Source organism: Ornithodoros turicata, chromosome 1, assembly GCF_037126465.1.
Source record: "Ornithodoros turicata isolate Travis chromosome 1, ASM3712646v1, whole genome shotgun sequence".
NCBI lineage: Eukaryota > Metazoa > Arthropoda > Arachnida > Ixodida > Argasidae > Ornithodoros > Ornithodoros turicata.
Window position 1 is genome coordinate 5,026,298 of NC_088201.1, and position 71,711 is coordinate 5,098,008.

General features: G+C 48.4%; 2 protein-coding genes and 1 long non-coding RNA gene across 4 annotated transcripts; all 3 read right to left on the reverse strand.

Moving 5' to 3' along the window:
• Positions 1-3,829: 3,829 nt before the first annotated feature.
• LOC135396786 (uncharacterized) lies at positions 3,830-5,427 on the reverse strand. Of its 2 annotated transcripts, none has more exons than XM_064627955.1 (2): positions 5,300-5,427; positions 3,830-5,176 (listed from the first exon to the last, which is right to left on the reverse strand). In XM_064627955.1, the coding sequence occupies exons 1-2, from the start codon at positions 5,378-5,380 to the stop codon at positions 4,025-4,027; spliced, it is 1,233 nt and encodes a 410-aa protein (XP_064484025.1). In that variant the 5' UTR covers positions 5,381-5,427; the 3' UTR covers positions 3,830-4,024. The 2 variants fall into 2 exon arrangements, with proteins under 2 accessions (XP_064484025.1, XP_064484033.1); XM_064627963.1 differs by having other exon boundaries at positions 5,324-5,420.
• Positions 5,428-23,712: 18,285 nt separating this feature from the next.
• On the reverse strand, positions 23,713-45,197 carry LOC135377360 (neurofilament heavy polypeptide-like). Its single transcript, XM_064609718.1, has 6 exons — positions 45,166-45,197; positions 40,805-40,876; positions 37,865-38,341; positions 27,540-30,118; positions 26,575-26,633; positions 23,713-24,641 (listed from the first exon to the last, which is right to left on the reverse strand). Exons 3-4 carry the CDS (start codon positions 38,247-38,249, stop codon positions 27,891-27,893), a joined length of 2,613 nt encoding a protein of 870 aa, XP_064465788.1. The 5' UTR covers positions 38,250-38,341; positions 40,805-40,876; positions 45,166-45,197; the 3' UTR covers positions 23,713-24,641; positions 26,575-26,633; positions 27,540-27,890.
• A 4,551-nt stretch (positions 45,198-49,748) lies between these two features.
• On the reverse strand, positions 49,749-51,218 carry LOC135396794 (uncharacterized). The gene is made up of 3 exons (XR_010423528.1): positions 50,827-51,218; positions 49,913-50,004; positions 49,749-49,770 (listed from the first exon to the last, which is right to left on the reverse strand). It is a non-coding gene; the product is annotated as an uncharacterized LOC135396794 (long non-coding RNA).
• Between the last annotated feature and the right edge of the window lie 20,493 nt (positions 51,219-71,711).

Sequence of the window (71,711 nt, forward strand, 5' to 3'; positions counted from 1 at the left end):
CTCTGACCAGCCTTAGTCGCTGGGCGAGAGTTGGTATTCAGAATGTTGTTCGAGTCTATTTGAGATGCTGCAGGAAGCCTGCCCCTGTGGCCGGCCTTCCATTTGATGCCAATACACGCCGGGGCAACATCGCTTGCGGTGTTGTTTCCGGGAAGATTTTTTCTAAAGAAGCTGTTTGTTATGTTATAGTTATATGGGAGCCAGTCCTTGTGACTGGCTTCTGAGGGATCTTTGGCATTGGCAGTTCCGTGGGACTACCTGCCTAGCATTAGTTGAGCCTGCTCTTCGTTTTTAAGGCGAGAGCAGTACCATTTTTGAAATTGATGTGGCCAAGCTTTCGCTTGTCGCATCCTACAGTTGGCAATACGACTGGCCTTCCGCCAGAAACATCATACGGGGTCAAGGCATTCTTCAGCTGTGGCTCGCCTCAGCGGGCTGGCACTGGCATTTTAATATTTCCGTCTTTTCAGGGCTCCATCCGGTGGTTTAAAGGTACTGTAAAGCAGTAGACAAGCATGATATGCCGGTGATGTGACTAGAGACTTTGTTGCTTCTAAATACCATATGCGGAACCATACGACCGACAACGCGCTATAAATATTTTTAATTTGCCATGACAGATGCGGCGTAGTGGAGCGGGGCGACGCCTGGTGTCAAACAACCCCCTGTACAGCGGGCAACACCGAAAATTGGTATTACACACTATGACATCGGAACTTCGTTATTTTAGTAACCATATTATTAGTTTTCCTGTTTACCTATGCATTCTGAAACACCTGTTAACAGTTTAACCTGTTAACCCCTGTTTTTGCGAAGTAACCCAGTGCTGGCCGCTGTTCGATGGGGGCTCTCCCTACTTCTCTGCTGCGCCTGCGCGCTCCTTTTGTTCGCGGCCTCTTTCGAACGAACAAACTCTCTCTGTGAACCTCTGTGAACAAAGAAGTCTCGACGCTGTCTGGCTTCTTGAACGTCTGACACATTTTTTTTCAACGCCTCAGCATTTCATTTCAGTTCGCTTATCCGTTTATCCTCAGATGTGGATCGTTGTGTGGATTGCAGGGGCGGATTTATGGTGGATTGTTATGTCGGGCCCAGTGTTATACGCATGCAATGTGGTTGCCGCCGTATGTGTCAGAAGTACGGATTCATTTCGAATACCTAGTACAGTGTTGCCCGTAATCTTTAATCGTAACCGTCGATTGGAATGAAACTTGTACAGTTTTTGTCCTGGTGGCTTGGACTATCGAATAGCCACACTAAATGACACTTGATCGGTGCTGCTTTACAGTACCTTTAACATCGATATGGATGGGAGGGTGGTATCTTTGGAGCTTCAGCTTGACGGCAAATCATTTCGTATTGTGAATGTTTATGCGCCTGTACGTCGTAGTGAGCGATCGGACTTCTTCCGTCGATTGGGCACTTTTCTTTTTTGCAACCAAAATTGATACTTGCTGGTGATGTTAATTGCACGATCGACCGCCAACACGGTAGGCAGGCCTGCAGAGAACTGGAGCGCCTTGTGAGCGCCATTGGCTTACAGACGCCTGGTCTCACGTTCATGGCGACAGATACGAATACACTTGGGTCAACTCCCGTGGTCATCACAGTAGGCTGGATCGCTTCTATGTGTCTCCGGGGATGCTAAATTCTGTCTCTGGGTGCAACACGAAACCGGCCGGGGACCTCACTGATCATCATGGAGTCGTTTTATCTCTGTCTGGTCTGAAGAATCTTCGCACCGCTCGCTGCCTTTGGCGATTAAACGCGTCTTTGCTAGAAGACCAAGAAATTAAAGAAGATATGCAACATTGGCTGTCGGAACAATGTTCCGTACCCGATTTTGGGCCCGATCACTGGGAGGCTTGGAAGCTGGGAGCCGTTGATCCCTTTCGATGTTGGGGTAGACGGCGCGCGCGTGAACACCGGGAGTGTAGAGACGCACTCAGGCAGGTCTTAGCTATTCTACACCACTCTGGCTCTCGCAGCCATGACACTGCATCTGATATAGCGGATGTGCAGAGGCGCCTGATGGCCATGAGAATGCGCTCCTGGCGCAATTTCGCAGCGCAGCGAAACGTCGAACGCTGGTATCGGGAAGCATATACTGCTCCAGCTTACTCCTCCGGCGCAATGTGGCAGGAAACTCGGCCTCGGATATCGCCGTTGTCCGGTCAGCTGACGGCTCACTTCTCACAAAACCTGATGACATTCGAGCTGCAATGCGTGAGCATTGCACGGCCCTTTATCAAGAGTCATCATCCTACGAGCCGGTGGTTAGCCCAGAGTGCCCACTCCCGGTGAAACAAATGCAGTTCGCAGACTCGGGGCCGCTCACGCAAAATGAACTTTTTGCCGCTGTTTCGTCAATACCGAACGGGAAGTGCCCCGGCATCGATGGCTTTCCAGTCGAGTTCTACGAACGATTCTGGAGGGTAATTGACGGTGACCGTGGGGTTTCAGTACATTTTGTCCAAACACATGATCCAGTTCTTAGAAACAAATAGCATTATATGTAATAATCAACATGGCTTTCGTCGATCGCGTTCAGCGGTTGGTCAGTTGATTAGCATTGTCCATGACCTCGCGTCGACCGTTAACAAGAATTACCGACCCCAGTGTCGGTACTCTGAGGGCGTTTATGTTTATTCGCTCGGAGCAGAGCCCGAGCTGAGCGGAAGTGCGTCACCGAACCGGAAAGCGATCGGTCGGGTGTAAAGCGAGGAGAAAATTAAATTTCATACGCGACCGAGCGACAACGGCTTTACGCTTGCGCAGTATCTATTGCTGTGTCGTCTGCTTCCGTTGGTGTTCGTCGTAGGGCACCGTTTATGTCTTAGTGGCTTGAAGGTTTCACTTCTGTCAGTTTTTCTGATTTTGTGTTCCTTCTTTTTTCTTTTTGTACATCATTTCATGTTTCATTCCATGTTGCACGTAGTGTGTGGAAGACGACGACGACCGATTTGCTTGTCGTTCACGCGGGGCCACTCGCGCGTTCGTCCATCACGACGCTGGCTGCAAACTCTGCATCAAAGCCTGTGTTTCATAAAGTTTCTCGACATCTGTCAGAGAGTTTTGCATTTTCAAGCACTAATTCCACAACTGGTTCGTGTGGTACGGCGGTCTAGATTGTCTGGATGAAAGCCATCTCAAAATTTCGAAATAGCCGCCATCTTCTAGCTCAGGAATTGTGGGAAGGATCTGCGAGCTCACCCTCCAAGCTCCGAGCGAAGCGAGCTGCCTCGGAGGTGACTCTCGAGCGAATATCCAAACACAAAGCGGGCGGATCTGAGCCAATTCTCATACGCTCTCGAGACAGATCTGTGACGACATATCCGCTCCGAGCGCCTCCGGGCGATTAAACATAAACGCCCTGAAGCGAAGCTTATTTAGTGACTCTAGGGTAGGCTACTACTGGCTACACAAGAACTATTGCTCTCCGCTCTGTCCGGTAGCTGAGCCAATGATCATTTCGAAGTTTCCAAAGCACAGCTATAAGGCAGCACAGCCAAAAACACAGGCGGCTGATGTGACGACACCGGATACAGTTGAGCAACGCGCTGCCTGGCCGGATCGGGACCGCACAAAAAGGTGCTGCTGGCAGATTCCCTGCGCTAAGAAAACGCCACGCGAGATAATTGCTACGTTTTCACAAAGCGCACACAAGTGTTAAGAACCTGAGGAAGAAATCTGCCAGGAAATGACCATGCGAATTCGCCATTGGTTTTATGCTACAAACTATATGCACGCATCGAGCTACTGTGATGCGCGGTCGAGGTGCGTTCAAGTACCTCACTGGTGATGTGCCTATAGTGCTCGACGAAAGCGATGCCGAAAACGCTGCTTTATTTCCCCGATATGTGACACAAGTGCAAAGTGAAACACACCAATGCTCCTGAGAGCTATCCGTCGCAACAGAGATAACAGAAACCATCAAAGACATATTGTAGCAACCGTCCGATACAATCTTCCACACAAAACCCCTCTGCAAGTTATTGCCCAGCATGCGTTTGATGGTTGCTACTCAGTGCACGTGAGGGAATCGTTCAAAAGGCTCCCCAGATGAGAGATCTACTCCTTCATCCACTGGACGCTGCTTCTCCCATAAGGTATTGACAATGCCTTCTAATCGCTCATGTTTCGGCGCTGTAGCAAGCACGCGAGGATCTTGCTTGTCCGCAACGTTGAGATGCAGCTTAGAGGATTGGTGGAGTGCTTGGAAAGAACCTCCCAGTGCTTCTAGACCAAGAGGAACCTTGCTGGTTGATGTTGTCTGGAACCGGTCAGGTTTTGACGGAACAGGAGATGCTGCAGCATCCCTTGTGCTGCTACGATTCCTGTCCACGGAATGCGCCAGCCTCTTCTGGTGATCTCTGATGTACTCCTGAAGAGACATGCGCTTTGAAGGTGCTTTAGAGCTAATCCGCTTGTTGAGTGCTTCGCGTGACCGTAATGCATTTTTACGCGCGATGTAGCCGTGCAGAAAGGCTGTCAAGATTGCAGCACCAGTCCTGCTCAAGGAGGCAGGCTTCTTTGCTTGACCTGGGTTCTGCTTTACTGTCAACTGGACCTGGTTTTGACTGACGGACACCCGGCCCCCAAGAGAAGTTACAGAAATACTGTGCGAGAGCACGCTCACTTGGGAAGTTCGACTCTTTTTCTTCCCGTCCATGGATTTCTGTCCGGTGCCGTTAGCTGCACGAGGAACAATGTCGGATTTGCACCGTGCCGTGTCGCAGTGCACAACCTTGGTTAATCCAGCAAACGCTATCCGTGAGGTCGATGAACCCGGCCCGGGTGTAGTGCCATCTGGATGCCGACGTCGCCTAAGAATGCTCGGCAGTGCTTTCGCATTGTGTGTACTCGAACACTTTGTACGCTCCCTGAGATTAACTGCTCCAGAGCGACGTTCCTCAGTCATAACGTGCGAATCGGTCCGTCTTCGCACCTTACGACACGATCTAGCACTTTGTGTGTCAAGAAAGAGCTTCTTACTTCCTGAACGAGGTAAGTCAGATTCGGCAACACGCTTCACCCCACCACCAGTGTGGCCAGCATGGGCTGCAGTGCAGTCTTGCAAGACGTCGCTGTCCATGCGGAGCAGTCCGTGTCTGTCCATGAATTTAAGAATCCAACCGTAGGAAACTTGAAAGTCCGCAGGAAGGCTGAAGCGGCTCTGCAGGAAACGTGCGCGTCTATTAACATCCAACCTGACAACCTTGCAACCTCGTCTCTGTCTTTGTGCCACGTACTCCAAGAGGTAACGTTCGAAGACTTCTACAGACAGCGTCTCACATACCATACAACTCTGAACGCGAGGTACCTTGGCTGCTGTCCGCTTCAGCATTTTCAAACGCTCCGAGCGTCGAACGGGAGGCATACCGACGGGTGCTGAGACGTAGACACTATGGAATGATCGTTTGGAATGGAACTTCGTTTTCTTCCTTTCGAGTATGCACCACAGTATGACATTCTTTTTCCTTCTTTCCTTCTATGAAAAATAGCTGCTAGGAAGGAAATTGAAATCTTCTCCCTAGTAGAAATTTGGGCTGGAATACCAAGTGAATTCATTTGGGAAACAAAATGGTCTTAAGTGGACCATTTCAAAGTGAAGTGTTTCCACTTGACTGGCAAATGGCTTCCAACTTGTTCCAACCGTGCTCCAGTTGGCCAGCAAATGGAAATCGGTAATGGCGCCCGGACCTCCCTGCCTGAGTTGAGATGGAATCACCCACGTAGTCAACAAGTCAACATAGATGTTTCTTCGGACTCCTTTAGCCGCTGTGAACGGATCTTGTACAGGGTGTTCAAAATTAAGCTTTCACGAGCGCTACGCAAACACAGCGATGATAGGAAACCGGATAACTTTACGCTACTTGTGTAAGAAACAGGTGCTGCTAATTATATAGCACCTGTTTCTTACTCAAGGAACAGAAAAAGTAGTACCAGTTTTCTTTTGTTCGCCTATTTATAAAGTGCTAGTGAAAGCTTAATTTTGAACACCCTGTATAGATGACGAAACCGTGATGTGGGATAAACGTTCACATCTATTCGCCCGGAGAAGTTTGTGTGTCGCCACCTCGCGGGGAGTAGCCCGTGACGTCACGGATTGGATGCGAGGCAGGAGAGCAGACGACGCATAGCTAGTTATCCTATACCAGAGCCTTGGTATTCTTGAACATGTCTCGATCAAGAAGGGCAATGACACTGTGTGCTTCTTCTCTGCCGGCCCTTGCAGCAGCCATCCGTGTGCATTGGTGAACCGCAACTAGGAATGCCTGGGTGCGGGCAACGCTTTCGCTCTTCTTTTCCCTCTCGGCAAAGTCTAAGTGTATGACCTCAAATGGGATGATCGAGTGTTCTGGAATGACCATGAAATCTGTAGGCTGTCGAAACCCTGCCTTATTAAGTTGACATGTGTGGCAGGTAGTAACGTATTGGCGAACGTCCGCCTTCATATTTGTCCACGTAAAGCGGGCCGCGAGCTTCTTATAAGTTCGCCAGAGACCATCATGGCCCCCTGACTCAGGACTGTCGTGGTAGAGAGATAGAATGCGGGGTACCAAAGTCCCGGGGACGCCAAGTTTTCCGTCTTTCGGGGTGAGCTCCTCGTACCCCTCCCATTGCTTAAAAAATTATTCACCTTCAAAAAATTATTCACCTTCAAAAAATTATTAAAATGCCGTGAAGCTCCGCAGAGGTCGATGGCATTTGATGGGACAAGCGAGCACTCAGTTGGACATGTCCCTGTGGCATGACGGCAGCACACGTAGATCCCGCGTTCTGAGTGGATCCATCTGTGTAAAACTGCTTCCTATCGCTGAAGCTGTCAATAAGAGCAAGGCTGTGTTGGTGCAAAACGCGAGGAGATGATGATTTTTTTTCTCAGAATGCATGGAGCCTCGAGGTAGACAACAGGCTGATGCAGAGTCCTAGACGGGATGGTTGTCCGACACGTGAGAGAACTGATGTTCTGAGGCTGGAACAACATAGAAGGGACAAATACATACAAAGGCTCAATTTGCCTAAGAAATTAACGATGAAAGATGAAAGTCACTCAAAAGGTTAGCCAGCTGTAGGAGTCGAACCCACATCTTCTGGATTGCCGGTCCAGGGCTCTACCAATTGAGCTAACCTAACACGCCTTCTCAGCGACTTCCAGGGTGCGTCATCTGAAGGGACAAACCAGCTACTCTCTCTCCCCCATCCTCCTTTCACTCTTACATTTTTGCTCACTCATACACACATTCATACGACGGGATCGACGCAGGCGGCAATCCAGAAGATGTGGGTTCGACTCCTACAGCTGGCTAACCTTTTCAGTGACTTTCATCTTTCATCGTCCGACACGTGTTTGTGTTTCCGGATTAAAGCTCGGTGCGGCATTATTGCACGATGTATGCTTGAAGATTTCCTTTTGAGGATGGACCGAACCAATGGGTGACGACGATGTTTCGTTACCAAGCGGGTGTAGTGGCGCAGGGATTCCTGAATCCTAAGTATTGAGAAAGGAGCTTCCCGCGCTTCTGCCAAAGCTGTGACATTCGAGCCGGCTCGAGGAACACCTAGGCACGCTTTCACGCGCCTTGCCAGCACACTTTGTAGGGCTGACTCCAACGTCAGGCAGATACTGTTAAGGACAGGCGCATGGTATGCCAACATCTGTCGGACAACGGAAGAATGTAGGCCGGTCATAGATCCGGCAAGCCATCCGAGGCTTGCGGCCGCGGCCTTGCGCTTGCGGAGGCGGCCATCCGCGCGCTTCTCTTCTATGGACGACACCAAGTCAAGCACGTACGCTGTCCATAGTACAACGGGAGGCACGGAAGCCGGACATTTCTTGCAGTAGAAGGTGGTTGGTCTCGAGGAACCAATTCATGCGCGCTAGAATATGCGCTCCATGACTTTGCACAAACAGCTTGTCAAACCCTCAGCTTCGAGCCATTATGAGACGTCACCACTCTTCTTTTGTTGTAGCTATCCAGACAACACGTGGTCTTATTCCGAAGCAGGAGCCGCATGCATTACCGGATATCCCAACGTGCGCTCTACAGACTCTTGACGAAAAGGTTTGACGTACCTGGACTTCCGGGAAAGAGGGATATACCGAAGCAATGCTCTCTGCCAGTTCAGTCCTGAGTTATTAAACAGCACCCCAGGCAGAATACAGATTTTCAAATATAGTACTGCCCTCGTCCTAAAAACGAAGAGCATGGGATCAACTATGGTGCTAGGATTTCTTTGTATTGTTGACTCTATGAGATGAGCCACAGACGCTAGGATCTTCGAGGCTAGATTTTCACGTATCGTGTATTGTCACCAAGTGTCGTGTGACGATGATGAGTTTAACTGGATTGTGGTGTATTGGAGCTAGGTGGCTGCCGTAAGGGCGCCTGCAGCTCCAGTTCTTACGCGTTAAAATATAATAATTGGGAGTGATGGAATTTAGAAGCGGTCTTTTATACCGCTGTCTTTTAAGAAAACGCAGAGCGCTTTCAGTGCTTTGGATTGTTGGTGCTTTGTGGGCCATCTTCCGGTAATCTTGCAAAAGGAGAAAGGATATGTCGTACGATTGTTATCGCGGAAGCGAACGTCGAAAGAGCGAGGCGGCTGTCTCACCCCACCTTTGCTTCGGCAGCTGAACTTCCTGGTGTCCTCTTGCCACTCCGCAGAGTTGTACGTATCGCAGTTACTCGTAATCATTTACTTGTTTCAGTAATTTTTTAACGTAATCAATTATATTTTGTGAGCAAGTCATTTTCCAAGTAATCCGATTACAATTTTCGGTAATCAATTACCGAGTAATCGATTACTTTTTTAACCTTCTGTCAACAATGGCAACCCTTTTCAGCGAGCCAATCTATTCTTCTGTTCCACCACGAGTTCGACTGAAGCAATGACGCAGAGGTCACTGTGACACCCGCCTCTAGTCCCCACGTGTTCCATGCACACCACAGTAGATAATCCCTTACACCGCGACCTACTGGAGCAACAGTAAACTGTACTGGTGACTGTATCGATAAATTGTGCGGGCTGAACATAACAATAGTAACAAAACGAAGCGGACGTTTCGATGTTGTTTTAAATATGTACATATATCTGTAACAAACCCGTGTATCCGTTTTGTATGTTGCTTTCAAATGTATATGTGAATTTCACTTATCAAGTATGTTGGTGCCTCATATTAGAATTTGCAACAAGGGCTGCATGGTTGCGTTCACTGTAGGCTTGCTGGCTTTGTTATGGCCCACAATTTAAAAGTAACGGGAAAAGTAACGCGTTACATTTTTAATCGGTAACGTATTACATTTTCGATGAAGTAATTTGTAACGGTAAATAATTACTTTTCGCGCAGTAGTAACAGTAATTGTAATCACTTACTTTTTTCGAGTGACGTGCACAACTCTGGCACTAAGTTGTATCCACTCCCGATCCTCAATATAGGCCTGTTGCGCTCAAGTTTGCCCGGCGACGTGAGCGCCAATCGGGACCCAAGCGGGAGCGGGAGCAGTGACGGGTCCGCACAGTCAGGCAGCCAAGCATGTATCGTCCTTTCAGATGGCCAACGCACGGTAAACCACAACACAAATCGGGAACACAGTACTGTCGTTGGCTACCATAACAGATTCCAAAACGTCAAAAAATAAGGTTTTATCGCTACCTCGGAAAACCTTGGGAGACAGAAAGGCGGAAAGCGTTAACTGCGTCTGTACACCGTAAAAACGCCGCGAAGTTTCCGCTCTGCATTCCACCTGGAGATAATGTAGAGTTATACCCAAACCACTCGCGGTAGAAATTTACTTGGGTATATCACAAATTCTGCCAAACAGTTATTACTTTCTAACATAACGCATGCAGATTAGAGGGGAATATGAAATGCTTACTGTAGGCATACTCCAGCCGGTTCTTCTTACTGCTATGTTCGAGGGTCTTCGTGCAGTGTGACGTTTACTTCGAAAAAAGCAATGACCTTACTTACTTATGTTCTCCAAGAGACCCGCTATGAAGCTACCCCCTGGTATTTTTGTTGGAATGCTATAATGGAACACCGTGCGTGTCCCTCTCAAGACCTTTAGGAGATCAAATAGATTCTCAGTTTGCTCTCCCGTTACTACATTGTCGAAAATGCCGTTCAGAACCTCTTTACAGTCCCACTGTAAGGCTCCCCTCTGTTCAGACTCAAGGACCTCAGCGAGTGGACAAACTATTGTGAGGAGGGAATCTGTTTTCCCTGTCGCGCTCTGCTCCCTGCCATAAACTTGAGACGCGGACATCGAGGCACCCTGCTGTGCTAGCACCGAGGACCGGGGACGACGCAAAGTGACCAATCCCCGGCTCGCTGCGGTCCCGGTTCGAGGAATGAAGGTCCGTGAAATGCCACGACCTTGGGAAGAATGTATATATTGTAAATAAACTGCAACGTCTCGAAGACGTTCGAAAAAGTGCTTCGACTCCACGCTGTCCGTTTTTCTGTTGCTGGGGGCAAGTCCCCGCACTTCGAAGTTTTTCACCCCCCTTCTGGGTACGCGTGAATGATATCACCAGGCGGTTTTCTTTTTGCAACGGGGAGACATTTGGTTGATATACCTGTACAGGTAAACGTTCCACAAACAAGGAGAAATATATCAGATGCAAGCTGTTTATTACCAAGAGCAAAGCATTGTTTTGAGGCACCGTACTAGGTACACTGTACAATACTGGCTGATGAAACATATAAAATGCTGAAGGATTACCATTAAAAGAATAGCTAACGATCAACGATGCAGCAGGGTACAGCAACAGCATTCAGTAGAGAAAGATCATTGGAAAATGATCAACGATGCAGCAGAGATGACTGTAGCCTCGTCAGCTCTAGAAATACAATATGAAAGGCCTGCACCCGAGCTCCGGTCTAAAGGAAAGCACATTGTCCACATTATACATACGTACTCGGAAATAAGTCGGCGATACCCTTTGTCATGTCACGCCTGCGGCTTTGAGCTTGGCTTGCCCCTCTTTTGTGGCTGGCCCGTACACGTCGCGTCTTCTTCCTTGTTCAGGTAGCAGCAGACTGCTGCCGCGTGCTTACATTTTCCCGCAATTCCCGCTTTACAGGTACACGACACAACATAAACTGTTCACGGGCACTTGGACACCTGTGATGGAGAGGTACCGAAATCGAGTTAAATCAACTTTCAGTGCGTGTAAAATGTGCATTCAATGTTTTTCTGATCAGGTATATCATTTTGATGTACGGTTAACAAATATTACGTACGATCACGCCGACTCACCTCGAACCGGACGTTATAAACCACGCTGATGTCCTTCACTTCTTCCGAGATGCACTTCGCTTTAACGACGATTTCGTTACCGTCCGATGCTTCGTCGACGCCGAAAACATTGACTAGTAACTGGCCCTTCGAAAGGTGTGATTCTCTGAAAAAATCGTCAATGGCCTCCAGCTTTTCAGACCCACGCAGGATGCGATACATCGCTTGTTTGCGCCAGAGCGAAACCCGCGAAACCGAAACAGTCTTGAGTGCGGACCATTGTTTCGATTTGCTTCCACATGCGGCGCTGATGGTCCGCTGATCGCAACGCCGCCAGGTCGAGAGCTGGGAACTGGGAAGGAACTGGGGTACCAATCTCCAACTCCCGGATAGCTGTATAAAAATCGCTGACAGCCCATAACTGGATGTCAGCGTTCGGAAGCTGGAGTCACAAACGCCGTACAACATCAACACAGGCACTGTATTGATGAAGCAGGACTTCGGACCTAGGCCTAGGGCTCTCATCGAACCACCTGGTAGCACATCCCAGAAAGTACTGGACTAATGCGCACGCTGGGGTGCAATGCCTCGAAATAAACGCGCGACTGAAGTGCAAGCTACTTGTCGAGCACCACCGGCAAGGCTAAGCCGCCCCGGTCACGTGTACGGTGCAAGCGGGACCTCGCGACCCACTCCACCGAACCGCCCCAGACGAAACGGAACGCGTGTCTAGTGATGGCAGTACGAATTAGTGGTGGCGGCGTGGCAACGACTCCTAAAAACCACAAGCGACCGTAGTACCAGGCCACTAGCAGATGAGCGCGAAAAGTGATGGGTAAATCAAAAAACCTAAGCTGCCGCAGGACAGCTCTGCAACGATTAAACACTCGTGGCCAATTTACGCTAGATATGCCAGTGCAATCAAAAGTCACACCAAGAATTTTGACTTCTGGCCTCACTGGAACACAGAAAGGAGCCCCGCAGGAAGGCTAGAGGTCCAAAAACAGTGCTGCACTTTTTGATCTATTCAGTTTTGATCTATTTTGATGTCGAAGGTGTATTGTCATCAAGGAGGATGTCGAAGGATCTTTAGAAAAAATCTTCCCGGAAACAACACCGCAAGCGATGCTGCCCCGACGACCGTTTTACGGGCCGCGCATTCCAAGACACGGCCCACCCGGGGGCGGACCGCGTTATCAAGGGGCCCTTCTCGAAATATGAAGGACCGGCTCCCTTTCGCCTCCCTCCACCGCGAAAGATCGAAAGATCAATACGCGGATTTGAAGGGAGACTTCGGTACCCGGATTCCTACTTACGATCAATGGCAAGGATCCAAAACATCCCAACCTGGTACTCCGAAGAAGAACGAGTGCAATACTTTCAGCCGTACTGGGTTACGGCAGTATACGACGGGAAATTGTCTACGAGAGAGAAGACGATGGTTCATCCGAGTGGATTGGCATCAAACGGAAGACCGGCCACAGGGGCAGGCTTCCTGTAGCATCTCAAACAGATTCGAACAACATTCTGAATACCAACTCTCGCCCAGCGACTAAGGCTGTTTAGAGATTGCTATACGTGTCCGTTTCGCCATGCAACAGTCCATGACACTGGAAAGCCGCTAGTGGGAGAACAACACGAGGATGTGGACACCTCATAGGTTAACACAGAACTTGCCATTGTCCACCCGGAAGAAGATGTCAGAGGTCATCCAGCGGCGGTGAAACTCAACTGCTCCAAGCACCGCTCGTTCCCTGCAAAGAACTCTGCGAATACCGGCGTTAACTAGCCGAATCTCCTCCTGCACACTGCGGCTCTGCTCCGCGTGCACTCGTCGACAGCGTGAAATCCACACTTGGTAATTGATTTCGACTACCAAGAGCACAAAATGCCGCCTATCCCGCTGCGATACTAGTGTTCCTGTTCGTGTAAAGGAGCCTACCTCCGTATAGGTATAGCTCTCCTGCTTGATGACAATATAGCCGCCTATCCCGCTGCGAGACAGGGAGGGAGTACAGACCACGAACGGTGCTCCACTCAACATCCGTCAGGCTATAGAGGCCTGCTACACGATGCCACAGGGCACCCGGCAACAAACTAAAAGCATGTTCTACTGAGCCCCTGTATATACTCGCAAAAGGGACAGCCGGGGGACGTTACCCCGAAACGGGAAAAACGCTCATGCAGCGGCAAGACGTCATGCGCTAAGCGCCGTGTGTACTGGCATCGAGGCGGAAGACCAGTCATAAGGACTGGCTCCCATATAACTATATCTCAACAAGCTAGGACTAAAACTAGAACTAGTGCAATGCCAACTCCTGCTTGTGAAATCACGTCCCGTTAAGGATTGCTGTTCGTGCTTGTCGTCGCCATGCAACAGACCAAGACTGCGGAGAGTTGCGTACTGGATAACGGCACGAAGGAAAGTAATGCTTAGTAGTGAACAACGTACCAGCGCAATGTGTGCATTGGCATCGAGGCGGAAGATCAGGAAAAGATCTTCCCGGAACAGCACCGCAAGCGGTACTGCCCCGACGACCTTGTTATCGGCCGCGCGTTCAAAGACACGGCCCACCCAGGGGCGGACCGCGTTATCAAGGGGCCCTTCTCCAAATATGAAGGACCGCCGTAGGCACGTTCTTTTCATGGACTAAATAAAATATACGCTGTTTTCCGAGTCCGGAGTGACACTTTAAAGCCACTGCTACCTCACCAGAACCAATCTGTGTTGCATTGTGAACGGGGTTGTACAAAGGTCTTGATTTTTGTACTATTTAAAAAAGTTACTTTTCACTTTTCATTTAATTCGAGGCGGAAGGCCGTACCATAGAGTCCCTACAATTGTTATTCAGGAAACGAACATCGAAAGAGCGGCTGTCTCACATCCCCTTTGCTTCGGCAGCTGAACTTCCTGGTGTCCTCTTGGCACTAAGTTGTATCTACTCCCGATCGTCAATACACGCCCCGTGCAGCGCCCATAGGGGCGCGCCAGGGATTTCCCTACACCCCCCTCAGGGGGGGGGTGTACACCCTCCCTGCATTTTTGCAACCCCCCCCCCCTGAAATTTCTCAGGTGACTCCACAAAGCTCGGCCACCAACACGTTCTGGTAGTGAGTCCGGCGCAGCGAATTACATCCTGTGTTGTCAAACTTGGACTGTAGGACCACAGTCATGCAGGTGATCGTACCATGCATTTGTCCAAAATCATTTGAAAGTGACTGTGCAATGCATATATTGCGCGTATGTACGAGCAAAAATACGTGCGGGGACGCAAACTCAATGTGGATCATCAAGAGCCATTTGCGCTCAACCAAGCGAGGTATTCTAAGGTTTTCACCGTTGATTGCCAGGTGTTCGTTGATAAGATGGTAGTCTCTTATCTTTGTCGGTCGTGTGATTATGCATCTTAATGTTGAAATGGCGTTCACAATGAATCGCTATTCTAATGTACTGTGTTCTAAAGTAATAACGTGTACAAATAAACCGGGAAAGCTGCGCAGAGATGTCACCATTGTGCCACGATTCTTTCCGTGTCTAAGAAAAATTCCGTAAGTGGAACCATCACCAAGCACGACCCCCCCCCCCCCCCCTTGCAAGCTCGGCACCCCCCCAGTAGTGAATTTCTGGGGAAATCACTGGGGGCGCCGCAAGCGATTCCCCTAGCGGGAGGAGCGGACACTTTTCCCGGGGCTTGTATAGCACGTGTATAATATTTACCGCACCACGTCCGATGAGTGTTATCGTGAAAGACAATGAGGTATGGCTTCTACATGTACAGCTGGAGTGCCCATAGTCGCGTGTAAAAAGGGACGCAGTGGACCACAATAGAAGGACGTTATATATCCCTTACCTAGCTTTCGACGGGGCCCAAAATGCAAGCTTAAAGGAGCATTGTACCGCACGCAGGTGCAGCTTTCACAATACATCTTCGCAGAAGCGTCTTTCCTTCACCCCCAGTGTGAGAGAGTGAAAGAGCACAGTGCCGCCTCATGCGTCCAAGATTAGCTTTAACTTGCGGAAACAAAAAAAAAAAAAAAACAAATATATCGGATGACTCTATCGAAACTGCCCCACTCTCGGGCTGCATTTTCTGTTTCCTTTAGATTTTTTTCCTGATTTTTTTTTTTTTTTTCCTTTTTGAACCTGATCAACGACTCTTGGAGACGCGGTTTTGTCCCTCCGTCATGGAAGACGTCGCAGGTTGTGCCATGCAGTTCCGAAGCTGTGAAAATCACCTACACAGTTGATGTCGTTTCGGCCCATCAGCCTTCGAAGCTGCTTATAGGTAAGATAACGCTTATTCTACACCGAATAGAGCGGTCTTTCGAGTCCCCGCCTCCTGAAACGGTAGGTTTCGGAGTTACCAAGGTCGCGCCCGAAAGCCACGGTCTTGAGGGGATTACGATGGTCTCTGAAAGGGACGCGACTTCCGGTCCTAGTTTTCTTTCAATAGAAGGCAGCGAACAAATGCCCATTCGTGGAACCACGGTCCTCTCTCCCCTTCCGATTTGTTTCGGTTTCAGTCTGTCTACCAACGTCATGATGACGTTTCTCGGGTAGAGGTTTATTACTGGGTGCCGCGTCTGTCAGTTCGAATCGAAACTAGGGTTGCAGGATAGGCATTGCTGTAGCGAAATTATCCCGTCTGCATCGCAAGACTGGTGGGAAACGGTTTAGGAATGGAATGGGAATGACACATGGTAGCAACAATTCGGGGCTTTACGTCGCGAGACAACTCTGATCATGAGCGAAGCCACAGTGGTCGGTCCGTGGGTTGTCTTTGCCCACCTGAGGGTTCTTTAATGTCCGCCGAAAGACACACGGTAGTGATCGGGGGAACGGAATGACATCAACATTTACCAGACGGGACCGTGGAATCAGTGTTTCCACAAAAAGGCCGGGTGTTTTTTTGAAGAAAGCAACATATGCTCCTGTATGGTCCTCGATTAGTCTTATTCTGTTTGTCGTACCTAGTCCCGCATGAATGCACTATCCAAATCAATCACCCTAGTTTTTGATCGGGGGGGGGAGGGGGCGTCCCCTGCCCCCCCCCCCCACCCTTCGACGCCCATTTGGGGTTCAAATGCCACGCTTTCAATTCCGCCGCCAGGGGCGACACGTATACACGGAAAAGGTCCATTATTTCATCTCATAGAGGGTAGCAATCTGAACATTCCTCCAAATAGACCTCTCCCTGTTTGTAAACAAATGACGTCATAGTGTTCGACAACACCACCGGGTCTGGTAGGGTTGAATTATGTTGTAAGCTATGGGGGGGGGGGGGGGGCGAACAAGGCCGCGCCCGAAAGCGACGGTCTTGAGATCACGATGACCCCTGAAACTCCAGCTCTCCACTTGAGATCTGTTTCGGACTGTCTACCAATGTCATGACGACGCTTCTCTGGTAGAGGTTCATTTTCTCTTTTTTTCTCTCTCTCTTTCTTTTTTAAGGAATGCTGTCTCAAACTGTCATTTAACCATCGTTTCGTCTCGCCACAACCACAGAAACCACAAGACTTGCTTAGAGTTGGACGGACTAAAAATAATACGGAGAGGTTCAACTTGTCACCTGACATAAGTTCTGCTACTCCGAGAAAAAGCTACGAAAAACAACAAGGAAAGAGAGATGACTAGGCTAGGCTGTACTGCGCACAGTTCACGGGCACATAACCGTCAGAGGTTCGCGCCAGGAAGACTCGCTTCTTAGCCATCTCTTCGTAGAAATTTGGATTAGAAGCCCTCGAACACACACTCGCACAAAGACTACGGGTACAGCGCGTAACCCCGGAGCTTCCAATCTCGCGAGTCAGAAATCCTGGGGGCGGGTTCCTGGCGTCCCAACTTGGAGGGGGAGTTACATAGGGGAGGAAAGAGGTGCGGTCTGCCTGATTAGAGTCACTAAATCGCTATGCCGGATCAGTGAAAGCCGCAAGTCAGAGCCGTATATAGAGAGAGTTTGGCCATTAGGAGGAGCCCAACTTGGACCGCGTCATGCGACGTCACGGCTGAACGACCTCCCTCTCCGCACTCTATTGTTGTCCAGTCGTCAACCTGTCGCCGACGCCATGTTGATGCAGAGCGTTGGTCACGATGCAAGTGGGATGACACGTGCGTACCGCGTCCTTCAAGACCCCTTCGTCCTTGAATCCTTTCAGTTTGGTAACTAAGCCACCATTCACAGGCGCCTGTGGGTGATAATCGGGCGACACTGGTAGATTACAGTGAGTGCGACAAAGGTGCACGTCGACCAGCTGGTGAACTGCATCAAGATGGCGCCTACCTGCTGGCTGATGAGCGGATTTCGCTTGGATTCCTGCTTTTTGGGCGGTGCAACACCGACTCTGACGTCAAAACAGGCTCCGCCCGTGAAGCGGCAAAAGATCAAAAGATGGCCAAACTCTCTCTATATACGGCTCTGCCGCAAGTTGCACCCCCGCCCCGACTGGTGGCTCTCGTTAGCTGATTCTCGGTCGCCAATCAAAAGTACCGCGCCACCTGACGTCACGAGACGGTAGGGGCCGCTATGCGAGGTCTCACTCTTTTAAAGCAATTTTCTCAATAGACCTCTACCTGTTTGTAAACGAATGACGTCATAATGTTCGACAGCGCCACGAGTTTGGTAAATTTGAACTACGTTCAATGCTATAGTGGCGACCAAGGTCGCGCCCGAAAGCCACGGTCTTGAGGGGATTACGATGGTCTCTGAAAAGGACGCGACCTTCGGTCCTACTTTTCTTTCAATAGGAGGCAGCGAACAATTATCAGTTTTAACGAATGGTACTTACCTGAAGTTGAAGCTGGAATTATATGAAGTATACGTAAGCACTTACTATCATGTATCACATGGCATTTCCCTTCAGATTCCGCTAGAAATAGCCGCCTTCAAAGATTAAGAGAGACAACCCTGTGCGCTTCCCTTCTCCCCCGTCACCCAATTTCCCTCTTTCGCCATCTGACTCTCGGCGGAGGTACAGTAGCGGAGGGTTGTGTATTCCAGGCAAATATAACACGGGCACGATGTGAAAAAGGCTGAAACATATTTATTTATTCCTTTTTCTAGGGTGATGTGCCATAGGTTCATGGGGTAGGTCTTGCATGCCCTCGGAAACCTGAGGTGGATGCTGGAAAAGGAAACACAGAATAAGATCCACCGTAAGGGGGGGGGAACGAAGGGTGGGACTGTTCCCATGATAGTAAGTGCTTACGTATACTTCATATAATTCCAGCTTCAACTTCAGGTAAGTACCATTCGTTAAAACTGATAATTATATATCAGTCTACTCCAGCACTTACTATCATGTATCACATAGCATGTTCAACGCTCAACCCAATACTTGGCTGCCAAAGCGAGCCCTGCTATCAGGTCTGTGGTAGAAGCGGTGAAAGGTAGACTCAGACGACCAATCAGCCGCCTCCAAAATTTCGGTGATCGAAACTCCCTTTGCGGAGGCCGAAGAGGTGGAGGCTGCTCGGGTAGAGTGTGCTGAGAAGCACTTAGTGTCTATACCTGCAGCCTGCAATACCCGTTTCAGCCATTGAGCAATCGTGTCCCTAGAGGCAGCACCATGGGGTTTGCGGGTAGAGAGTAGAAGTTGGGTTGTTCCTCCCCGGAGTGGTTCTGTTCTAGCTATATAGGTACTTAAACAGGATACAGGGCAAAGAGGGTTGTCAGATGAAAGGGCAGGGATGAATAGTGTACTGATGTGGTGGCCAGGCCGGGATGTTTTCCTTACACCTGTCAAGGCAAGAGTCCAACCATCTGGTGATTTACTGACAATGTGAGTGGAGAGTAAGGAGAGGTCAGCGGCCCTACCAGCTGTCGACAGAGCCAAGAGCATGGCCAGTTTGTAGGACAACTTGACTAAAGGGAGACCAGTGTTGCCACGTAACGAGCGTAAGTAGGATGTAACACTTGAAACTGGCCACAGATCTGTGTATCTAGGTTGGGGAGGGGATGTGTTGAAAATACCTTTCAGTAGCTTAGAGACTAGGGGGTGTCTACCCAGGTCGATGCCTTGCACCCCTGGTACAGATTGAGAGATTGCCGACCTGTATACGTTGATAGTTCTATAGGATAGACCTTGATCATGGAGGGAGGCAAGGAAATTAGATAGTTGGGCTACAGTGGGAGAAAGTGGATTAACTTGTTGCCCACCACACCAGCTATTCCATCTCTTCCAACATGAAGAGTAGGCTGTCCTAGTGCTTGGTCTCCAGGCGGCAGCCAACAGTCCGGAAGCTGATTGCGAAAGCTCGCTTGTAGTGAAGCCTTGCTGGACACCTTCCATGCTGAGAGTTGTAGCCCACCTTTCGAAATTAAGGGGTGACCAAGACCCGTTCTGTTCATTAACAGGTTCTGCGTGTGTGGTAGAAGACGTGGGAGGTCTACTGCTAGGTGAATGAGGGATGGGTACCAAGGTTGCGTGGGCCAGACTGGGACCACTATGCATAGCAGAAGGTTCGAGGCCTGAAGCTTCTGGAGACACCTCCCTATTAGCGCAAAGGGCGGGAAGGCATACTTGGGTGCTCCGCTCCAATCTTTCGTGAAGGCATCTGTTCCGTTCGACAGAGGATCTGGTTTCCAACTGTAGAAGGTGGGAAGCTGGTGATTTGTGCAATCTGCAAACAGGTCGACCGAGAAGGGGCCCCACAGGTGCTGGATTTGTGCAAAGACCTGAGGGAGCAGCTGCCAACTGCTGCTGTCGAGGGCATGACGAGATGCCCAATCTGCCCGGGTGTTCAACCTGCCTGGAACATGCTCTGCTTTCACCGATATCCCTTGTTGGAAGCACCACGACCAGAGATCGCGGGCTATAGTTGAAAGTGTTATGGATCGAGCGCAACCCAGCTTGTTGATTGCTGCTACGGCTGCCATGTTGTCCATCTGAACTAGAATGCAGCCCTCGTGAAGATCCTTCCCAAACGCCTGCAGTCCCAGAAAGGCTGCTGTAAGTTCGAGTTCGTTGATGTGCATTAACCTCTCCATTGGACCCCAGAGGTTGCCAATGGATTCGTCTCCACAAACTGCGCCCCATCGAGTCAAGGAACTGTCGGTTTGAATTACCCTCACTACACGATCCTCTAGCAATGGCCGACCCTGGCAGTGCTGAATGTTTGCCACCCACCACCTCAATTCCTCTGAAGCCTCTGCTGTTAAGGGAATTGGAGCATCCCAAGTGCCCCGAGACAGTGCTGTGCTGTAGAGGTGTTGGAGGGCCCTGTAATGTAAGGGGGCAGGAAAAATAGCGAGTGCGGTTGCATTCAGTTTGCCAATCAAGTGAGAGAGGTCTCTCGCAGAGGAAACCTGTTTGGATAACGTACTTCTCAGAAGGTTGGAAAGGGATTCCATCTTTTCGGGTGGAAGACTGACTCGCATGGTTTGGGTATTCAGCGAGAAACCGAGGAAACGGAGGCAGTGACATGGAAGAGTGTGGGATTTTGCGGCATTGACCTGGAAGCCGAGTGATGCGAGAGTCAACCTCAACTCCTCTGTGACCAAAAGGAGTTCCTGAGGATCTTGGTGGAGCAGAAGGATGTCGTCGAGGTAGATTACCATCCGAGTGCTCTTTGAGCGAAAGAAGGCCACTACGGGTTTCAGGAGTTTTGTGAAAACCCGTGGGGCCGATGCGAGGCCGAAGGGAAGTACATTCCACTGGAAAAGTTGAGGACCCCATTTGAAACACAGAAGGGGTCTGTGCTCTCCATGGATTGGGACTGACAGATATGCATCCTGAAGGTCTATCCGTGTCAAGAAGTCGTTCTCTTGAATCAGCGACTTGACAGTATGCCAACCTTCCATTTTGAAATGTTCGTACTTTATAAACTGATTGAGGTTTCGGAGGTGTAATACTGGGCGATGCCCCCCGTCCTTCTTTGGTACAAGGAAGAGAGGAGATAGGAACTGCACGTTTCTCTGGGGAATTGGCGAAATGGCACCCCTGGAGAGGAGGAGGCCAACTTCCCGATCGACCAACTGTGTCTGAGCCTTTGATAATGATGGGCTCGGAGGAGGATGGCGTTGGACTGGGGGAGCGACAAGGTCTAACCGATAACCCTGTACCACCTGAAGTACCCAAGGGTCTTGGGTAAGAGATAGCCATTGAGGTAGGCATCGTGCTATTTGACCTACTGGGTTGGAGAGTGTGTGGGGCATAGACAAAGGGGTTCTTACCTCCACCTCGGCGACCGTAGACCCTCCCTCTGTTAGCCGGGAACGGGGGAGGGGGTGTCGGAAAGGGATGCCGGAAAGAGAATTTTGGACGCTTGTGCACTTGTGCGCCCTCTGCTGCCGGCCGCTTCAGCCCCGTCTCCACTGCGGAGTCCAGTGAACGCAGCAGGGCCGCATTCTCTTGAATGCTTGTCAAGAAATGACGCCCGAATAATCGGGCTGCGTCGTCCCCTGCTGGTTCCGGTAGTGCCTGTGCCATGGACCTCATGGACTCCGGGAAGGCTGCTATGGCACCCTCTCGCCGCTCTTTCAGGATTAGCCCATTTGTCCGTGCTACGATGGCAGTGGCTCTGGTCACCGCCGCTGCCACAGCGGTCTTCGAGGGGGGGCGCTCAACCGCTCCAGTGAGGAGAACTGCCAGAGCCTCCAGCAGCTCCAGGTTGGAATCCTGGAGCTGCTGGAGTCTCTTATCTCTGGTTTGGTTAACTGCGAAGGAGCGTCCCGCTCCGAAGACCAGGATCTCCCTGTCGAGGGTCGGAGCCCGGAGGAAGGGAAGCTTCAATAGCGGCATTCCCTTAGGGCGGCGGCACCTCTCAGTTCGACCCTCCAGACTCCAGGCCCTCGACAAGAAGTCTGCCACCTCTGGAGGACACAAGGTAGAGGTGTCCTCAGGAGGTGGCAGGAGGAAGGCCACACCAGGCTGCTCCCTAGGGTCTTCCACCGTGGCAGCAGGAGGTGGGGTGGCAGAGGTCTGCCCTGTCCCTGGTGGGGTATTCTCTGCTGTAGGGTCCGTCGGGGCCCCCACGGAGCCGATCTTCATGGTGGGATCTGGTGGGGCCCCCAAGGTGGGGTCTGTTGGGACCGGATCAGAATTGGCTCCCAAGGCGGGGTCTTGTGGGCCCTCAAACTCTGGGTAGTCTTCCCCGATGACTGGCACCTCCTCGAGGCCGTCAAATATGACGTTTTGGCGTTGTGCCATTGAATCTTGTAGAAAGGCGACAATGCCAGCGAGCTGCTGCTCCATGGCCTCCATCCGTGCATCTCGGCTGGGGGAGGCCATTTCTAAAGAGGGGTGAAAAGATTTGTTGCAGAAGGCACTCGCTTCATCAGGGAGGAGCATAGAAATTTTTCCTCAGAAGGCATTAGAAATTAGTGGCAAGGGGGCTTGAGAAGGAATCAAGGGGGACACTTAAAGATGGTGTCGCTCTCGATATATCACGCATGTACGCAGTCAGAAGTTGGGTTGCACCTTGCCTCGTAAGGGGCCACGCTCAAGCTCTGTGGGAACGATTACAAAAGTGATACATAGTCTGTCCTCTGCAGTAAAAGTATGCCCTAAGCGGGCTTTTATCCCACTAAATTTGTCACACGCGAAAGACACTTCGGCCCTACAGGCACTATATAGTGCCTAAATTGGGTCCTAATCGGGCTTGTATGGCAACCGTTTGCGTTACTGGAGCAGTCACACATGTGCCCTATAGGCGGGCTATCACAGAGAAAAGCTCATGCCCTAAGCGGGCTAGTTTCAGAAACCCGTGTGCTGTAAATGTGACGAATCACGCCCTAAACGGGCTTGTATGGCGCACGGAGTGCCTAGGAAATTATTTGCGCCCTAAGCGGGCTGGTTTTGAGGACAGCCTGTCCTAGCGAAAGTTTCTTACGCCCTAAGCGGGTTAACCATACACACAGCTTGTTCCGGTGCGCCTGCACGGGGTAAGGTAAGTTTCTGAATGAGTAGTTGATCCATGCACAACCGAAAGTTGTCAGCAGAAGTTTAAATGACGGTTTGGTACGGTGAACAGGTGTACAGAACGAAAAGGAAGACTTACCAAGTCTGATTACACTAAATGTACGTGTAGAACGAGATCGAAAAAATATATATATATATATAATGAAACTAGGAAAATAGTGGGGAGCACAAATGATGGCGTCTATCTCACTCGGAGCCGAGAGGAAAGATGGCGAAAGAGGGAAATTGGGTGACGGGGGAGAAGGGAAGCGCACAGGGTTGTCTCTCTTAATCTTTGAAGGCGGCTATTTCTAGCGGAATCTGAAGGGAAATGCCATGTGATACATGATAGTAAGTGCTGGAGTAGACTGATATATAATTGACCATTCGTGGAACCCAGCTGTCCCCTTCGGATCTGTTTTGGTTTCGGTGTGTCTACAAACGTCATGATGACGTTTCTCGGGTAGAGGTTTATTGCCAAATGAAACGTTTTGGGTGGCAGTTCCAAATGCTTTCCACACTCTCTCAATGTTTTCTGCCGACATTAAAGTAACAAAGGACAAACTTGTCATTTCCAAAATGTTTAATACATCATGAAACCGCACCTGGTACAGAACTTCACCGCAATGTCAACAGCGTTATCCACCATCACTGGTGAACGGTACACAACATACCGCTCAAGCAAGAGCTCTGTCCAATTATACATGCATCAGTGAAAAGATGGTGAGGTAGCAAGCAAGTGGATGATAAAAACCTATTAATGGCAATACCCCTCAAGACACACGGGTGGCAAGACCCACACACATCCTTTTTGTCCCTCGTCTCAGGGATTTTGCTAGCATGGATACATACATAAGAGTCCTGCGGCCTTTGGCAAGATGAATGATATAGCTTAGAAACACGTACATTCAAAATCTAAAACAAATGTAGTCGATGTATAGTTTTATGCACAACGTACTATATGAAATGCCCCGAGCCCTTGTGTTCGCCCACCTAAAAAGAACAAAAACGTGGTTCACGTTGGATAGTGCCTTGCTCGTTGTGTGATCACAAGCTGGCAGCACACTCTTCTGAAAAGAACTTTGATTTTCCTGCGTAGGTTTTGGTGGAACACTTCATACATATACCGTAATTTCTTCTTAATGCACAGAGGAAGAAAAAAGAAAACCTAAAAAAAAAAGTAGCTAGACTCAATCGGCACTTTGCTGGTGTTTGGACCCTGTAACGTACATCTAAACTGGCAAAAAAGAGGGGGGGGGGGGACATGGAAAGAGCACTTCCACAGCACACGAAGGAAATATGTTCCTGCTAGTCCTAGACCGAAAAAAAAAAAACACAAAAAAACAAAACAAGAAGAGAACAGGTAATGCTCGTGGGCAATGCAATAAAATAAAAATATGCCATATATAAAATGGAGATAAAATCTTATCTCCTCTTTATGTCTTTCCCTTAGACTTGCTTGCTGGCGGATCGTGTTACCCGTCTTTGTGCTCCCTGAAAATAAGAACAAGAGATAAAAGGTTTCTACCCGTATCAGGATGCCTAACAACTCCGCACTCGCAGCGGACGATGCGTTCGAGCTAGAGCACTAGAAAAACAGAGTACCGCCAGCCTTTTCCCTCGCCTCCGCGATAGCTATTGGTCGAATCCACCCACGTGAACCGTGATTCACCATATCCCTTCCATTTATTTGTTCATTCATTTGGATACACGTCGTACATGTAATGCTGCCGTTGATCACTGGCACTGCTAACTAAAACACTACAGTTTGACGTCTTGTGTTTTTAAATCATTGTTTTATAACTGAGATTATACTACCGCTACCTAGGAAAACGTTTTTCCGCTTTGTCATTTGTCCAGGTCCGTATACCTGCGCGCACAGTAGTTCCTGTACCGTCCAGGATTGTCGGGCACAGGTCACCTCACGTGTGTTTCCATAAAATTGAATCTGTCGCAGAGCGTTAACGCGGCGGGCCATATTAGCGTGGAAGGGAAATGGTGGCATTGCATCATGTGACGTGAAGTCAAGCAAAGTCGAGTCAAGCCAAGCGCTTTGCGGTACTTTGAAACTTGTTTTCCCAGTGCCCTAGTTCGAGCGGCTCAGCGCGCATTCGAGGGATAATTCGCTTTCATTTTGTCATGTTTCACGGTCACGGTTACCCAACTGATTGTCAGAACTGGCTTTGAAATTACACGGTTTGAAATGAGGCTCTTACACTCCTGTAGGATGCGTGTGTTGTGTTTGTTCCCACGGCTCAGCTTGGTTCTTTGCTCGTCCCATGCAGGGGACAAGAGCGATGACCGGCGCCTGTTCCGTGTGCTTTGAGCTGTACTGCTCACTGCTCAGTACAGTGCAGCACAGCACATGTTCTAGTTACCGTCGCATGCACCGTATTTCCTCGAATCTAGGACATTTTTTTCCCCAAAAAAAATCCCGCGTTCCAATGTCAGGGGCCGGATGCGCACCAGGACGAGGTCGAGAGAGAGGCCGGAGCAGGCGGTGAGATCGGATCAATAGCGCAGCGTGTCCACGTGCTGCGGTTGGCAGTGCCAGCGGTGTTCGTTCACTCTTACGGCACACCGCGCCAACCGTAAAAAATCCCCTGCGCTGGCGCAACCCTTGATCTCTCGCTGTTGCTTCGGTCATTTTCTAACGTTTGCCTCTAACGAAACCTCCTTGCCGTCGCTAAATTGTTGCCGCATTCAGTGGAGAAAGTGATAACTTTGCGTTCAAGTGCAGCAGAGACTCTGACGACTTTGTGCACTTTTTGAAGGCGGCGGTGATTAATAAATAGGGAGTGACTTTTTCGGGTTAAACCCGATTCCGCCCGGTTATTCCCCACCCCCCCCACCCGAACTGACCTCCGACCAATTCGGGTTTAACCAGATTTCTCCCCGAATTCCAGTGACTATGAAATCCTCGAGTGACGTTTCCACTGAAGACGAACAAAGGTAGCCACGTGTAACACATGTAAGAATGGGTCACTTACGTTCCCAGCAATACACCCGCGTGTGTCGACACTGTCTATGCCTTCTAAGATTACCGCTGGAAGGTCACAATCCCGCAAAAAAAAAAAAAAAAAAGAGTGATTGGGAAGGACTTAATAGACATGAGGAGAAACAAAACCACCCGATAATACCCGAAGGCACAATTATCGCCCGATTTCTCCCCGAATTACAGATTTAAAAATAGCGCCTAATTTTTACCCCCCCCCCCCCCCCCCAAATCTGAGAAGGGCAATTAAGCCGAAAAAGTCGCTCCTATCGATAAATGGTACCGTGCTTCGTTTCCAACTGTTCTATAGTGCCCCTCGATCTCTGTTTACTGTTTTCACATAATTCACATAATGTTTACACATTTCACAGAAACTACAGTAACCCCCCGTGGTGGAAAATATTTCCCACAACGCTCAGTAATGTCACTCACGGTAGATGCGCCTCTAGTTGCAGCCGTTCTTCGCAACTTTGCTGGAGTCGGGCCTTCTTCTGCAAGGACAAAAGAAAAATTGCGGACTCTCTCGTGTGAACTTTCACCAGAGGACGTCGCATTTGCGAGCCACTCCTGTTGTTAGTTTACAAAGTTTTAATCGTTGTTTTCATAGCTACTTTCCACTTTTTCTGCATGAAGATGAAGGGGGACTCATAGTTACGAAAAATATTTCAGTGCCTACAAAAACACACGTGATATGGGAGTGTGGCACCTAAAAAGGTGGGAGGTAAAACAGGCTAACATGGTGCTTTAGCGATTCTGATACGTCTCTTCAGTTCAAGATCCAACGCGCTCACTGGAACTATACCCATAAGCATAAAGTCTATGTAGCTGGGTGATTTTAACTCAACTCAGGCAGGGTGGTTCGGACACCATCACAGATTTCCTTTAAAAACATATATGTTGTACAGCAACACGCCTACACACAGGAGCAATACATATTTTGGATTTTTTTTTTCCCAATTTGTCAGGTACGACGACTTTCAGTGTGCGCAAACAGCACCGGTCAATTCTATTTTGATCTTCAATGAAAAATCGCCAAATTCGCAACCAAATTCACATTCTGCTCATATTTGTCTTTGCGCTGTACTCCTGCTATACGCGGGTACTGGCGTGTAGGTCAAAGCGTGCTCTTTAAAATGTCAAATTTACGTGACTGTATTGATTGTAATATCAAAGCTGCTCCATCGCAGAATCAATTTCTTTGGGATTTTTTTTTTTTGTTTCTAGCGGATCACAACACAGAGCTCCGGTGCTCCTCTGTGTGTGCATCTTCAGGTAAAACATATATATATATATTTTTTTAAGGAAATAGGTTACGGTGTCCAAACTAAGCTGCACGAGTCGAGACCCAGCTAACCCACGCATTATACTCAAAATATCACCTTACTCAGCTCACTCACCACGAGCTTCTTTAATTGGAGAGAGTTTGGCCTGAAGCTCGTGGATCTGTTGTACATCTGCCAATGCCTCCACAATGGCTCCACGGCGACCCCTTCGAACTGCCCCTTCCTTTCCCGTTAAGGGCTTCTTGGCAGCCTGACGCCTTGATGCTCGGGTGGTGGCCGGCAAGTCAGCCTCTTCCGCTGTTGCTTTTGGAGGCGAACTTGGATGCTCCTTGGATGCAGCCTGACGCCTTGATGCTCGGGGGGGTAGCGGGCAAGTCAGCCTTTTCCGCTGTTGCTTTTGGAGGCGAACTTGGATGCGCCTTGGATGCAGCCTGACGCCTTGATGCTCGGGGGGTAGCGGGCAAGTCAGCCTTTTCCGCTGTTGCTTTTGGAGGCGAACTTGGATGCGCCTTGGATGCAGCCTGACGCCTTGCTGCTCGGGGGGGTAGCGGACAAGTCAGCCTCTTCCGCTGTTGCTTTTGGAGGCGAACTTGGATGCTTCTTGGATGCAGCCCGACGCCTTGATGCTTGGCGGGTGGCCGGCAAGTCAGCTTCTTCCGCTGGTGCTTTTGGAGGCGAACTTGGATGCTCCGCTTGCTTGCCTCCCCGTCGTGTCACCTGCCTTTTGCCTCCCCTCAAGGGCGACTTTGTCGCGAGCTTTGCGGCAGGTTTTTCTTCCTCGTCTTGCGCTGGATTCACCGGACTGACAGGAGACTGGCTGCTTGTGGGAGCCAATCCACGAGTCCTCTTCTTCGGCGTGGAAGAGGCGCTCGACGCCACCGCTTTGGCGGCTCCCCTAACGGCCCTCCTGCGAGGAGGAGACTTGGCAGGGACGGCCGACCCCGTTTCCTGCTCCGCAGACGCTTTTCTTCTCGCACCCCTGGTGCTTTTCACGGGAGCGGGAGAATCTGCAAGAACCTTCCTGGGGGAGGATGGTGCCTCTTTCGCGGGAGCAGGAGCATCTACAACTGCATCCCTGGGAGAGGATGGTGCTTCTTTCGCCGGCTTTTTTCCCCGTGCTCCTCTCTTCACAGGTGTGGTCGGGGCTTCTGCTGCTTCTTTGGCCTTAGCGCGTCTCGTGGCCCTTCTACCAGGCGTAGCTGCAGCCTCTGCAGGCGTTCTTCCTGTCGAGCGCCCAGCGGATTTCTTGACCGACGATCCCGTAGCTTCTGCGGGGGTTCCGGCTTTTCCTCGCGCAGATCGCTTGACGGGCGTCTTCTCTTCCCCTCTTCCCGATCTCCTGACGGGCGTTTCCGAAGGGGTCGCAGATTTATCCTGTGCGGACGTCCTAGTGGTCACGGCCGCTCTCCCACGCGTACTCGCCGGCGTGCTTCGTTTGGCAGGTTTGGCAGGAGCAACAGCTTCTGCAAGTAGGACCTGCGCCTGAACCTGGACAGAAGCACCTGCTTTCCCTGCTTGTACCCCTTTGGGGGAGGCAGCTTCCTTGCCTTCACGCCCTGCTGCAACTGACGACTTTGGTCCAGGGGACTTGGAGGATGGCGAGGGCGATCCGGTCTTGACAGGCGACGGACGAGAAGCTGTCGCTCTCCGCGGCGATCTCGTAGGGGATGGAGTTTTGGCCGGTGGCCGGCGTTCGGGTGACGCCGGCTTTCGTGGGGACCGTGCAGGAGAAACACGCGTGGTCCCTCGCTGCGGCAATCTCGTTGGAGAAGAGGTCCTCGTACGCAGCTGGGCCCCAGCAGGTTGCCTTTCTTCCTGGGGTGTCTTGCTCCCCAGTGGGGAGCGCGTCAGAGTCGAGTTTTTCGAAGGCGATCGAGGAGGTACAACCTCTTTCTGCGGAGATTTTCCCGGCGACCGTCTTCCGCCCAGCGACCCACTCTTCCGAGAGGAACGTCTCGTTTCTTTTACTGGGAGGCGCTGCGGAGACGAGGGCGGCTTTTCCTCCTTCTGGGGGGAAGAAACGTTTGCCCCGCCCCCACGCGGGGATTGTGTCCTGAGTCTCTTCGATGGCGGCAATTCTTCCTTTCCCGCAGAACTTGCGGAAGACTGGCGCTTCGCAAGCCCCTGGGACCTCCGCGTCCCTCTCGGAACCGGAGAAAGGCTGCCTCGATGTTCGCCACCTTTCGCAGAGGACTGTCCCTCCCGCGGAGCCGGTGCACCCTCAACGGGAGTCTGGAACAACCGGGCCACTGGGGACACAGCCGCGTAATCGCCGCCGGCGGAGGAGGAGGCCCTCGCAAATATCCTCTTCACCCCCGTAACGTCCGTGTAGTCCGCCGCGGGGCTCCGCTTTCCGAAGATCCTCTTCACCCCGCCGACATCGGTGAAGTCGGACGCGGGGCTCGTTTTCGCAAACATGCGCTTCACGCCGCGGACGTCGCGGTAGTCCGCCTTATGCGAGGGGGACCGCTTCGCAGGCTTCGTCCGGGTGCTCAACGACGACTTTCGAGCGGAGCTTCCGCCGGCCACGGGCTCCTCACCGCCCTCCTGTGTCACTGACAACGGGGACACGAATACGTCGGTGGGAATGCTGGGCGTCGCAAACTGAGATAGGTTCGGGGAGGGTGTACTCTTGCGGACGCGGGAGCGACCCACGACGATCGTTGCTGGAGAGTTTGCGTGCCCAGTTGATGCTGGAATAGGTACGATGATGCGTTAGTTGGACAGCAAATACCTTAACGAAGGGGCCAGACAGTATTTTGGACAAGAATGATGCTCTTCTGCCCTTTCACGTAAATTTCTCACACGCCAAAAAATATTTCCCTATCCTGCATCCTCAATTCCGAGAGGGAAAAACTAGAAAGACCAGAAACCGGTAGTCTCGGGCCAGTTCGGGGGGGTGGGTGGAATAACCGGGTGAAATCTGGTTTAACCTGAAAAAGTCACTCTCTACCTAAAGGTCATGAGAGAGACAGGCACGGTGTTCCATTACGGCATTCCAACAAAAATGCCAGGGGATAGCTTCAAAGCAGGTCTCTTAGAGAACATATGTAATAAGTAAGTAAGGTCATCGCTTCTTCAAATTAAACTTCACACTGCACGAAGACCCTCGAACGTAGCAGTAAGAAGAGCCGTGGGGAGTCGACGGCCACAGGAAGCCTTTCACATTTCCCTCTAATCTGCATGCGTTATGTTAGAAAGTAATAACTGTTTGGCAGGATTTGTGATATAGTATCCGAGTAAATTTCTACCGCAAGTTGTTTGGGTATAACTCTACATTATCTCCAGGCGGAATGAAGAGCAGAAACTTCGCTGATTTTCTACTGTGTACGGACTCAATTAACGCTGTCAGCCTTTCCGTCTCCCAAGGTTTTCCGAGGAAGCGATAAAACATTTTTTTTTTTTGCGTTTCGGAATCTGTTATGGTAGCCAAAGACGCAACAGTGCTGTGGTCCCGATTTGTGTTGTGGTTTGCCGTGCGTTGGCAATCTGAAAGGAGTCACTGCTCCCGCTCCGCTCCGGTCAAACTTGAGCGCATCAGGGCTATTCGCCCACTCGAGACTCGATTCATATTCCTCACACATGTGGGTCATAAACAGAGTTGTACGTAACGCGTTACTAGTAATCAATTACTTTTTTCAGTAATTTTTAACATAATCAATTAATTTTGTGAGCAAGTAATTTTCCAAGTAATCTGATTACAATTTTCGGTAATAAATTACTGAGCAATTGATTACTTTTTTAACCTTCTTTCAAGAATGGCAACCCTTTTCAGCAAACAAATCTGTAATAAACGCGTGTATGTGTTTCGTATGTTGCTTTCAAATGTATTTGTGAATTTCACTTACCAAATATGTTGGTGTCTCATTTTAGAATTTGCAACAAGAGCTGCATATTTGCATTCACTGCAGGCTTGTTGGCTTTGCTATGGCCCACAATTTAAAAGTAACAGAAAAAGTAACGCGTTACATTTTTAATCAGTAACGTATTACATTTTTGATGACATAATTTGTAACGGTAAAGAATTCCTTTTCGCGCAGTAGTAACAGTAATTGTAATCAATTACTTTTTCCGAGTAACGTGTACAACTCTGGTCATAAACTCTTCCAGCGCATAAGTCAGAAATGTCTGAAATTTCGGGCTTTCCACTCACACCTGGCGTGGCTAGTTCATGACGGGCGCAGCGAGGGCAGACAGCGTAGTTTTGTCACTTTGTGGCTTCATATCAAATTTGACAGAGTCAAGTTCTTGTTTATAACTAGGGTTCTGGGTTTTCGGAGTTTATTTCTGGGCGTTACCAGAAAATGTTTTTCGGAGTTTTTTCTTTTTTTTTTTTTTTATGATGCATGCACAGTTGCGCAGAAAAAACGCAGTTCTCACATTTATTGCTTCAACACTACAGAGACACAAGCTTCACAATACATTTCGTGTGACGTACGTTGAGGTGTTCCGCAATTCCAAATGCACCCTTTTCCGTGCGCAGTGCTCACTGTTATGCGGCAGTATTTACGTACGACTACCTCTGCATCGCGATCGCGGGACGATGTGAACTCCTCGAAATCAGGGTACTCCTAGATGAAGCATCTGTGTGCTGGGCATCTTCTATTTCTACATTTTTTTTATCTGCCGTACATCTTAGGTTGTGCAGTGCGGCACGGTGCCCGACTACACCACGCGCTTATCTGCGCGGCCTAAATGGTTACGAAGATATGGAACATGAAACTTGTGAGGAAGCGCAGTGCTCTAAATGGTCAGTCTCGAAGAATATTTTTTTAAAAACCGAAAAAAAAACTATACGATATTTTCAGGTATTTCCTCCGCCAATGTGCTTCCTAAGCACTGGGCCTCAATATAGTATATATAATATAGTACAGTATATATATTATAGTATATAATCCGAGTTTTAAGACTAGTCCTACAAATCTGTCATTCCTTGCTAACGGGATGCCTAGTTTTCTGAGTCTTCTGCACACAGTTTTTAGTTATCGCTCATATTTTTGCATTATTTTACAAACTACATTCGTGGCTACCACACAAAATTGCGGCTGTTGAACTTTGTTGTTTTGCTGTTTGCTTTGTTGTTTTTTGTTGTCATATACAGTCAACCCTCAATCTACGAACACCTGACGTGTCTCGAAAAATTGTTCATAAATTAAAGTGCAAGATGCGTGGAAGAGAAACAGGCTGAAACACGACAGGAAAATGCAGTACTTAGGTTACGTTTATGTTGCATCGGCAGACACACCACAAAACAAAAAAAACTTTATTTCCGGGAACCACGCTCTTAAATACAGCTCGGCACCGCAGCGCCACAGGGCAAAACAGATAAGCAGGTGTAACAGATAAGTTAGCTCGCTTATGGAGCACCGAAGCTCCCGCTGTAACGTCTTCCTCCTCGGAATTTAATACACAAGATATACGCAGTACGTAAAATCCTTCATTTTTTTTCACTTTTTCGAAACTCATTTTTTTCTAAAATCTACTCCTTGATATCGGACCGGAGCAGTTCTGATGCGCTTGCTTCTCCGCACCACGGTGGAACCTTGATTTGCCGGTCTTGACTCGACGGACTTTGGGAGTTCTGGTGCGTCTTCGCGTGGTGCTGCACCGGTAGGAGAGAGCTGTGTGTGAGCTGTAGACAAAGACTGAGACGGAAGCCTCGGAGACGTCTCACCACTAGAACCCAATATCGAGTGGCGCGCGCGCCAAGATCAGAGTTCGAGGTAACTCGTTACTGTAACTAAGTTCCTTTTTTTCGGTAACTTGTAACTTAACTCGGTACTTTTGCGCCGTGGTAACTTTTAGAGGAACTCGTTCCTTTTTCGGGTAACTTTGCCAAATTAACTTAAGTTCAGTTCCGAGTTAAAAGTAACTCTATTTCCACTCACGTCCACATATTTTCTTGCGTTCTCTCCGGTTCCTTCATGGCATTTTTTGCTATAGAATGCGATATTCAATCAATGACAGTATTTTACTCAGGAAGTAAGAACTGCTGCCATTGAAATGAAGCCGAACCATTGTGCGCCCACAGGGAGTAAGATGCAAAGACCTCAACCAGAGGGACGTCATCATGACGTTGGTGGACAGACTGAAACCGAAACAAATCGGAAAGAGAGGGCTGGGTTTCACGAACGGGCACTCATTGAAAGAAAAGTAGTACCGAGGGTCGCGTCCCTTTAAGGGACCATATCGTCATCCCCTCGAGACCGTGGCTTTCGGGCGCGACCTCGTTAACCTCTAGCTTCGAGCGTAGTTCAATTCTACGGAATTTGTGGCGCTGTCGAACACAATGACGTCGATGAAAGTGTGACGATGACGTGAAAGTGTGAAAGATGACGTCGATGAAAATGACGTCTATGACGCCATTTCTTTACGAACAGGGAGAGGTCTATTGTTGGAGATAAAGCCTGTTGCACTCCTCCGCACGCAACTCAAGGTGTAACTCAACTGCTCACGCGCGCTGCACCTGCGTAATTCTATTTTGTGTCAAAAGTAACTTGGAAGTTACTCGTTCATTTTTTTAAAAATAACCAAGTAACTGCGAGTTACATTTCATGCTGAAGAACTTCGTTATTAACTTACTTACATTTTTCACGCGGTAACTTAGCTCGTAACGAGTTCTCTTTGACGGATAACTTCTCAATCTATGGCAGAGATGGTCCACGTGCGTAAATCGTACCGTGGTGCCTGTCTCGACTAAAAAGGTAACGGGACTTACACATTTCTCGATAACACCAGCAACCCATAAATCACGTTCACCCTTCACGGTTTTGACATACGCCAAGTCACCAAACATCGAAATTTCGAGCCGACCCCCTCTTCTGGTGTCCGAGTGATCCTTAAACGAGTACAGAGGGCCAGCCAAAAAAATTTCAGATTAAGACATCTGATGAAAGTGTGTGTGTCATTATACCGAACAGCGTGAAAGGTTTTAATGTGTGCAATTTGTTTACCAGAAAAAAACTCGCATCAACGTAGCTCCGCGAGTTCACCCTTAACTCCCCACTCCAGCTATAACGAGGATGAGGAGGTACGATGCCACGTCACCGGTGACGTCATAAGGAGAACTCGTTCTGGTTCGCCGGTCAGTGGAGGTCAGTGCCTTGTCCCTTTGCCGCCGTATACCTGTTTTGCCAGTTCTCCCGGAGAATTGGGGATAGAAGGAGCGGCCGAAGCATTACCGAGCAAGGAGAAAGGCTTTATCAGAACCCCCAACAGCGGAGTAGCAGACGCCAGTGGAGTAGCAGACAACATTTCTCTAGGCCAATCAGCGAGCGTTCTCCTTATAGCGTCACCGCGAGGTTCCAGGCAGATCACGGGCTGGTACTGCTCTTCACCAGCGTTGCACAGGGTCGCTTTTTGCGACGTATTTTAAATTAAATTTCCGCTATAATTATGACTCTGTGGTGTAAATTACTTGGCACGGTGCATCTTACTGGCCTACTTAACAGTTTTATAGGAAGAAAACTGGGTGTTAAAAATGACTTCTGTGCTACTTTAATGACCAGCTGCTTCGATTTCATGCGCTCTATGAAACTGGGTTTAAGCAGAGATAACTTAGTTCGCGGCTGCCGCTTTAAAAACAGCTCCGATGGCGCATGTCCGGTTATCGAGCGAGGCGTGTTCCGGTATGCTAACGAGAACGCATCTAATCTTTCCTGCAAGCTCCGATTGGAACGGTCGCAGTGACCTCGCAGTAACTTGCTTATCCAGAGCCCTTTTTGTTGTCTGCACGAGCCTCTCGGCCGTACCATTTGATGGCAGGTGATAAGGGAGACTCCGATTGTGACGGATCCCGCAACTTCTCACGGTGAATTCTTCCGATGTAAAATGGGGACCGTTAGCACTCACCAGACTCTCTGGAAAGCCATAAGTAGGGCCTGACTTTTTAGGGTTAAACCCGTATCCGCCCGATATTTACCCCCCGTACGAAATCTGTAAAATTTGGGTTTAACCCGAATCTACCCGAAAACATCCGGGTCGCGTGGCACACTCATAAGCGTGCATTAAAATAAAGTTTGATAACATTGCTAAACATTAGTTCCATGTTAAGAAAAAAATTTATTAAACAAAAAAAAAAAACACCCGAATACACCCGAATTCCTGACGACAGAATATGCCGTAACGGGATTTAACCCGAATACACCCGAATTTTCAAATGAAAAACATCACCCGATATTTACCCCCCGAATTTGGCCAAAAATAAAACCCGAAAAAGTCAGGCCCTAGCCATAAGCCGCAAAATCCGATCTTAACTTTTCAACTGTTGTCATCGTTGATGTAGATGTCATTCGAAAGACTTCTATCCATTTAGAAAACGAATCAACCAGTACCAGAAAAGTATCGGGGGGGGGGGGGGGGGGGGGGGGTTGTTTCCATTCATAAAATCCACATGTACTCTTTCCTAACACTCGGCGGGAAAGGGCCACTGCATTGCCCGACAAGTCGCACAGTCACGTACGAGCTCTTCAACGTCACAGTCAATCCCGGGCCACCAAACATAGCTTCGCGCTAACATTTTCATGCGAGACATTCCGGGATGTTCCTCATGCAATAACATTAGCCACTTGTGTCCTTAGTTTCTCAGGCACAACAACCCTTCCGCCCCAGATTGGGCATCCCTGTCCGGTGGACAGTTCATTGCTTCGTGTCGGCTACTTCCGGGCTTTGTCCTCGACGGTATTTCAGACGGTAGTTGTGCGCCGACATCAAAAGTAACAGGGGCAGGCTCGGCTCCAGCAGACTCATCAGGCACTAGTTTCGCAGCAACAGACCTTACCCTCTCCAAGAAACTATCTGGGTCTCTGGCTGTGACGGGGCTATGCCCCTTTCTCAAAAGAACGTGAAGCCACGAAACTATGTCCCTGTTCTCTTTGCCATACTCAATTGCCCTCAGATTCAGCACTACTCGTTCAGCACTGCCTCAGTAACGTGGCTGAACTTCAAGAGCCCATCTGGACTTCCCAGGAGAGCTACATAGTAGTTGTTGAACAGTTAGTTAACGAGTCATTAAAGAAAGTAGTTTGCATAATACATAGACCCTGATGTTTTAGGGTTAAACCCGATTTTTCCCCGAATTTGCACCCCGAATTGAGGTTCACCTATCTAGGGTTAAACCCCATTTCTACCTGCAAAACTGCACCTAGGCTAGGCACCTCAAGGCATCGACATACTAGTTTCTCACAAAATATGAGACTGCCCCTTACTTCTGGCACTCTGGATAAACGGTACAGTGAACGTTTATTCTACAATAATGCCCGATTTCTCCCCGAACTTAGTCTGATGGTAATTTTTCTGCCCGAATTTGCATGAATTTTCGACATCAATTTATTGACCCGATTTCTACCCCCCGAATTTGGAAAAATATAAAACCCGAAAACTTCAGGGTCTAATAATACATCACAACCGTCAGTTACAGCTGTACATCGCCGTAGTCAGTTACGTAACAGCGACTGCAAACACTCTCCGCTGAGCGCGCTTATCATGAGCTCTTGTGCGCAGTTTCGAGCGCACACGTACAGCTCAACGTCGGGAGTTGGGAACACTGAGGAGAACGGCCCGCACGGAGTGTGTCGCAGTCCGATCCTTGTCTCGGTTTCAGAAAAACTGATGTAGCTAGTACACTTTGTCTTTGCATTTAATGTGCTCCTTGTGCTCCCCTGACGTAACGTGGGTAACAACAGCATCGGGCCACCCTCCACACAGAATGCCGATGCAGAACACACGGCGCCCTTTCCTGGACGCGATCACGCGTCCCAATTCAGTCGTCTATTGCTCGAGAAACACGTGCAGATACTTGTTTTCGTTCACACGGAGCCGTGATCTGCAATATGCGAGGCAGAAACACGGCAAAGGCGCCCTTGTCGCCCGAAAACACGGGCGAAATGCGCAGAAACTAGAAGCGCTAGAACTAGAATAGAAAGCGGCAGCAATACCGATGTCTGATGATGATGATGATGATAACTGGAGGTTTTGGGCGCAAAAGCGACTCGATACCGATGGCAATTGGGCTGTTATGGGATTGACGTTTACGTCTGTGTGGCCAGACAAAACGCAGGCATTCTAGATATAGAGGGGGAAACTGCATTTTCCGGGAGATTTGCTTCTCGATCGTACAATCGTACAAAACTGTCAGAATCCGGGAGTCTTCGGATGAATCGGGAGAGTTGGCAGGTATGTATATATGGGTATATTTTCTGCCCAAACTGAACTATTATTTAATTTGTTTTTTCATTAAACAAATGTATCATATTCTGCTTCAAAACACTTTTCAGTACAAGTTTTTTTTCGTGGCTTTTGGGCTCGAAAGGATTCGAAAAGATTCGTGGATTCGCAGAACCTTCCTTCGGATTCGGAAAATTCTGGATTCGTCCCATCTCTAATCTAAATAAATAAAATCAATAAAACTCGAGGCAGGAAAAAATTGGGACTGAACATACCAGTCTGTACTCGTGGAGTGCACAGGCCCGTGGAAGCAGCCACGATATTCTTAAACTTCCTGCGCCTGTGCGCCGTCGCTGCCACGCGCTTCTGCACGCAGGTGGAAGACGTCCTTGGCACTCCTTGCTTCACCACATCCGCCCAACGTCGCGGAGCGTGGATGCACATTAGCGCCGCGGACTTGTTGGGGTCCGAGGAGGCGGCGTGCTGCGTTAAACTGCGCCGAGCCGGTGTCCCCCCCTTGGGGCTTGCGCCTGCTCCTCCTCGGAGAGCCGCAACTCTCGCATGAACTGCGGAGCCACTGTGCCGCCCCGTCTTCCGCCCAGAGGCGGGGGTCCTTCCGTAGAAATTTCGGAGGGGACTGATGCCCTTTCCGGCAGCCATCAGTGGCCTTTCGGTGGCCTTCCTCTTGTGGTGTCCTTCCGGCGTCGCAGGCGTAGCCTTTCTTACCGAGGGCTGGGCTCTCGGCGTTGACCCTGTCGAGGGAAACTCTGCTCATTTTTGTTCATGACCCATTTCATATCACGTGAACCCAATTATAGCCGAACACATTCACAGCAAAACGCGATACCACAAAATTCGCGATACGGCGAAATACCCGACATTCCCTGTCATGCTGCAGTGCATAAAGCCCTCAGCTTTCTGCAGTGGGGAAACTTGCTTTTCTGCGAAGGGGGGTTTACAAATCTGCATCTGTATGTGTTCCAGCCTCAGAACGTCACTTGTCTCATGTCTCAAGCTCTTATAACCAGCTCCTATAATGCCATAGGAGTGATTTTTGCCAGCATTACAGGATTTTAATCGATTTTTTTTAAAGATGTTCCGGATACAGTAAATCTATGGCATGGTCCTGACCAGTTTACCACAGAGGGGCTCTACTGCATATACATTTCTGCACTAGAGCACTGAACGGGCCTGGACTTACCCGAAAGACCCGGCCCGGCCCACTGGTTGGGCCGGTCCGGGCTTGACAACGCCGGTCATGGTGGGGTGGGTATGCATGCGAACATATTTCACGAAACTGGACAGCTCAATTTTCGTGTCACTTTTTTTCCCCGTTGGGTACGGGATATCATGGTATTCTCATCCGAAAACTATCACTATTTTTTTTTATACGTGATCATCCTTATTTCGTGCAATAGGCCTCGATTTCACGCATGCACTCGTACACATTTGGGGAAAATTTAGTCTGGCGGGCGTGCCGAGAGTCCGGCACGAGGGTCGCTTAGGTTCGGTGTTGGGATTTCATTCCAGTGAGAGTCCGGCACGAGGGTCAGTCAGGTTACGTATTCAGACACAACTTCCTTCGCGTGGGAGCTCGAGAAAGGGGAACTAACACCGGTGCACGCGCAATGGGGCGGAGATTGTCTCTCTCGAACCGCAAGGTACATGCTTATCGCCCACGCGCCACTGCGCACTGCGTTCCCAAGCAAGTAAGCATCAAGCACAGGGCGGGTTGACGGCAGAGAAACGCAGACGCTCCGTCTGAGTGTACCTCCTCACTCTCCACCAATTAGCTGTGCCCTTTTCCTCGCTGCGCTGTGCTCTTTAGTGAACCTAAATACGCCTCTGGGCCTCGAGAACCCATAGAGCAGAGGCGCTCTGGGATCGGGCTGGGCTCGGGATGGAAATCTACAGAAGACGTCAGGCCCGGGTGCGAGCCATAGCAGCCGGGCCTGAAAATTAGGCCCGTGCAGGGAATGTGGTCCTTAAAATGGCGAAAACCAGTCAAAAACGTTTTTATTGCGAAGTTTGTTACCTCAACAATCAATTCACAAATCCTAGGCACGGATTCGAGATTTGAAAATCCCAGTCCCAGTGGCCAAAATGGAGAATAAAATCTTTCTCGATTCTGCCAACCACGTTTTTTTTTTTTGTTTCTTTTTAAGATCTGCGCCTCCGAAGTCCGACAAAAGCCTGATTGGTCGTCGTGCGTTTTCTTGTACGACTTTTTTTTAAGGAAGGACTCTAGGAAGGACGGAAGGAAGGAAGGAAGGAAGGATTCTAGATTTGCAGAACCTTCCACAGATTTGGATTCGGAAAATTATAGATTCGCCCCCACCTCCCTATATTTGTGCTCACTTGACAAGTAGCATACTGCAGGCGTCCCCCAACTTTGACCTTCTCTAGCACCCGAAAGAATTCACACTGACTCCTTGTTGGCCACACCTGAAAGCGCGACTCAACAGCTTTCTTTCGCCACTAGATTTGAAGTCTTGGTCGAGCTACGTCATGTTTTCTGTGCCCATCGCACGTAACCTTTGAGTGCCGATGTCTCAGTTTGCCATTCTTGAGCCGACCACTCACGTTATTTTTCATCTCGCTCAGCCTGCGCTTGAGTGATTCCAATGAGACGGCTTGTAGTTTTCTGGGGCACGGATATCGAAACAAAAAGCCTCGCGGCCCCATTCCGTGAGGTCCCCCCACGAAAGGCCTCACTGCCTCATCCTTATGAGGCATCCTTATCCTCACGGCCTTATGAGGGCCCTAACGGTGGGCCTCATGAGGGACAATGCCTCACGACTGTCCTCGTGAGGAACATTCAGCGTGGTCTGGCCTCACTCACCCTCACCTCATCGTCGTGAGGTGAGGGTGAGGCGTCTTCATGAGGGTCCTGATGAGTGAGGACGCCCAGCTATGTAACAAACAGGAAGCACCTCCTCGATACCGAGGACAACACTCCCACGAATTTTGTGTTATTTATTTATAAACGATGAACTACGGCACTTCACCCCAGCGACAGAGTTTCAGCTGTCGAATTTTTGTACAAATATTATGAAAACCCTTTCTTTTGCAATAAAAAAAAAAAAAAAACGATAAATGGGCTTCGGTTTCTATTACCTCACAAAGTCAAAATTTGTGTCTCTGTCCGTGTCTAAAAATTGTCTGTTTGTGTGTGTGTGTATCTCATCAAGAATGAAGAGAAATTGCGAGCCTACCCGACTTCTTTCCCGACCCAGAAGACCCAGGTGTCCTCCTGCTCACGACACTTTTCCTGGCTGTGGGAGTGGCTGTTGGGAGAAATAAGTTTGTGAACACCGAGATGGTGTACGCTACAAACCACAAAGAGTTCCGTTCAGTCTGTTGCTACGTTTTTTGCTAAAATAACTGCATAATTACCTGCGCAACACAGCCATGACAGACGACATTAAGAGCGTAACACCATAACTTGTTCAAGTTATACACCATAACATAGACTTGAACACCATAACGTGTTCAAGTCTCGATGTCATTTGCGTGGTGCCACACCCGGCGACGTTACTCACAAAACGTAACTTGGAGCATCTAAATAGTACTCTCAGTTCAATGAACTACACTTGGTCAAAGCAACGGTGGGGGAGAGTTGGTACATACTGACACAAAAACCGGCGCAGAAGCAGAAAGTACAAAACGTAGACAAAGCGCTTTCTGAAAGTCCCTATAGATGTGGCCCTAAAGTGGGACGCCCTGTAGACGTGGCAGCCTGCCAAACTGACCCTACACTGGGGATACCGAGAATGAGAGGAGTGCTTCCTCTGTGCGCAAGGAGAATGGATGGCTTCAGTAACGAGACCCTTGTACATCACCTCCATTTCTTCGACTGTTTGTACCCATAACTTTGAAAAGAGTGTTAATCCAATCCAGGACTGGTGGTGGCTACTTAAATGAACAATAAGGAAGCCTTGAAGGGACACTTCGCAAGGATTAGAAAAAAAAAAAGAGAGAGAGAGAGAGAGAAAAAGGGTGAGCATTTTCCTGCTGACTCACTTATCCTCAACTCACGAAGCACAGACTTCATTGGCCTCAATCACCCTTATCAAATTTCCTCACCAGTAACTAAACCTCAGTCACCCTCACATTACATTTTAAATTTTGCCCTCACAAACCTCACGTCAGGGTATCGGGATTCCGAAAGGCCTCACCATCCTCGTCCTCACATGCCTTCACGTGTCCTCACAGCGCCTCACGTACTTTCGCCTAGTGAGGACCCACCATGGCCTCCCGAGTCCGCATCCTCGCGTGCCCTCACCTCATGAGGGCCCCCATGGCCTCACGTACCTCTCGTCCTCACGAGCAGTCGCCTCGTGAATATCCTCATGGCCTGACGTGTCTTCAAGTCACTAGTAGGCACATGAGCCTCAAAAGAACTTTCCGTCATGTTCACATGACACGTCGGCGTTGAACTACTCTGTCGGAAGTTGGTACGGTCAAACTCCTTTACAACGAACGCCTTTATAACGAAAAGACCCTTATTACGAACGTTTTTCGCGGTCTGGTCAGGCGCCCATAGGATTCAATGTATACTTCAGACATTTATAACGAATTCCTTTATAACGAATGAACCGAAATAACGAAGTGATTTTGAAGTCGGTTGGACGAAATTCGCGACCTTTACAACGAAGTTTTGCAAGCAACTGTCGAGTTGCGAACTTCTGGCAGCGTTTCTCATTCCGCCGCGGCGCGCTCGGCACCACATATGAGGGTTCCGCGGGTGTCATAAAAGGCGGGGAGAGAGAACAGGCATTCATCGTCCTGGCATTTGTCCAACTGGATGACTTGGTTACGTGGGTGGGGCGCAGACGGGATTCGTGGACCTCGGCTGTGCGTCCTGCTTCTTGTGGGCAGGTTGGACGGAGCGTACGAGGTCCGACACGCAAAATAACAGTAACGCTGCCCCATCTCTTAGGCGAGAGCAGAGGCTTGGGAAGTGCCTGCCCTCCGCGTCCTCCTATTGGCCGGCATCCAGGAGGCGGAGCCCCCCTCGCATTTGGTCAGCACACGCAATGATAGTCGCGGAAAAAAATTCGTATCAAAATGAAATAAACCAGAACAAAAATTGAGGCAAGAAAATAGGCAGTGACTTAATTTTCCATCACTGTCAGTGGAAGAGGCCGGTCGTAACGCTTTTGTGTCTTCGTTTTTAGCCTATGCTGCCGAAATACGCGAGATGATTCAAAAGGCACAGCACGTGCTTTCCAGCCGCGCGTTCGTAAAGCGTGCTTCTCCTAAAGCACACAGGCATTAGGTGAAGCCGACTTGCGGAATGGTGATATGCAATGTTGCCAGAAGTTGTCGGGATACGTTCCCTCCACGCGTTCTGGTCACTGTTTTCGTCACACAACTTTGCGGTTTATTGTTGTGAGGGAGGTAAAAATGTCAAAAACAGAGATAAAGTTCAGTGTTCATTGTAGATTGACTGTCTGAGGTGCGTTTTGATTAGGGCAACGAAATTCTACCAATAAACCAGATTGCTAGCATTTTAAGGCATTTTTCTTTTGAAACATCCGTTTTAACGAAGTTACCTTTACAACGAAGATTTTCTGCGAACCCCTGAAGTTCGTTATAAAGGAGCTTGACTGTACTAATGATAGTACGCGGCATTAAACCGTTTATAGGGTTTCGTGGTGTGCTTGGATAAATTTGGTAACAGTTATTACTGTCACAGTGAGGTTTAACGTTAGTGTTTGGCATCAGCAAAGAGGAGCCCAAACCAATCTCCTCATCCGTGAGGCCCCCCACGAAAGGCCTCACGGCCCCAACCGTCTCACGGGCCTCATCCATGAGGCTCCTCACGGAATACCCTCACGTATTGATGCCCTCACGACGACTGGCCTCGTGCAGGCCCTAACGGTGGGCATCATGAGGGGAACATTCAGTGCGGTCTGGCCTCACTCACCCTCACCTCATCGTCATGAGGTGAGGGTGAGGCGTCTTCAAGAGGGTCCTCATGAATGAGGACGCCCAGCTATGTACCAAACAGGAAGCACCTCCTCGATACCGAGCACAACACTCCCACGAATTTTGTGTTATTTATTTATAAACGACGACGGTAGAAAACTGAAACCATCCTCCGTCCCAAGCAGCACACAATATTGGACCCATATTGGCTGGTCATTGGCGATACGGGTCCAATATGGGACCCGTTTCGCCAAGATTTTCCCCATATTGGCTGAAAATGGGCAATATAGGCCCCATATTGCCCAGTTTCAGCCAATATTGGGAAAATCCTGGCAATATGGGCCCCATATTGCCCACTTTGAGCCAATATTGGGAAAATCTTGGGAATATGGGCCCCATATTGCACGCGTACACCCCATATTGACTGAACAGGGTACGTAGCCGTGTTGCACAAATGCCCAAGCAGCACGGCAAGATTGAACGTTGAAGCGTGTGAAATACCCTATTCACTACATCGTTACATTCAACAACTTCCCGCAGATGATACACATTGTTCGAAACAGTCAACGTACTTGGCATTCCCAACGTAAAGTTCGCTAGAGTTCGACACCTCAACATTCCACGTCTTGAAAGTCGCCGCCATCTTCCTTCGCGATGCCAATGCCAATCGGTCGAGCCGACTGTGAGCAAGCGAGTTGTTTGAGCGTAATCACGCGTCCTACAACTAATGCGCATGCGCGACAGCCCGAACGGACGTTTCATAGGGCTAAAATGTCGCTGGGTGCTGTAATGGTAACGAAATTGCGGCAGGTCAAGTAAAAAACACAATGTTTGATAAGAAGGGATGGCTATTCTGTAAAGTTAGGTGATTTCAAGTTGCTGCAAGCAGTGTAAATTGCTCTGGCGTGTGTCCGTCACCGCCACGAAAGTGTTTCGCTGCTTTGTATTCTCGGAGCGGGTGTGGAAATTGTTAGTCCACAGAATACTGCGATCCCAATGAAGGCTTCTGAGGGATCATAGGACTGCTTGTGATCTTCAGCGCGGGCGTAGCACCTGTTCTTCGTTTTTTGTGTGTGTGTGTGTTTGGGCAATGCAGTGTTTCTTTCCTTTTTTTTTTCGTTCTTTTTTTTTGCAGTGATGTGAACGTGGATCAATTACATCCGCAGAAATAAAAAAGCAAAAATCATACAAAAGTAGTGAATATTATACAGCATAATGCTTTATTATTACACGGGCTCCCCGTAGGTGTTATCACAGGAATGTTGGCGCAAAATGGGCTTGCCAATATGGGCAGCCCATATTGGTCCAATATGGAGCCTGGTTGCACTCCCCATATTGGTCCAATATTGGCAGCCCATATTGGGCCAATATTGGCAATCTTGGCAGCCCATATGGGTCCAATATTGGACCAATATTGGCGTGCTGCTTGGGGTACTACGGCGCTTCGCCCCAGCGACAGATTTTCAGCCGTCGAATTTTTGTACAAATATGAAAACCCTCTCTTTTGCAATAAAAAAAACACACAAAAAAAAACGGGCTTTGGTTTCTATTACCTCACAAAGTTAAAATTTGTGTCTCTGTCCGTGCCAAAAAATTGTCTGTGTGTGTGTGCATCTAGAATGAAGAGAAATTGCGAGCCTACCTGACTTCTTCGCAGACCCAGAAGACTTCCTACAAACGCAAACCGCAAAAAGTTCCGCTCAGTCTGTTGCTACCTTTTTTTTGCTAAAATAACTGCATAATCACCTGCGGAACCCAGCCACGACAACAGACGACATCAAGAGCGTAATGTGTTTAGTCGCTACGTCGTTTGCGTGGTGCCAGACGCGGAGACGTTACTCACAAAACGTAACTTGGAGCACCTAAACAGTACTTTCAGACCATGAACTACACTTGGTCAAAGCAAAGCTGCGGGCGAGTTGCTACATACTCACACAAGAAACGGCGCAGAAGCGGAAAGTGAAGTAGACAAACCAAGAGGTTTCTTAAAAAAATCGTGGCGGCCCTAAAGTGGGACCCTCTGTAGATATGGCATCTGCCAAGCGGACCATGCACTGGGGGTGCCAAGAACGAGAGGAGTGCTTTCTCTGTGCGTAAGGAGAATGGATGGCTTCAGTATGGGAGTAACGAGACCCTTGCGCACCAGCTCGAGTTCTTCCGAGTGTTTGTAAGATCTGCCCCGGGCTTTGGAAAAGCGTGTTTATCCATTCCAGGACTGGTGGTGGCTACTAAACCGAACAATAAGGAAGCCTCGAAGGGACACTTCGCAAGGATTAGAACCACCCCTAGATACCGAGCACAACATTCCCACGAATTTCGCGTAATTTATTTATTTATTTATTTATTTATAAATGATGGCGGTAGCAAACTGAAACCATGCTCCGTACTACGGGGTTTCGCCCAGTGAAAGATTTTCAGCTGTCGAATTTTTGTACAAATATTATGAAAACCCATTTTGGTGGAACAGTGTACTGTATTTTCACGCGTATTATAATTTTCATAATTTATATAATTATAATTTTCGCACGTTTTACCGGCCGCCGGGAGAATTCCGATCGCTGTATGCGAGCAAGCGCTTCCACGGCGGTCGTTACGTCGATGCTTTGTTTACACGTAGTTCGATGGGAGAGCTGACGGGAACCAACAATTCGATTGCAATATCGGACAGTGATGGCCAGTAGTTAACTACATGTAGTTAAACTACCTGATTGTAGTTAAAAAGTAGTTATCAACTACTTGCAGAAATGTAACGTGCAACTACTAGTTAAATTACTATTTCGAGTAGTTGACTACAGTAGTTAGGTTACTGCAGGCGCCAACTACTTCCGATTTTGCCGCAAGCTTTACGGCACAACTGTGCTGCCGACTTTTACCTTGAGCTACTCGTTTGATGAGAACGAAGGTGCAGAGCAATTGCGCCGTGCATGTGTACTAAATCTTCACTTTTATCGCTGCTTGTGGTTCATATCTAGGGGTCTAAGAACGCTATAGAATGGAATTGGTGTTGATGGACAACGTTAAGTAGTTAGAGATGTAGTTAAACTACACTGCAGTAGTTTTGAACTACCTCCCCTGAAAAGTAGTTGAACTACTAGTTAAACTACTCCGTCGCAAAGTAGTTAGTAGTTATAGTTAAACTACTGTAGAAAGTAGTTAGTGGCCATCACTGATATCGGAGTTATCGTTCTATCGAAGGTCGTAATAAACGGGCTCGACTGTACGTCGCGGTGAAGACGTGCGCGCTCGCAGTGACGCGCACAGGGACACTGCGAGGGATACGCACCGCAGCTGGCACGGCATCCATGCCGCGCGGAAAACTACCAACCTAGAAATTGGCTCACCTGAAGATGACTCGGGCACGCGACTCATCTGCCATTCGAACCGGAACTTTCTGCTGTGGACGACGAAAACGTCCCCGTGGGCTAAAGGTGTCGTTCCGGAGAGTGCCCTGCCATTGACTTCCACGTGTCCGTTGTTGCTGACCACTTTCAGGGACGCACCGCCCGAGTCCACGAGCAGGACGCACTGCACCGGTTCTACGCCGGGTACGTTCATTCGTACGTCGCAGTCAGCGTCACTACATACACAACCAAAAGAAAAAAAAGAAGGCGACATCATGAATAAGAAGCCTTCATCGGCTGTGGCCTTGTCCGATTCAGTAACGTTACATGACACGCCTGCAGCCATGAAAGAGCATTTTTAATATGTACAGTACTATTTTCTAGGAATGCCGCACACAGTGTTGCAGTTTTTTTATCCGCAGCACAAATGATCGTTGTAGTCAAGATTGCAGACAATTTAAAAGAGAGAGAGCTACAATAGCTGTAATAGCCTTTCAGAGTGTTATTTGTTGATCAATTAATCTCTCTTGTCATTAATTTCTTAGGCACTTGAGGCTTTGTACGTATTTGTCTTTTCTATGTGTTCCAGCCTCAGAACATCAATTGTTTCGTGTTCAAAAACTTGTTGTTTCTTGGTGTGGATGCAACTGTCCCTTCAAAGCACAATCACCAAGCGGTTAACCGTAAGCATGCACACGCCAAACAGTAAAGTCTACTGCAGTTACTACTCCTCACATTTTGTGACTGCAAGAAACAAAGAAACAGATGTGATCTCTGGGCAAGGTTTTGAGAAGCAAAGTCCGTCGAATAGAAAACTGACAACAGCTCACAAAGGCATCACACCAGATGTTACGTAGTACAGGGTTCGCCAAGATAAACTTCGGGGTTTGTAACGAAGATAAAACAAATTAGAACAGTGTCGGAAAGGTAAAGTAGATATTAGAGGACGTATTATGCCCCAAAATTTTATGTCGATACTGCCATTTTGTCCGTTCCTCTGCGGATAAATCATGAAAATTAGAAAACCGCCGCTGCCTATACGGCTATACCCGTGTTTCAGCTCCTTTCCGTCAGATGGCGAAACGGTCGAACGTGGCGCTGCAGACGACATCGAAATCTGAACAAGTGGAACCGAATGCAGAATCGTACTCGGCAACGCCGCGTTCGACTGTTTCGCCATCTGACGGAAAGAAGCTGAAACACGGGTATAGCCGTTTAGGCAGCGGAGATTTTTTAATTTTCACGATTTATCCGCAGAGAAACCGACCAAGCGGCATTATCGACATAAAATTTCGGGGCATAATACGTCTTCTAACATCTACTTTGGCTTTCAGACACGGTTCTAATTTGTTTTATCTTCGTTACAAACCCCGAAGTTTATCTTGGCGAACCCTGTACGTCTCGCCCCAAGTGTCACCGTTACCACTTTTTGAGCAGATTGTGCAGAGTTTTTACGGATCGACGCATGCACTGTTCACACGTTCCACAAAATCGTACGGCAGAGCAGAGCCTTAGCGATGGAAGGTGGGGCCAGAGAGGGTTCCAAATTGCAGGGCCTGGCAAGTTGTTTGTACAGTATAGAAAGGGCCTGACTTTTTCGGGTTTTATTTTTGGCCAAATTCGGGGGGTAAATATCGGGTGATATTTTTCATTCGAAAATTCGGGTGTAATCGGGTTAAATCCCGTTACGGCATATTCTGTCGTCAGGAATTCGGGTGATCTTTTTTTTGTTTAATAAAAATTTGTCTTAACATGGAACTAATGTTTAGCAATGTTATCAAACTTTATTTTAATGCACGCTTATGAGTGTGCCACGCGACCCGGATGTTTTCGGGTAGATTCGGGTTAAACCCGAATTTTACAGATTTCGTTCGGGGGGGGGTAAATATCGGGCGGATACGGGTTTAACCCTAAAAAGTCAGGCCCTAAGTATAGATAGGGTTCTTCGTTTTCGGGTGTTACAATTTTTGAAATTCGGGGGGGGGGGGGGGGTTAAAATCAGGTGCCATCTACACACAAGAATTCGGGGAGAAATCGGGCACTACGATCTCTGTTTCACGTGTCATCCGGGAATTTTCGGGTCAAGCAAAATGCATGTGAAACAAGCCACTGCTGTGGCACTTGGACCGGAAACAAGAATCTTTTATATTTCAGTGAATGAGTGTGGTAGTCAAACACTTTCCCCGAGCTCCCCAAGAGCTCGTCTTTCGCTCCTCCAGGGGTGGGGATTATAAAAGGAGGACAAATAGGAGTCACAAATAGGTTGTCACAAATAGGAGTCACAAATAGGAGTCACAAATAGGAGTCACAAATAGGTTGTCACAAATAGCCCTCTTTGCTGGTATTATGATTCACTTTTCCGACGGTCTAGCTAGAACGACAAGTTGAAGGACCGTAAGGATTTAGGGAAGATATCGGGTTTTACCCGAATTCTTGAAAATTTGTTTGGGGACGGGGAATTATCGCGAAAATCAGGTTTAACACGAAAACGAAGAATCCTAAGTATAAAGCGGGAATGAAAAGAATTTTTTTTTATTTACAATCTCTTTATTTACAATACGAATGAGCATTTTCTTGCCTTTGTTTAGAGAGAAAACTGACAACATGAGAGGGGGGGGGGGCTCTTCACGTTTACCCTCACACAAACTCTCCTCGCGACAGCTCTGTGCCAGACAGAATTCCCTACGCTGTACAATTGGGTTTTTTTGCTACCTACAGAGAAAATGCGCCGTCCACGTCTCATTGCGTGTCGTCATGGGAACCACAACCGTCGGGTTGTGGTTCCGAAGACCCACATAAAAAAAAATCCTGCTAGTTCTCTAAGGGTGCCGCAACTGGGCTTCCTTGACGCCGTACCCAGGGGTACGGCCCAGAGAATCCTTACCGGGTCTTTCTACTGCCGCAGCCTGGCGTGCACACATGCGAGAACAGATTTTGAGCAAAGTCACAACAGGTGCTCAAGACATCACGATGACACAACGTGTCTGAGCTGCATATATTTCTAAGGCAAACGTCTACTAGTACGCTGAATCAAACAGGTGCTCCCACCTTCCAATCTCGCAGCGGCCTGTGGTGACCGGGTATTCGGAACCGTCTTCTCCATTTCTCTTAATCACAATCAATTTTGGATGACGCTTCATCTGCATAAGGAGGAAAAAGCGCGTTCGTCATGCCAGACATCAAGTCACACCCGTTACCGCAGGAATACGATACACAGTCAGCCGAGGATTACAAAAGGCGAAAATAATGCCTACTCACCCAAAATGACCTGTAGAAGACACAGAAATCAACCCTTTAGAACAGACGCGCTATTTGTAAACGTTAAGCCGGTAACCGCCGATTCGGCTGAGGTGCTTTTCTAAAATTTCAAACGCTGAAAAATATCCCCAATATCGAAAACATACTCCCACCAACAGATAAAAGGTAGGAAAATATACCTTTCTTGGGGTATTCGCTTTGGGATGCGAGATACTGCTTAGGTTAAGTAACTGAGAAAGAGAAACCTGCATCAACTGATTTCCTACGACACCTTATGAGTACGAAGTATAATATCGCCCTGTTGACTGTCACAGTTAAGCTTATAACGCTAACGGTGACCGTGTTGCGAAACCAAATTTGGCGGCATCGCTACCACGCTCACCGTGTTCGCCATAACAAAAACAGTAGTTCCCATGATCACTCAAGCAACACATAGCATCGCAAGGGCCAGTATTACACCAAGATGCTGTGCGTTGCAAGACATCACAGTGTATGCCCAACATAATTGTGCTAACGTTAAAGAAGGGGCTAGTATGACTCCGAAAAACAGCTCGACGCTACCTCACAAGGCCCGACGCATGTAAACCAATGGATTTTTTCCATACAGTATTGACCATATAATCATCGTAAAACCTCACTCGCATAATATACTCATTCCCAAATACATGTGCAAGTACAATTAAAACACTATAAAGCTTACAAACCTGAAACCTCGTACTGTTTCGCCGGAGACTCTTCTTCTGTGCAACGGTTTTTTCAGATTTGACTTAAATAAACATTCATACGCCGCGCGCGGTTACCCGCGCAAAGAAAGAGTGCCTCACGTGAACATTTGGTTTGAATTTGTAAAACGATATTACTAAGTTTATATAATTGAAGTATTTCCTCGACAGTTTAAATATATTTCGAAATTTTTTGCGTATTCATACGTTACCATGTTTAAGAAAATGTGTTTCGTCAAGGAGGCGGTTTTTATTTTCAACGAGGTAGAAAAGCCCGGGATCAGCGCTGATTGGTCCATGCGAAAAACGGGCACGCAAACGAAGACGACAAAGTACCAAAGTACAAACACACACAAGCTCAAACTGGCAACTTAAGTTTCTTGTACGTAACACACATGGTATGGACTCCGACTTTCTACACTGATTGTTTGCTGTAGGGACCGGGATACGGCAGATAAGGATTCGAAGTTCAAAACCCAAACCACTACTCGCGGTTTTTTTAGTGCGTCTACTTTCGTGTGTAAATCTGTAAATTGTGAAATGCATCGGACATTTAACAAATGCAAAGTTCGTATGGCACGACAATAGAAGGTACCGTTTCAAGATACGTGCAGATGTCTGTCATCTTTACGTTCTTTGATTTGTATACATACGATATTGCGTCTGTGAAGCATGGGGGTGTCCTGATTTGTGTTTATTCTTCTCCTAGCTCTCTCTTTCACGTTTTCGTCATGCCAGCATTTCTTTCTTTCTTTCTTTTTTTTTTTTTTTTTCTGTTCCTCGAATTCAGTCATCAAGCAGCAATATGCGTGAAACTGAAGACAAAAATCCAGCTATGCATACAACCCTTCGCGCCCTCTATCTTTGTTCGTCGTCTGCATCATATTAGAGAGTTTTAAGTGTACCGTACGCTACCCCTTACGTACGCAAATGCGATAGCGTACGATGCGCTAAAACTCACTACTGTCTTCCCGAGCCGATAATACGCTACGACCCAGCAGGGTGCGGCTCACGTGTAGCTATGGTGGTGGTGGTGGTGGTGGTGATAGGACTTGCCGTTGTCGGCCTCACGTATGTGGGCAACGTCACGACTCACGCCCTGGGGGAATGTGCGTCCTGGGCCGACTTCTAAGGGAACTGTGCCGACATATGTCTGAAAGCGTCTGAGGAAAACCCAGGAAAAATCCCAGACAGCACAGCCGGCACCGGGATTCGAACCCGGGTAGCTGTTGTTGGTACCTTACTTGAGAGCGATCGAATGAGGCCGTACGTCCTACGTGCTGATGGGCTGCGCGAAATGCTGACCTACCTGCATAGCGTATTAGGGGCTCCGACGTTTTGCCATAAATTACGCCGTGTGAATGTAAAATAATATTACCGTATGTATATATATATATAATTTATATATATATCAATGTGAACCTGCATTCCAAGTTTTACAGAAAAGATACATGCGCAAAACACGAGTACTGCGTATGCGGACGCCCATCCAGCTGTGTGACAGCCCGAGAAGCACCTCCGCCAGCGAGTATAGTCCTCGGGGGACGTCACGCGTTTAGGAGGAGCCAGCAGGAACAGTCGGGACTCCCGCACCTCGACGCGGAACAGGGTTCAACAGGTGTTCAACAGGTGTGTTCAACAGGGAGACTTTGCAATCAAATGGATTTCAAGCTTGCGGTATTCCCACAATCATTGACGCGAACTGAACGCAGTTGCGAAATATCTCGCTCGAAAAACGAAGGTGGAATATCATAAAAAACGACTTTTGAAATTTGAAAAAGTCTGGCTCCCGCCGAGCGCCCATGGAAGTACAGTCAAACTCCTTTATAGCGAACACCTTTTTAACGAAAATACCACTACAGCAAATTTTTTTGCGGTCCCACTGGAGCCCTATAGGTCCAATAATGGACATCCTTTTTAACGAAAATACCTTTGCTGCATTTTTTTTTTCTTGCTGTCCCCTGAGTTTCGTTGTAAAGGGGTTTGACTGTACTTGCTTTCCCTGGTACTGGTACTCTCCAACGTCACCGCGCATTCGTCATGTCATTCCTGCGCTGTTTCCTGACTCTCAGTAAAGCAGATGACCTCTGTTTTTTTCCATCTGTGCAGTGGTTTATCCATAATCCCAAACATGGAGAGGTGTCGAAAAAATTGGAGGGGGGGGGGGTCATTGTTATAGTTACGTCATTTTAACATATCATTACCGACATGTGTCTAAAGCTGAATTCACAAGGGCACCCCCTGTAGGGGGTACACAGGAGAAAAAGTTCGGGGGGTGTCACTGACCCAGGGATCGGACTTTTTTTTTTTTTTTTGTTCTTGTTGTTGTTTGTTTATTTTTTGTAAGATGCCAAATGCGAGTAAAAGTTTGTGACTGTAGCGCCAGTTTTTTTTTTACGGTGGAAAACAGAGCCCTGACCTGACCGAGTTCCGCCAAAAGGCCCTTCCAGCACTTCCCTTTTCGTTTTCAGCAGACGCCCACGAGAGCTAGTGCAGTACAGTAAATTATGGGGTAAATATTAAATGTGTTTATTACTTGTCTCGTGTTTTCGCCTGCTTTCACGAAAGGTTTTTCACCTCGAAAGACTGTCTCACACCGGTATACTGTGGCTGTTATGCACCAGCTACGATGTGCAGCAAATTTTTCACCGATCGTTCCAAAGTATCCCTCTAAAGAATGAAAAACAACTTTATTTTATGATAATCATTGGGGAGCTTCGTCGCCATGCGTCGATACTCTACCCTTCAATTCACGGAGGACAGGAATGCTACGCAGGCGAATGCGCATCCACGATCATACTGCGATTGCCCGACTATTGAAATAGTATCCCAGTATGCGTAATTCAGTTTTAACAGGTATCCCAAATGGAGACGCACAGGAGGGAACAGAATTGATAAAGAGCACTGCACTCTTATCCCTGTTTATCCGCGCGTTCGATGCTCTACCGTAGGCGTCCAGGATGGATAACACTTGGCCTATCGCGTCCTCACTGCTAAGGATTAAGGATAAGTCATCTGCATATGCAAACAACGGAAGGGCCACGGAACCCGGCAGCTGTAGCATACGACTACGAAGCGAGGTTGCGAGAGCTTCCGAGAGCTGGCTAAAGACCATGGCATACAATGCAGGAGATAAGGGACAACACTGTCGCACCCCCGATTTGATGGAAAAGGTACCAGACATTCCCCGATTGACTCCAATGGAGGCAAAGGCCTCAGCATAGAGAGCTCTTATCCAAGACACCACCGCACGATCAAAACCGACAGCTCCCAACACCCGGTACATGTACTCCTGGTTCACTCTGTCAAAAGCTTTGTTCTGGTCAAAAGAAACCAGCGTCGCCGACTGGTGGCGACTATGAGCCCAATAAATGGCGTCTCGCAAAGCCTGAGTGTGAAGCACAAGGGACCGCCCAGGGACGGCGCAGGCCTGTGAAGCAGGGATGACAGAACCCAGGACTGGAGAAACTCGATTTAGAATTGTAGTAGAAATAGTAGATAGATCTGTAGTAGTAAATGTAGTAGATATACCGGTCGGTATAGGCATTAGGGTCGCGACTACGTATGGATAGACAATACTCTGCCTTGTGTATTGTCATCAAGCAGGAGAGATACCTATGGAGATATACTGATATAGTGTATTGGCATCAAATGGAAGGCCGGCCACAGGGGCAGGTATGGTGTGTATTGTCATCAAGCAGGAGAGCTACCTATGGAGGTAGTCCCCTTTTGACAGACACTAACTTTACGTTACAGTATAACAACAGGTATGGTGTGTGTATTGTCATCAAGCAGAAGAGCTACCTATGGAGGTAGTCCCCTTTGGACAGGCCTGTATTGGCATCGGAGCGGAAGACCAGCCACACAGACTGGCTCCCTCTAACGTTTCACACGGACTAAACTAAGGCTACGTAGATGCCAACTCTAGAGCAATCTGATCTCTAGATTAATATGTGTGCTGGACGTCACCATGCAACGAACGAAGACTCGCGGAAAGCTGCGAACGTGACAACGGCACACTGTACTTGGCCACCTAAAAGTGAAGCACATACGTACCTCTACCATCTTCAAAGAGGACCGAAGATGTCTGCCACCATCTTGCAAAGTGCACAGCTCCCAGCACAGCTCTCTCTCTACGAAGAGCGCGACGAACCCCTGCTCGAACAAGATTTAGCACTTCTGCTACACTACGGATGCGGCCACCCTGTGCTGCAATGCAGCGAGAAATCCACACCTGGTAGTTAATCTCAACTGCCAGAAGGAGGAACTGTTTCCTATCGCGATGCGGGACGGGAGGCTGAAAGAGCGTTTGAATGACAGCCCACCGAATGCGTGACACACCGAACAGGACTTCAACTTTGTGCCATAGAGTATCGGGCACAAGGCACTGATGAAACGCGTGTTCCGCAGTTTCGTGACAAGCACAGAATGGACAGAAAGGAGTGGTGACTCCGTACCGAGCCAGACGGTCCCGAAGCGGTAAAACGCCGTGTGCCAAGCGCCATTGCAGGCTAGCCCGACGTGCGTCGAACCAGCCCGCGGTGACAAGACGCCAAGCAACCTGCCGGGGCACACCAAGGCCCACAGCCGGCGGAGGCATGGCAAGAAGCTCCAAGAGAGATTTGTACAGTCGCTTCACAGTCCAGGTAGAAATGCGTTCACCTGGGTAGGACTCGCGCAGGCGCCGCATGGAGGAGGCATACTCCCTGAGGTGGGGTGCGACAAACTCAGACCGAGGCCTACTCAGCGAAAAAGCCGAAAAAAACCTGACATCAGGACCCAGGAGGAACTGTAACAGATCATGGGCAGGGTGGCACGGCTCCATGAGCGCATCAAAAATACCGTTAAGACCAAGGGCGAGACACTTGGTCTTCATATGTGGAACCCATAGGCCACCTAACTCCCGCTGCAGGCACATGCGGGCGCGTGACACCCATTCCACGCTGCCACCCCAGATGAAACGAAAAGCTGTGCGAGTAGCAGCTACCAAGATCTGACGAGGGGGAATAACGACACTGCCATGGTACCAGTATTTACTGAAAAACCATGAGGCGGCAAGACGGGCTCGACACGTGATAGGGAGCACCAAACCTCTGAGAGAGAGAGAGTGTATTGGCATCAAATGGAAGGCCGGCCACAGGGGCAGGCTTCCTGCAGCATCTCATAGACTCGAACAACATTCTGAATACCAACTCTCACCCAGCGACTAAGGCTGGTCAGAGATTGCTATACGTGTCCGTTTCGCCATGCAACAGTCCATGACACTGGAAAGCTGCAAGTGGGAGAACAACACGAGGATGTGGACATCTCATACCTCTCAAACCTCTGAGGACAGGCATAGGTATTGCATCTGATATGTTTAATAAATGTTCGACGAATGCGCTTGTGCGTCGAGGTAGTATGTGGCTGCTAGACATGCAGCGTCGACGGTGTGCGTTATTATGCCGCAAACAAATCAACACAATCAACCACGGTCTTCTGCCAACCAACTTCGGAACCAAATGGATTTCAAGCTCGCGGTATTCCCACAATCATTTTACACGAACTGAACACAATTGTGAAATATCTCACTCGAAAACGAAGGTAGAATCATAAAAACGATTTTCGAAATTTGAAAAGGTGTGGCTCCCACCGAACGTCGATGGGAAGTACTTCTTCTTCCTTTCTCCGCTCGGCCAACGTGTCACCGTGCATTAGTCGTACAATGAATCTCGGCCACAACGGCCCCACTTATAACGAATTTCCGGTTATAACGAACACATCGTAAACGACCGTCAATATTATACTCAATGTAACGAGACTCCACTTGTAACGAATTTCAGGATATAACGAACAGTTTCCACACGACCGTCGAGTTCGTTATAAACGGGATTCACTGTACCATTCCTGCGCTGTTTTCTGACAGTCTCAGGAAAGCAGATGACCGTTGTTTCTTTCTATCTGTGTCTGAGTGATCTGATCCCGAACCTTCGTCCATTTTTTGTTTCGTTTCGGGAATGTAACGCAGTGTCTACGACCGGCGTGGTATACTACCGGTTTTCCCGGCGATTTTAATCCAAGTGCGAGCTAAATTAATCCATGCCCCATAAAGTTTGCATGGCATATGGATTAATTTAGCTGGCACTTGGATTAAAATCGCCGGGAAAACCTGTAGTTGTCCGCTCCATGCAGGGTGACGTAACGCGTTGGCGTTCGGAGGGGGAAAGTTTCTGCGCCTCCTCTCCACATTCCTGTTTCGGTTTGATGGCTCGCTTATTTGAGGCATTATTCGTCACACGAGAAAGAAACAAAATTGATGGCAGGTATACAGCTGACGTTATACAATTAATGTGCAGCAATTTTTTCACCGATCGTCCCGAAGTATATCCCCTTATTGCACTAACAACGACGCAGAGAAAAAAATTCATTCTTTTCCTCAGTTCTCTGGGCGTACAAATCAACGCTTAAATCATGTAAGGAATCAGGGGGCTTAATCGCTTCATCGTCGTTACGGTCGTTACAAGCTAACGAGTGGCGGGAAATTCAAAAAGGTGGGCACGTGACACATTGCGCGTGACGTGTACCACGGCCTTCATCGCGCGAAGAGCGCCGTGCGCGCGTGTTCTATCACGTGCCCACATTTTTAAATTTCCCGCCCGCCTTTTTGAATTTCCCGCCACTCGTTAGCTTGTAACGACCGTAACGACCATGAAGCGATTAAGCCCCAGGTCCGGAGCATGGAGGGCACATCGAACATTGTTTCCTACAGGGTACGCCTTGCGTGGAGTTTCTTTTTCTTTTTTCCCTGGTAAGAAAGAATACACTCGAAATCCGAAAGTGACGTGACACGGGGCAAGCGCGCCTCGATTCCAGAGTTCTCAATACATACGATATTGCGTCTGTGAAGCATGGGGGTGTCCTAATTTGTGTTTATTCTTCTCCTCGCTCTCTCTGCTTTCACGTTTTCGTTATGCCAGCATTTCTTTTTTTTTCTTTTTTTCTGTTCCTCGAATTCAGTCATCAAGCAGCAATATGCGTGAAACTGAAGACAAAAATCCAGCTATGCATACAACCCTTCGCGCCCTCTATCTTTGTTCGTCGTCTGCACCATATTTGAGAGTTTTAAGTGTACCGTACGCTACCCCTTACGTACGCAAACGCGATAGCGTACGATGCGCTAAAACTCACTACTGTCTTCCCGAGCCGATAATACGCTACGACCCAGCGGGGTGCGGCTCACGTGTAGCTGTGGTGGTGGTGGTGGTGGTGATAGGACTTGCCGTTGTCGGCCTCACGTATATGGGCAACGTCACGACTCACGCCCTGGGGGAATGTGCGTCCTGGGCCGACTTCTAAGGGAACTGTGCCGACATATGTCTGAAAGCGTCTGAGGAAAACCCAGGAAAAACCCCAGACAGCACAGCCGGCACCGGGATTCGAACCCGGGTAGCTGTTGTTGGTACCTTACTTGAGAGCGATCGAATGAGGCCGTACGTCCTACGTGCTGATGGGCTGCGCGAAAGGCTGACCTACCTGCATAGCGTATTAAGGGCTCCGACGTTTTGCCATAAATTACGCCGTGTGAATGTAAAATAATATAATATATATATATATATCAATGTGAACCTGCATTCCAAGTTTTACAGAAAAGATACATGCGCAAAACACGAGTACTGCGTATGCGGACGCCCATCCAGCTGTGTGACAGCCCGAGAAGCACCTCCGCCAGCGAGTATAGTCCTCGGGGGACGTCACGCGTTTACGAGGAGCCAGCAGGAACAGTCGAGCCTCCCGCACCTCGACGCGGAACAGGGTTCAACAGGTGTTCAACAGGTGTGTTCAACAGGGAGACTTTGCAATCAAATGGATTTCAAGCTTGCGGTATTCCCACGATCATTTACGCGAACTGAACGTAGTTGCGAAATATCTCGCTCGAAAAACGAAGGTGGAATATCATAAAAAACGACTTTCGAAATTTGAAAAAGTCTGGCTCCCGCCGAGCGCCCATGGAAGTACTTTCTTTCCCTGGTACTGGTACTCTCCAATGTCACCGCGCATTAGTCATGTCATTCCTGCGCTGTTTCCTGACTCTCAGTAAAGCAGATGACCTCTGTTTCTTTCCATCTATGCAGTGGTTTATCCAGAATCCCAAACATGGAGAGGTGTCGGCAAAAATGACGTAACTATAACAATGATTGTTATAGTTACGTCATTTTAACATATCATTACCGACATGTGTCTAAAGCTGAATTCACAAGGGCACCCCCTGTAGGGGGTACACAGGAGAAAAAGTTCGGGGGGTGTCACTGACCCAGGGATCGGATTTTTTTTTGTAAGATGCCAAATGCGAGTAAAAGTTTGTGACTGTAGCGCCAGTTTTTTTTTACGGTGGAAAACAGTGCCCTGACCTGACCGAGTTCCGCCAAAAGGCCCTTCCAGCACTTCCCTTTTCGTTTTCAGCAGACGCCCACGAGAGCTAGTGCAGTACAGTAAATTATGGGGTAAATATTAAATGTGTTTATTACTTGTCTCGTGTTTTCGCCTGCTTTCACGAAAGGTTTTTCACCTCGAAAGACTGTCTCACACCGGTATACTGTGGATGTTATGCACCAGCTACGATGTGCAGCAAATTTTTCACCGATCGTTCCAAAGTATCCCTTTAAAGAATGAAAAACAACTTTATTTTACGATAATGATTGGGGAGCTTCGTCGCCATGCGTCGATACTCTACCCTTCAATTCACGGAGGACAGGAATGCTACGCAGGCGAATGCGCATCCACGATGATACTGCGATTGCCCGACTATTGAAATAGTATCCCAGTATGCGTAATTCAGTTTTAACAGATATCCCAAATGGAGACGCACCGGAGGGAACTGAATTGATAAAGAGCGCTGCACTCTTATCCCTGTTTATCCGCGCGTTCGATGCTCTACCGTAGGCGTCCAGGATGGATAACACTTGGCCTATCGCGTCCTCACTGCTAAGGATTAAGGATAAGTCATCTGCATATGCAAACAACGGAAGGGCCACGGAACCCGGCAGCTGTAGCATACGACTACGAAGCGAGGTTGCGAGAGCTTCCGAGAGCTGGCTAAAGACCATGGCATACAATGCAGGAGATAAGGGACAACACTGTCGCACCCCCGATTTGATGGAAAAGGTACCAGACATTCCCCGATTGACTCCAATGGAGGCAAAGGCCTCAGCATAGAGAGCTCTTATCCAAGACACCACCGCACGATCAAAACCGACAGCTCCCAACACCCGGTACATGTACTCCTGGTTCACTCTGTCAAAAGCTTTGTTCTGGTCAAAAGAAACCAGCGTTGCCGACTGGTGGCGACTATGAGCCCAATAAATGGCGTCTCGCAACGCCTGAATGTGAAGCACAAGGGACCGCCCAGGGACGGCGCAGGCCTGTGAAGCAGGGATGACAGAACCCAGGACTGAAGAAACTCGATTTAGAATTGTAGTAGAAATAGTAGATACATCTGTAGTAGTAAATGTAGTAGATATACCGGTCGGTATAGGCATTAGGGTCGCGACTACGTATGGATAGACAATACTCTGCCTTGTGTATTGTCATCAAGCAGGAGAGATACCTATGGAGATATACTGATATAGTGTATTGGCATCAAATGGAAGGCCGGCCACAGGGTCAGGTATGGTGTGTATTGTCATCAAGCAGGAGAGCTACCTATGGAGGTAGTCCCCTTTGGACAGACACTAACTTTACGTTACAGTATAACAACAGGTACGGTGTGTGTATTGTCATCAAGCAGGAGAGCTACCTATGGCGGTATTACAGTGCCCTAAAAGAGTATAGTGGAAAGAGCGGAACCGGTTTCAGCCCGATAGCTGAGGAAGGACGAGCGGACGGCCGCTGCTGGATCTCCTGGCGCTGCTGTCGAATCCCCGAGTAGGAACTGTGAAGCGCCTATGTCCGCTGCAGCGTTTTTGCTATTTTTGCGTGGTTTGCGTGATGCTTTGGTGACTCCGAAAGAAGGCGATGTGTGACGCATCAAAATAGTGAAGCTTCCTGTAAATTTTGCTGGTATTTGAGTGTGCTAGTCCTCGATGGAGAAGAAGAAAAAGAAGTTAGAGACACATTGTTTCGCGCCCCGTTGCAAGACTGGCTACCCGGGTAGCTTTCTGTCGAGCTTAAAACAGCTGTGGGCTTAAGGGTCACCATTGCCAGCACGATATCCCTGATGGACTACTTAACAAGGCACGTCGGGTATAAGTTCATCTAGTAGAGTAAGCGTTTGGGCTGGTTGGTTCATATTGAATTAAAAACAATTAAAAACCCCCAGTGCTGTTAAACCCCCAGCACTGGGGGTTTTTAATTGTTTTTAATTCAATAAGTTCATCGTGACATCACGAAGTCAAGGTCCGCTTGACAACGTTTTTGGCATCGTGAGGCAATCCTCAGGCTGTCACATCCAACACCACAACAGTTTTTGATAACTGTTTCTTGCCTTAGCTTTTATAGTATGGCAAAATCTTGCAAATGGAAATGCGGAGCCTGTTGTGTTAGATGCTCTGCTCAGTACAAACGGCATAGAAGAATACAAATGCACAAAGCAGACTCTGATAGACAAGTTCATTGGAGATGGTGACCTCAGCAGCGCCGAACTTGTAATTGAAAAGTCAACACACCATGTCGCATATGTATCCTCAAGAAGCGACCAGAGACTAATTTTTTATATAGAGTTCTGGCTATGTTGCCAGAAAATTCCTGTCTAAATCAAAGTGTGACATGTGTAGAAATCCATAACTTAAAAACCCGAGTTATGTGTAGAAAGTTGTTGCTTAGTGACAATGATGTACAGAACCTGCAGGCAGCTCAGCTGACTCAGCTGAAAGATAAAGGGGGCCTGTTGTATCCATCAGGCTTTATGCTAAGGTTCGTGGAAAATTTGGAAAACGTGTTTACCATCAGCTGCTTCAGTACGCAGGAACTTCACCATGAAAGCATTATGGACGTCATTGCACTTCTTCATAGAACTCGACAGGATATGCCATTGGTTGCACTGAACATGGCAAGCAACTGAATGCTGAAGTTATATGGTATTTTATGTCACCACTAGGCTTCATTTTTTTGTTAAGTCGCTGAATCGAGCCAATGCACAGAAACGCGACTGTGCAAAATATCCTAAGCTCAGTCGCTGCACAAAACTTATCATTTTTACCCGCCAGTAATTAATTTTGTTCTTTACATTATGTGCATCCAAGGTTGCATTTAATTGCAGTTTCATTGTTTTTTTATATATTCATACTCTGTGGTCGTTATAATCTTGTGTCTTGTACTTATCAGCCAACTTTACATCGTCATAGCCTGCGATCATTCCATAACTGAAAGCATAAACCTGTCTCCCTCATTGCGTGTGCTTCCTGTTTTATGTGGCATATGCCGGTAGAACTGTGTCGTGTAGTAAAAGTTTTTGGAAGAGGTAACAAGGAATAATTCACAGAGAGACACGCACACACAAATAACAATCATAGGAAGTGCGATAACCCAATACGCCGGCGCCAGTTTCTGCTCGGGGTAACTACGCCAGCGCCCCACAGCGGCATCCGCCTCAAGAGCCTCACAGAGGGAGCGTCGCATTTTCCACTACAATCTTCTAGGGCACTGTAGCGGTATAGTCCCCTTTGGACAGACATCTTTAGAAAAAATCTTCCCGGAAACAACACCGCAAAGCGATGCTGCCCCTGTATTGGCATCAGAGCGGAAGACCAGCCACACAGACTGGCTCCCTCTAACGTTTCACACGGACTAAACTAAGGCTACGTAGATGCCAACTCTAGAGCAATATGATCTCTAGATTAATATGTGTGCTGGACGTCACCATGCAACGAACGAAGACTCGCGGAAAGCTGCGAACCTGACAACGGCACACTGTACTTGGCCACCTAAAAGTGAAGCACATTACCTCTATCATCTTCAAAGAGGACCGAAGATGTCTGCCACCGTCTTGCAAAGTGCACAGCTCCCAGCACAGCTCTCTCTCTACGAAGAGCGCGACGAACCCCTGCTCGAACAAGATTTAGCACTTCTGCTACACTACGGATGCGGCCACCCTGTGCTGCAATGCAGCGAGAAATCCACACCTGGTAGTTAATCTCAACTGCCAGAAGGAGGAACTGTTTCCTATCGCGATGCGGGACGGGAGGCTGAAAGAGCGTTTGAATGACAGCCCACCGAATGCGTGACACACCGAACAGGACTTCAACTTTGTGCCATAGAGTATCGGGCACAAGGCACTGATGAAACGCGTGTTCCGCAGTTTCGTGACAAGCACAGAATGGACAGAAAGAAGTGGTGACTCCGTACCGAGCCAGACGGTCCGTTGGTATTGCATCAGATATGTTTAATAAATGTTCGACGAATGCGCTTGTGCGTCGAGGTAGTATGTGGCTGCTAGACATGCAGCGTCGACGGTGTGCGTTATTATGCCGCAAACAAATCAACACAATCAACCACGGTCTTCTGCCAACCAACTTCGGAACCAAATGGATTTCAAGCTCGCGGTATTCCCACAATCATTTTACACGAACTGAACACAATTGTGAAATGTCTCACTCGAAAACGAAGGTAGAATCATAAAAACGATTTTCGAAATTTGAAAAGGTCTGGCTCCCACCGAACGTCGATGGGCAGTACTTCTTCTTCCTTTCTCTGCTCGGCCAACGTCACCGTGCATTAGTCGTTACCATTCCTGCGCTGTTTCCTGACTCTCAGGAAAGCAGATGACCGTTGTTTCTTTCTATCTGTGTCTGAGTGATCTGATCCCGAATCTTCGTCCATTGTTTCGTTTCGGGAATGTAACGCAGTGTCTACGACCGGCGTGGTATACTACCGGTTTTCCCGGCGATTTTAATCCAAGTGCGAGCTAAGTTAATCCATGCCCCATAAAGTTTGCATGGCATATGGATTAATTTAGCTAGCACTTGGATTAAAATCGCCGGGAAAACCTGCAGTTGTCCGCTCCATGCAGGGTGACGTAACGCGTTGGCGTTCGGAGGGGGAAAGTTTCTGCGCCTCCTCTCCACATTCCTGTTTCGGTTTGACGGCTCGCTTATTTGAGGCATTATTCGTCACACGAGAAAGAAACAAAGTTGATGGCAGGTATACAGTTGATATTATACAATTAATGTGCAGCAATTTTTTTCACCGATCGTCCCGAAGCATCCCCTTATTGCACTAACAACGACTTTTTTCCCTGGTAAGAAAGAATACGCTCGAAATCCGAAAGTGACGTGGCACGGGGCGAGCGCGCCTCGATTCCAGAGTTCTCAGGCGTACAGAAGAAGTACTCCATTCATTATCTTTTTTTTTTGGTTGTATGTTAGCGCCGCGAAGCAACAGTGGCTATGAGCGGCGTACAGATGTGGACAGACGGAGAGAGAACAGCAGGAAGGAGTGGGGGACAGGGGGATTAGTATGCGTCCTGGGCCGACTTCAGGGGGAACTGTGCCGACATTCGTCTGGAAAGTCTTCGGAAAACCCAGGGAAAACCTCAGACAGCACAGCCGGAGGTAGGATTCGAACCCACCACCTCCCAGTCTACAGCACGACCTTGGTTACCACCAACGAGCGGATGCCTTAGCCCACTCGGCCATGCCGCTGGCCCATTCATTATCTGCTACCTTCAGGCAGTGTTGTACGTAACGCCGTTACAAGTAACGGCGTTCACTTTTTTTTTCTTTTTTTTTTTTTTTGAACCTGGAGGAAATAACCAAGCTGCGCTCAACAAAGGAGCTGAGGTCAGCGAACAGAGGTCAAATCCTGGACAGTGCGCTCTGGATTCCACTGCTAAGCTGCCGTGTCGCACTGAGTCACGCTCACATATACTGTGGTATTCTTAACTTCGGATAGGTTTCCTTGGTCATCGGACGCCACGGTGTGTGTGGGCCGGACAGTAACGTAATTGTCACATCGGCCTCTGTCAGCTGCCGGAGAGACCACACGGCCTGCTAGGACAGCAAAAGAAGACTTTGATAACCAGCAGCCGATAAAAGTCAAGCGGAGTGTCCGAACTGCATAATAAATATATGACGTCCTGTTACTGCAAAACTGTCTTCCCCCAATTTGCTATTATACGAGATGTCTGTTGCATCAACTTCGCATTTTCAATAAAAGTACAGTCAAACTCCTTTATAGCGGACACCTTTTTAACGAAAATACCACTACAGCAATTTTTTTTTTTTTTTTTTTTTGCGGTCCCGCTAGAGCCTATAGGTCCAATAATAGACATCCTTTTTAACGAAAATACCTTTACTGCGAATTTTTTTTGCTGTCCCCTGAGTTTCGTTGTAAAGGAGTTTGACTGTATCTGGCAAAGTATCGCGTTGCTATTTTTTAGTAACGGTAGCGGTACCGATTACTTTAAGGCAGAAGTATCGATATCGGTATTTCGATACTTTTTACTCAGGTAACGAGTCAGAGCTCACCTGAAGGTCGCTTCTCCGCAGATCATGGCTGGAGTATTATATAGTTCTTCTGTACGTTCGCGAGCGTTCTGTAATTCGTATCTCGGCCCTAAGGGACGAATGAATAAAAATTAGCTAATTAAATTCGCCAAATTAACTAATCAGCCATCATAAAAATAGATATAGGCGATTAGAACACGCGACACCTTACAATATTCTGCAGTGTCCATTCGCTTATGACGCACCCTGTGTGTTTTTTTAGACCCCGGTGCACGTTAGCTTGGACACCCTTCTTATGCCGCGCCGTCATATGAGCATACCGGGCTAAATAATTCGCGAACGGGCACACCAATCGAAGAACTTTCTGTTTTACAAGCATCTGTACAATTACCACCCACAGTGAAAGATGAAAGTCACTGAAAAGGTTAGCCAGCTGTAGGACGTCTCGAGCCCACATCTTCTGGATTACCGGTCCAGGGCTCTACCAATTGAGCTAAGCTAACACGCCTTCTCAGCGACTTCCAGGGTGCGTCATCTGAAGGGACAAACCAGTCACTCTCTCTCACTCATCCTCCTTTCACTCTTACATTTTTGCACACGCATACACACATTCATACGACCAGGGATCGACGCAAGCGGCAAATGTTGAACATGAGAGAACTGATGTTCTGAGGCGATTACGCGCAGAGGGACACTGCATGCCGCAGCCGGCACGGCAGTTTATACACGGCAGTTTAACTAAGTTTATATAATTGAAGTATTTCCTCGACAGTTTAATTATATTTCTAAATTTTTTGCGTATTCATACGTTACCATGTTTAAGAAAATGTGTTTCGTCAAGGAGGTTTTTTTTATTTTCAACGAGGTAGAAAAGCCCGGGATCAGCGCTGATTGGTCCATGCGAAAAACGGGCACGCAAACGAAGACGACAAAGTACCAAAGTACAAACACACACAAGCGCAAACTGGCAACTTAAGTTTCTTGTACGTAACACACATGGTATGGACTCCGACTTTCTACACTGATTGTTTGCTGTAGGGACCGGGATACGGCAGATAAGGATTCAAAGTTCAAAACCCAAACCACCACTCGCGGTTTTTTTAGTGCGTCTACTTTCGTGTGTAAATCTGTAAATTGTGAAATGCATCGGACATTTAACAAATGCAAAGTTCGTATGGCACGACAATAGAAGGTACCGTTTCAAGATACGTGCAGATGTCTGTCATCTTTACGTTCTTTGATTTGTATACATACGATATTGCGTCTGTGAAGCATGGGGGTGTCCTAATTTGTGTTTATTCTTCTCCTCGCTCCCTCTTTCACGTTTTCGTCATGCCAGCATTTCTCTTTTTCTTTTTTTTTTCTGTTCCTCGAATTCAGTCATCAAGCAGCAATACGCGTGAAACTGAAGACAAAAATCCAGCTATGCATACAACCCTTCGCGCCCTCTATCTTTGTTCGTCGTCTGCATCATATTAGAGAGTTTTAAGTGTACCGTACGCTACCCCTTACGTACGCAAATGCGATAGCGTACGATGCGCTAAAACTCACTACTGTCTTCCCGAGCCGATAATACGCTACGACCCAGCAGGGTGCGGCTCACGTGTAGTTGTTGTTGGTATTTTACTTGAGAGCGATCGAATGAGACCGTACGTCCTACGTGCTGATGGGCTGCGCGAAAGGCTGACCTACCTGCATAGCGTATTAAGGGCAGGGGCGGATCCAGGGGGGGGGGGGGGGGGGCGGGCCCCGAGACATACCTCTACCCCCATTCCGGCAGATTTTCCTGCCGCACGGCGAATTTTCCTGTTAAATAGTGACCCCCCCCCGTCTTCTCTCTTTTTTTCAGTGCCCCTCCCCCCGAGGATCTTTCCTAGATCCGCCCCTGATTAAGGGCCCCGACGTTTTGCCATAAATTACGCCGTGTGAATGTAAAAGAATATAATATATATATATATATCAATGTGAACCTGCATTCCAAGTTTTACAGAAAAGATACATGCGCAAAACACGAGTACTGCGTATGCGGACGCCCATCCAGCTGTGTGACAGCCCGAGAAGCACCTCCGCCGGCGAGTATAGTCCTCGGGGAACGTCACGCGCTTACGAGGAGCCAGCAGGGACAGTCGAGCCTCCCGCACCTCGACGCGGAACAGGGTTCAACAGGTGTTCAACAGGTGTGTTCAACAGGGAGACTTTGCAATCAAATGGATTTCAAGCTTGCGGTATTCCCACAATCATTTACGCGAACTGAACGCAGTTGCGAAATATCTCGCTCGAAAAACGAAGGTGGAATATCATAAAAAACGACTTTTGAAATTTGAAAAAGTCTGGCTCCCGCCGACCGCCCATGGAAGTACAGTCAAACTCCTTAATAGCGAACACCTTTTTAACGAAAATACCACTACAGCAAATTTTTTTGCGGTCCCACTGGAGCCCTATAGGTCCAATAATGGACATCCTTTTTAACGAAAATACCTTTACTGCAATTTTTTTTTTTTTTTTTTGCTGTCCCCTGAGTTTCGTTGTAAAGGGGTTTGACTGTACTTTCTTTCCCTGGTACTGGTACTCTCCAATGTCACCGCGCATTAGTCATGTCATTCCTGCGCTGTTTCCTGACTCTCAGTAAAGCAGATGACCTTTGTTTCTTTCCATCTGTGCAGTGGTTTATCCAGAATCCCAAACATGGAGAGGTGTCGAAAAAATTGGAGGGGGGTGGGGGTCATTGTTATAGTTACGTCATTTTAGCATATCATTACCGACATGTGTCTAAAGCTGAATTCACAAGGGCACCCCCTGTAGGGGGTACACAGGAGAAAAAGTTCGGGGGTGTCACTGATCCAGGGATCGGATTTTTTTTTGTTGTTGTTGTTTGTTTATTTTTTGTAAGATGCCAAATGCGAGTAAAAGTTTGTGACTGTAGCGCCAGTTTTTTTTTTTTTTTTTTTACGGTGGAAAACAGTGCCCTGACCTGACCGAGTTCCGCCAAAAGGCCCTTCCAGCACTTCCCTTTTCGTTTTCAGCAGACGCCCACGAGAGCTAGTGCAATACAGTAAATTATGGGGTAAATATTAAATGTGTTTATTACTTGTCTCGTGTTTTCGCCTGCTTTCACGAAAGGTTTTTCACCTCGAAAGACTGTCTCACACCGGTATACTGTGGATGTTATGCACCAGCTACGATGTGCAGCAAATTTTTCACCGATCGTTCCAAAGTATCCTTTTAAAGAATGAAAAACAACTTTATTTTATGATAATCATTGGGGAGCTTCGTCGCCATGCGTCGATACTCTACCCTTCAATTCACGGAGGACAGGAATGCTACGCAGGCGAATGCGCATCCACGATGATACTGCGATTGCCCGACTATTGAAATAGTATCCCAGTATGCGTAATTCAGTTTTAACAGATATCCCAAATGGAGACGCACCGGAGGGAACTGAATTGATAAAGAGCGCTGCACTCTTATCCCTGTTTATCCGCGGGTTCGATGCTCTACCGTAGGCGTCCAGGGTGGATAACACTTGGCCTATCGCGTCCTCACTGCTAAGGATTAAGGATAAGTCATCTGCATATGCAAACAACGGAAGGGCCACGGAACCCGGCAGCTGTAGCATACGACTACGAAGCGAGGTTGCGAGAGCTTCCGAGAGCTGGCTAAAGACCATGACATACAAAGCAGGGGATAAGGGACAACCCTGTCGCACCCCCGATTTGATGGAAAAGGTACCAGACATTCCCCGATTGACTCCAATGGAGGCAAAGGCCTCAGCATAGAGAGCTCTTATCCAAGACACCACCGCACGATCAAAACCGACAGCTCCCAACACCCGGTACATGTACTCCTGGTTCACTCTGTCAAAAGCTTTGTTCTGGTCAAAAGAAACCAGCGTCGCCGACTGGTGGCGACTATGAGCCCAATAAATGGCGTCTCGCAAAGCCTGAGTGTGAAGCACAAGGGACCGCCCAGGGACGGCGCAGGCCTGTGAAGCAGGGATGACAGAACCCAGGACTGGAGAAACTCGATTTAGAATTGTAGTAGAAATAGTAGATAGATCTGTAGTAGTAAATGTAGTAGATATACCGGTCGGTATAGGCATTAGGGTCGCGACTACGTATGGATAGACACTATATACTCTGCCTTATGTATTGTCATCAAGCAGGAGAGATACCTATGGAGATATACTGATATAGTGTATTGGCATCAAATGGAAGGCCGGCCACAGGGGCAGGTATGGTGTGTATTGTCATCAAGCAGGAGAGCTACCTATGGAGGTAGTCCCCTTTGGACAGACATCTTTAGAAAAAATCTTCCCGGAAACAACACCGCAAAGCGATGCTGCCCCGACGGTGTGTATTGGCATCGAGGCGGAAGACCAGTCACAAGGACTGGCTCCCTCTAACGTTTCACACGGACTAAACTAAGGCTACGTAGATGCCAACTCTAGAGCAATATGATCTCTAGATTAATATGTGTGCTGGACGTCACCATGCAACGAACGAAGACTCGCGGAAAGCTGCGAACGTGACAACGGCACACTGTACTTGGCCACCTAAAAGTGAAGCACATACGTACCTCTATCATCTTCAAAGAGGACCGAAGATGTCTGCCACCGTCTTGCAAAGTGCACAGCTCCCAGCACAGCTCTCTCTCTACGAAGAGCGCGACGGACCCCTGCTCGAACAAGGTTTAGCACTTCTGCTACACTACGGATGCGGCCACCCTGTGCTGCAATGCAGCGAGAAATCCACACCTGGTAGTTAATCTCAACTGCCAGAAGGAGGAACTGTTTCCTATCGCGATGCTGGACGGGAGGCTGAAAGAGCGTTTGAATGACAGCCCACCGAATGCGTGACACACCGAACAGGACTTCAACTTTGTGCCATAGAGTATCGGGCACAAGGCACTGATGAAACGCGTGTTCCGCAGTTTCGTGACAAGCACAGAATGGACAGAAAGGAGTGGTGACTCCGTACCGAGCCAGACGGTCCGTGTGTGACCAGTCACAAGGACTGGCTCCCATATAACTATCTCAACAAGCTAGGACTAAAACTAGAACTAGTGCAATGCCAACTCCTGCTTGTGAAATCACGTCACGTTAAGGATTGCTGTTCGTGCTTGTCGTCGCCATGCAACAGACCAAGACTGCGGAGAGTTGCGTACGGGATAACGGCACGAAAGAAAGTAACGCTTAGTAATGAACAACGTACCTTCCATGCGTTTCTTCGAATAGCACAGACGAAGTTAGCCAGCGTCTTCCGAACTCCATAGCACCGAGGACTGCTCTCTCCCTAGACTCTGCGAACACCCGCTCGAACGAGGCTTAGAACGTGTGACGTCCCCCGAGCGCGACCGCCGTGTACTGCTATGCAGCGCGCAATCCACACTTGGTAATTTATCTCTACGGCTAAGAGAATGAACTGTCGTCTATCCCGGATTGGAACGGGGGGTTGAAGGAGCGTTTGAATGGTGCCCCAGCGAATCCGTGGAACCCCATACAGCTCCTCAACTCTGTGCCACAAAACGTCGGGAACGAGACACTCACGAAAAGCGTGCTGCGCAGTTTCATGGCTAGAACAGAAAGGAGATCGAGGCGAGGTGAGACCATAACGACGGTCCGTTGGTATTGCATCAGATATGTTTTATAAATGTTCGACGAATGCGCAATTGTGCGTCGAAGTAGTATGTGGCTGCTAGACATGCAGCGTCGACGGTGTGCGTTATTATGCCGCAAACAAATCAACACAATCAACCACGGTCTTCTGCCAACCAACTTCGGAACCAAATGGATTTCAAGCTCGCGGTATTCCCACAATCATTTTACACGAACTGAACACAATAGTGAAATATCTCACTCGAAAACGAAGGTAGAATCATAAAAACGATTTTCGAAATTTGAAAAGGTGTGGCTCCCACCGAACGTCGATGGGAAGTACTTCTTCTTCCTTTCTCCGCTCGGCCAACGTGTCACCGTGCATTAGTCGTACAATGAATCTCGGCCACAACGGCCCCACTTATAACGAATTTCCGGTTATAACGAACACATCGTAAACCACCGTCAATATTATACTCAATGTAACGAGACTCCACTTGTAACGAATTTCAGGATATAACGAACAGTTTCCACACGACCGTCGAGTTCGTTATAAATGGGATTCACTGTACCATTCCTGCGCTGTTTTCTGACAGTCTCAGGAAAGCAGATGACCGTTGTTTCTTTCTATCTGTGTCTGAGTGATCTGATCCCGAATCTTCGTCCATTGTTTCGTTTCGGGAATGTAACGCAGTGTCTACGACCGGCGTGGTATACTACCGGTTTTCCCGGCGATTTTAATCCAAGTGCGAGCTAAGTTAATCCATGCCCCATAAAGTTTACATGTCATATGGATTAATTTAGCTAGCACTTGGATTAAAATCGCCGGGAAAACCTGCAGTTGTCCGCTCCATGCA

What these genes read in the sequence shown, in the direction of transcription:
- LOC135396786 (XM_064627955.1), bottom strand. Translation starts at nt 5,380, where the DNA reads ATGCCTCCCGTTCGACGCTCGGAGCGTTTGAAAATGCTGAAGCGGACA. An exon ending in CTCGCGTTCAGAGTTGTATG is followed by an intron (nt 5,177 to 5,299) that starts GTATGTGAGACG and finishes CGTTTCCTGCAG; the next exon opens with AGCCGCTTCAGCCTTCCTGC.
- LOC135377360 (XM_064609718.1), bottom strand. Translation starts at nt 38,249, where the DNA reads ATGGCTGCCGGAAAGGGCATCAGTCCCCTCCGAAATTTCTACGGAAGG. An exon ending in CACTCCACGAGTACAGACTG is followed by an intron (nt 30,119 to 37,864) that starts GTATGTTCAGTC and finishes TACCTATTCCAG; the next exon opens with CATCAACTGGGCACGCAAAC.